Source organism: Triturus cristatus, chromosome 6, assembly GCF_964204655.1.
Source record: "Triturus cristatus chromosome 6, aTriCri1.1, whole genome shotgun sequence".
Taxonomy (NCBI): Eukaryota; Metazoa; Chordata; class Amphibia; order Caudata; family Salamandridae; genus Triturus; species Triturus cristatus.
The window spans coordinates 1,881,420,868-1,881,492,956 of NC_140589.1; positions in this window are offsets into that span (position 1 = coordinate 1,881,420,868).

A 72,089-nucleotide genomic window follows, 5' to 3' on the forward strand; every position below is an offset into this window, starting at 1 on the left:
ACCACAGTACACATGAGGTGAGAAGCTTGGGATAACAATGGTTTAACCAAAGCCAGCAAATGATGAAACTTTAAACATCTCTGGCCAAACCAAAGTATCTGCACATTTGGCAAACCCATGTCCCTGTCAATACCTCTCTTCTTCTGGGCTCCTTAGGCCAATAGACATAGCTGTGGCCCTCAATCTATACTCTACGGATTTGAAGTGAAGGAGCAATAGTAGTCTGGGGAAGGCTGGAGCTGCATGAGGTAGTTTTCCAAAGGAAAAGCAGCTAAAATGGAGGTGATTTTTTTCTAAAGATATATTTCATTGGATGCTTTCAGCATGAAAGTGAATAAACTTAGGTAGTGTGTTAGATGCCTTAGCAAGAAGTTCTATTATTGGCTGTAGTTTAAGAAAAGAAATGTAATACAGAGATGTATATGCTTTTGAATCTGTGGAGTAAAGCACACCTGCTGTATCCTATTTAGAAGTAGCATGTTCCTTCTAGAATGTGCTATGAATTTGTGACCTAATGGTTCCACTGGGTCTCTGTGTACATTGAGCTAAAAGGGTGTTACAGAGATAGCATTTTTTTTAAGTTGAGGAGTGATGAAACAATTAAAGTAATGGCAAGATTTAATTTTTAACTAAGGACTATGTAATAAACTGTTGCATAGTATTTAAATAAAAAAAAAATGATGCTAGATATAGGTTAGAACTCCTGTTTATTTTGCAAATTCTCCACGATCATCGGGAATATGTTGCAAACACAAATAAATCGGAATCGCTTTTTGAAAGAGAGGGAAAGGGTTAACAGATACTAACCATTCACAAGTAGAGATAGTGTAGTTTAAAATAAAAGACATGATTTCATTTGCAGCCTTTCTCATGATCACAGACTGCAAAGTTGAAGAGGTTTCCATTTTATGGTTGCTTTGTATGAGTGTGGTGTATGATTATTGTGCTTAGTTTTTACAAATCCTAACAGTGTCAAAACTATTCACAAAGAGCTAAAACTACAATATCATCTACAAATTGCATTCACTGGTAAGTGGATTCTTTTTTAATCTTTAATAAATATTATTAGAAATTAATATGTATATGGGAGCATGATAAAAACAGTATCACAGTGCTATGAAAAAATATATCAGATGAACTATGTCTATTAGAGGGTATATCTTTGAGAGGTTAGTGGTGAATGTTTTGGGAAGTAAGAGCAACATGAATTGGTGCCTCTTTATTACATTATGTAATCTATTGAAAACTAATAGTATAGTATTGTGGAACGTTGGAATGAGGAAGTAAGGATATTTTAAATGTCTAATCATCATGCGCAGAATAGATACATCTGTTATTTGCATTCTGGGAGTTGTAGTACTTTTAGTAACATTATTAAACAGGAGCAGTGTAGTCACAAATAAAAGATGAGAACATGTTGTTCAAGTGCATATGAGTTAGAAAGAAGTAATACTTGTTAGGTATGTATTGGGAAGTAGTGTCTGTCAATGTGGTTTTTAACTTATATGACCACTGTGCATATGCTTAGATGGTGAGATAAGATTATTGTGGTTGCTCATAGCTATTTATATGGTGGGACTTTTAAGTTTACCTAAAGATGCAGAGAGGTATATATATTTAAGCTCCCTTCCAGAAAAAATCAGAGATACGTCTCAGATGACACTGCCCAACCCCCTGCCGACCGACACCTCCCCCTCTTCTCCAAAATACTATTCCACAAAAACAACTAGCGAAACTGACCCTCAGTCAATGACTCCTAACTCCCTCCCTTTACCAGCACACAAGAGGTGGCCGCTTGAATTCCAACATGATTTTCCACACCTCATGTCCATGGCTACCCACAGGGTCAACATAGACAAAAATAACTCCAAAAGCCAATCCCCCAATGACAAGCACTCTCCTTCCCTGGACTACCTTGCTCAGGGCAGCCCGGAACCAGACTCCCCCACCCCCTCCTCTATGGAGATGACTCAGAGACTTGCTATGCTAGAAAGACGGCTAGACATTGTAATACTGGGCCTCAACAAAATCCTACTGAACCTCACCACACCACTGGAGTCTCTCCAACACGCACACCCTTGACCCACAGTGACCAACACCAAACACGCATGACCTCCCAATGCTCAATGGCACAGTTGGAACACAACCCCCCTCTTGAACCAGACACAGAGACCCAAAAGAACGAGAGCCGCAATGTCCATGAGAGATGCAATTGATCTGGCCATCTCTCATGACACAGCCTCTAATCTCACCCCAAGCTCCAAGATCAAGGTTATAACTGAATTTGGAAAAGACCGCTCCCCACCTAGAACATCAAGACCTCCAACCTTTCACACTAATATCCCCTGGACCCCCCTTATGAAGAAACTCAGCAAAAAGGGGACGACCAGATGCATGTTCATAAGCTGCAGGTAGGCCACCAAACATGCAACAGAACTGGCAGAAACCATTCTGACCCATGACGTAGACATCACGTTCATCACTGAAACATGGCTGAATGAGTTCTCTTCCCCAACCAGTGACATGCATGGGCCCCTGGGCATGACAATCATCAATAAAGACAGAGAAAACCAGCGAGGAGGGGGTATTGCAATCTTTCACAAGAGCAACATCTTCGTAACGGAAACTGAATCCTTCAAATACAAAACATTTGAATATATAACCACCACCATTAAGATGAGTGACAACAAAACACTAGACTGCCATCTCCTCTAACACCCGCCAGGCAACACCACCTCATTTGGAGAACACCTTTCCAACTTGATAACTCACTGCTCACTCTGGGACTCCAACAAGATTATATTAGGCGACTTCAGTCTACACTGGAATGAGGAAAACAACTCACTGATCCAAACCTTTAATGAACTTCTACACAACAACAACCTTATCCAACACTGCACAGAGCAAACCCATAACAGAGGCTCAATCCTGGATTCCATAATTTCTCAAGTATATACAGTCACTATTGACCACATCCTGCCTGTTGACTGGCCAGACCACCATGTCATTCTATTTCACATCAATCAAAGGATCCAATGCCTGCCTCATACTCAGGAACCCCACCCCCCACTGGGCGAGAAATCAAAGACATATTTCCCCTGCTGACCTGGAAGAAAGGGTAAGCTCACTCCGTTCCAACACCACAGGTGACCTCTCCACAACAGAACTCACCTCACACTACAACACAACAATGACCTCCATTCTAGACTCAATAGCTCCCCTGAAACAAAAAAGAGCCAGGAACATTCCATCTAGAACTTGGTTCAACACAGACCTAAACTCAGAAAGAAGATAACTAAGAGCTGCAGAAAGACTCTGGTGGAACAACCCACCACAATCCTCCTTGATCGATTCAAATCAGAAAGCAGGAAATACAAAAAACACATCAAGAATGTAAAAACGTCATTCTTCTGTGATGCTCTTGACAATGAAAAAAGTAACCCCAAAGAACTCTTCAATCTCATTAGGCAACAAACTTCTAAGCCCCCTTCATCCTCTGTTCAGGCCTCCAAAGACCTTTGTGATAACTTTGCCAGGTTCTTTAATGATAAAATCACCAAGATTGAACTCTCCTTGGACGATCACCGCAGTCCCCCCAATGGAAGCTCGCTCCCAGGGACAGAATATATCACTCCTAAGCACCCCCCAAACAACTAGAAATCCTTCAACCCCAACTCCGACGGAGAGATTGTCAAAATGATTTCCAGTTCCTAAACCTCATCACACTTTTCGGACCCCTTTCCTACACAACTGGCCAAAAACCTCAAACTCACCCTAGCCCTGCTCTGGACCAAGATTGTAAATAGCTCCCTGAGAACTGAAGTCATGCCTGATTGTCTCAAAATCAGCCAAGTCACGCCATTACTAAAAAAAACAGGCTCTGACACAATCTTAAAAACTTCATACTCATCTCTAATCTCCCATTCCTAGCTAAAATCCTGGAAAGATGTGTCCTCCTTCAACTTATCAACATTTGGACAGCACCAACCTTCTAGACCCTGACCAATCAGGCTTCAGAAAAGGTTGCAGCACAGAGACAGCAATCCTTAATTTCATAGATGATGTCCACAAATCACTCGATATGGACCGATGCTGTCTAATCATTCTGCTGGACCTATCTGCAGCCTTCGACACGGTTGACCACAAACGCCTCGTAAGGTACTTCAAGAAAAGGTCAGAGTGGAGGAGGTGGTCTTACAGTGGTTCACCTCCTTTCTGCAGAACCGCACCCAAAGAATAAAAATCAAAAACTTCACATCTGACCTACTACCCATCAGCAGGGGTGTCCCCAAGGATCAGTTCTCTCCCCGCAACTGGTCAACATCTACATGGAACCCCTCACCAATATTCCCAAAAAAACAACATCCCCTTCCACCTTTATGTGGACAATACCCAGATCTATCTAGAAACCTCCTCCGTTGATGACATTCAGAGACTTAAGCAGAGAAGTCAAACACTGCCTATCCCTCAACCACCTGAAACTCAACCAAGACAAGACAGAAATTCTCCTCATTTCCAACAAGGAGCAGGACCCCCAAATCACAGAATGGCTAAAAGTTATTGATGCTCTCAACTACAATCTCACCCTGGCCGACTCCATAAAATTGCTGGGAATCACTCTGGACCCAAACTTAGACATGACCAAACACATCAGGAACACCGAAAAGAGCACCCTCTTCAACCTAAAACTACTCAATAAAATAAAACCCTTCCTCCCTCCTTACAACCTCAAACAAGCTACTCAGTCCCTGGTGCTGTCCAGACTGGAATACGGGAACGCAACTCTCACAGGAGCAGCAAAATCTCACTTATCTCTCCTCAGATCAACTCTTAATGCAGCAGCCAGAATGGTCACTGGAGTAAAGAAATACGAACACATCACACCTGCTCTCATAGAGCTAAAATGGCTCCCAATCGAAATGCGTGCCACCTTAAGAACTGCCTGTCTCACGCATAAAGTTCTGCACACTGGGAAACATGCATACCTGGCCTCCAAACTCAAGAAGGCCGGTCAGACAAGGAACCTCAGGAGTACAAGCAATCTACTTCTCATTCCTCCAAAAACTCGCAAACAAAAAACCTTATCTCGATCCTTCTCAGGGAATGCGCCCAAAATCTGGAACTCCATCCCAGTCCATATCAGGACTACCCCTTCCTGTTTAAAATTCAAAAGGAAACTCAAAGACCCCTTCCTCAACCGATCTCTCCTGAATGAATAGCTGCTGCCCAATTGCACAATCCTGTCCATTGCAGCACACAGCCACTTTGCCATGTAGACTTCTACCTCACCCACCTCCTGATTTCCTTTGTCTCCCCCTTCCCTGAACGGGCTTCATCACGATTCAGTGTATATATTACTGTTTTATTGTGGGATTTCTTTACTAGACTTCCACCTCACCCACCTCCGGACTCGTTCCTTTGTCTCCCCCTCCCCGAACAGCCTCGTCATGAGTCAATGTATATATGACTTTTTTATTTTTTGACTTCTTTGCTATTAATGTTGTAAAGAGTTCCAATATTTTATATCGATCACGAGTCAATGTGTTGTATCACTGCTATAGTGTGTGTTTTTCTTTGCTACTAATGTTGTAAAGCTCTCCAATATCTTCGGGTCGGGCCAGAGCTATATACATCTCCTAAATAAAATAAAATAATAATAATAAATATATTTTTGGAAATATGGCTTGAAGGTATACATCTATTAAGAAATCTCAAGTATGTTAACAAGATTATCTATGTTAAGCAAGGTAGATTAAAATTTCATGTATATGTTGAGGGTGGTATTTTTTCTTTAAACATGGTTTGTTTAAAATTGAGGAGGTTTCATAATGTAGAATGCCTCAAGAGTTCTTGTGCTAGCTTCATTAGGTGTGTAGCTTTTGTTTGAGAAATGCTGACTATATGTTTTAGAAGTGGAAGAACTATTTGAGAAATGATGTAGGTATGCCATTCACAAAAGATTTTGTGCTTTGAAAAATTTAAAAATGTTGTCTTCTATTTTAGAAACTCAGTGATACATGTGCACGCATAGTAACAAAGCAGCGTATGATCCTAGGGAGCCATTTATGCAGTTATATAGTAAGTGCGATATCTAGACTTCACTCACATATAGCTCAGTAAAGAAGCATATATACAGTAATACAGGAAGTTTGATACTGAGAGAAGAAGATAACCAATGAGTAAGAGATATAGTCACAACTGTTATGTATCTAACTGCAATGAAGGTACTTTCACAGTCAGGCAGTATTCAGCCTCTTTTGCAATCGCTCAGCCACTAGTCAGGCTACTGCTAAATCAGTGATTCGCTATCCATGAAGTTATTCAATTACCTAGACACTACATATGAACGCCTGTAATCAGGCAAGCATAAATTATGTAGTCATTCAACTATGCAGGCTCTTCCTATACATTTATCTAATCACCCAGACACTAACCATTTACTTATGCAATTAACAATGCTGTAACTATGTAGTCATTATAACACATGCACAGAACCTATGCAGTCATCTAAACACCCACTTACAACCCATGTACTCATTGAAATACTGAGGCACGCACATGACTCAATCAAACACTAAAGCACTACTCATGCTCTGATATATTTACGTCAAGAGTATCATTGTTCTAAAAATATCATCCATCCAGTACCTATGCACTCATTTAATTACTTAGACAATAGTCTTGTACTAATACAATGACCCCAGTGTTTTGCTTACTTTCATTCAATCGCTCAAACTAACAATGGAGTCATACAATCACTCAGACACTAGTCAAGCACTCATGTAATCAGCCACACACTACTGGTACGCTCATTGAGTTGTCCAGGCACTACCCATGTAGTTATTTGAACACCCAAGTATTACCTGTTCACTGAACCAAAAACACATGGCAGCAGCATGCAGTCATCCAATTACTGAAATTATGCTACGTGCTCTGCATGTGCTTAAACAATCATGTATGCACTATCAATGAACTCTAAAACTTACCTATAACTATCTATGCACTCATTTAATCATCCAACTACTATCTATGCATGTATTGAATTATTGAGCCATTAGTCATACACTTATTTAATCATTCAGGTACTACTGATACACTCGTCCAAACACCCAGATCGATCGATTTACTCATGCAAACACAAAGGCAGTTTCCATGCAGATATAGAATGACCCAGGAAGTTCTCATATACTCAGGGAATCATCTAGGCACTACCTGTCTCCTCAAAGAATCACCTAGACACTACCTATGCACCAATTCAATAATTCAGGTAGTATGCATGTATTCAACCACATACACATGTTTTACTAAGGAATATGTAGTCTTTTAGAACCATCTGGTGAATTATATAGGCAAGCTGTGACACACTCTTTGCATCTCTTTGGAAGCATTAGTGATGCATCATATTTACAACAATGGGATGGATCCCTATGCTCTCTCCTGTTCTGGTGCACAACTGGCTGCCATTTGCCAATGGAGGCACCCTTGCACCATGGTGACAGTTCCCCCATGATGGTGATTCTGGACACCGGAATGTTGTACATTACTGAAATAGCCTTAATGAAGCCAACGCCAAACCCACTTCTGTCAAGAGTTGCCCATAAAAACGGCCAGGAGACCCTATCAAAGGCTTTCTCCGCATCTAGCAGGATCAGCCCGATAGGGTCTCCTGCAATCTCGGCCACATCAAAGAGAGCAATCACCCTCTGAATATGGTCAATTGTGCTCCTACCTGGAACAAAACCATGTTGGACCGGGCTAACTCATTTTTTAACCACTACTGCTATCCGGTTTGCCAAGATCTTGGCATAGATCTTGACACCACCATTAATTAGCGTTATGGGCCTGTAGGATCCCAACTCTTTAACTGGTTTCCTTTTCTTGGGAAAGACCACGATATTAGCCGACCCCCAAGAGGCGGACACCTTCTGACCTGACTGGGCTTGGAGAAAAAGTTCAACCAGTAATTCCAATAAACAGAGTGCTAGTTTCTTGTAAAATTCCCCTAGGATAAGATCGGAGCCCACCCCCTTCCTATTAGCCAAAGAGCTAATAGCACCAGCAACCTCGTCCACTGTGATGGGAGATTCTAGTGCTTCTCTCTCCTCCCCAGTAAGCCCTTCCCCAGGCATCTCTGCTAGATAATCCCATATCTCATCTTCGCTTCCCATTGTATCTCCAGTATATAGAAGTTGGTAAAAGCATTGGAAAGCAGCCCGAATGTCTCGGGCCTCAGTAAGTTCCCCCTTTTGAGAATCATTAATTGCTAGAATAGCTCCCTGAGTCGCCCTCACTGCAAGCATATGTCCCACTCTCTCTCTACATTCATACATTTTGGATCTCCATGCTGTATATTTCCCTGCTGCTTTCTTTGTTGACATTTCCAATATTTTAAGATTTGGCTAAGGCTACCCTAGTCTGTGCCTGGCCCACCTCTCCCCCATTAACAATAGCCACAACCACTTGTGTTTCTGTGTCTGCTAGTTCAACATAGAGTTCCTGTAGATAAAGCTAAGCTGCTTTTTGTGTCCTCCAGCCATACCTTGAAGTTCCCCCCTAATCCCTGCTTACAGGGCATCCCATACGATATCCACCTGCGTGCTGCTCTTGATCTCGGATATAAACCTCAGAACCCATGTTTCCATATGTGCAATGTAGTCTTGATCAGATAAGAGTGCTCTATCAAAGGTCCACCGTGGTGTTTACCTTTTTACCGCCTGGAGTGGAATCTCGAGAACTAGCGGATTGTGGTCAGACATGACCCGAGGGGCTATTATTCAGGCAACTACACAGTGGGAAGTGCAATATACGGAGGATGGTCTGATGGGAGGACAAGGGCGGGAGAAACTGAAGCAGGTTTCTAAGGATGGAGTATCTGCTAATTCTAGTCTGTCTGTGATACTGTATTTACCAGCCGGAACCCCTGAAGGTGACGATACATTTTTTCCCTTAATGAGGACTCTGAGACTTCAAATGTTAGTCCTGGCGCTGGTGACGATGAGGTCTCTCTGGTTGAGGAGTCAGACTCAGTCAGCTCCTTATCTAACCCTAGTACTCAAAAGCGGCATCGGAGCAAGACTAAAAGGGAGAAAAAGAAGTACCGGGGTGCAATGCAATCTGATTCTGATCAAAGACACTCAGGGCAATTAAAATGGGACTATTTCACTACTCCCTTTAATATTGGTGATGGACCTACTCCTGATGTTACTACTCGAGGAGAAAGTAATTTATCTACCTTAACATCATCCACCTCTGCGGCCTCCCCCTAGATCTCATTTATTCAACTCTCAAGCAGATCCAAACTGAAGCACGACAGGAGCATAATAAGAGGGCTCACCATGCAACCAAGCTGATACAAGGGGTCATCAGGAAAATTATTAAAACCTGCATGGAAATAGCAGAAAGAATAACGGTGCTGGAAGAACGAGTGTTGGCACTAGAGACAGGAGCAGAGAACATTACCCAACAAGCAACATATAACAAAACTAGGATGAGGGATGTCATGTGGAAGCTAGAAGATTTTGAAAACCGCCAAAGGCGTAACAATTTAAGGCTACTGGGCATCCCAGAAAACATAGAGGGGGAAGATATCCGCGGGTTTGTGCTCCGATTGCTGAAGGGCGGCTTTCCCGAACTTTCACACTGGGACTGGGACTCAGAAGTGCAACGAGTGCATCGTTTCCCAATCATGTTGAAGAAAAGGAAGGGCCAAATGGAAGGGGATAATAAACCCAGAGCAATATTGATTTTTTTGGGCAATTTTCTGCTACGACAAGCAGTTTTTGACAAAGTATGCCCGGAAGCAAGGCACTCAGCGGAGGGCCACTTCTTTTTTGTCTGGCCGGACTTTTGCCATGCAACGGTCGAAATGAGGTGGAGTCTTCGCCAGCTTATTTCTCCTTTTCAAAAGGCTGGCTGTGAAGTGTATTTATTGAGCCCTGCCCGTCTCAAGGTTATCCATCGGGGAAATACAAGGGTCTTTTCTTCAGAGTTCCAAGCTCAGGATTTTTTATAAGAGCTATCAGGTGCCTCGGCCCTTAAATACTCTTAAAGAGAATATACTTGGTTATGTGAAGTATTAGACTTAATGAATTTATTTTTTTCTGGTGTTGGCATAAGGGAGTTTGATGGGTGGTAGTGGGAAGCAGTACCATGCAGGAGGCATCACAAGGGTCTTTGGACCTTTTTACCGCAAGGTAGGGGGTGGGTGGGAAGGGGGGTTATTCAGGGGTTATGGCTGGTTCACTGGGTTAAGATATGTGCAGTGGCATGGAGATTAAATAGTATAGTAAACAAAGTTTTCTGGAAGTCAATAGAGAATGTTATGAATGGCATGGTGTAAGATCAGAATTGCATCAGTAAACATTTGTGGTTTGAATTGTCTGCATAAAAAGCAAAGGATCAATGAGGATATGCAGGATTTGAATGCAGACATAATCTGTTTACAGTAGCTGCACATTGAAGCGGGGAGGCAGCAGGTGGCAGAATTAGTGGGTTACCAGCTTATTTACTCCACAACTCAAGGTACACGGACTAAGGGAGTTGCTATTATGGCTCGTGGGAAGAGTATCAGCCTCTCACGGTCTAAGGCGGATCACTTGGGCAGATGGGCCTTCACTTTATGCAATATGGATTCTTTTTCTTTCACGCTTTGCTCGGTTTATGGCTCGGTTCTTGATGATTCGGCTTTGTTTAATTGGTTAAATATGGAACTGGTTGGGTGGCCTTTGCCAATGATTGTCTGTGGGGATTTTAACATAAACTTGAGAGCTAATACAATGAAGCTGGGGTTGAGTTTATACAAAGGACGTAAACCCAAGGTTTTTAAATTATTGTTTGATCTTTGTCAGACTCATGGGCTTATGGATGCCTGGAACTCACTGGAACCCCAAGATGATGGTTTCACCTTTTTTTCAGCCCCACATCAGTCAGTCACATGCTAGGCTTGATTATTGTTTTGTGTCCCAGAGCTTGTTGACTAATTGAAAGATTTTTAAAAACATTATACTTTCAGAAGTAATGTCAGTAGAAACATAGATGAAGGTACATTTGCTGTGACTGGATGTGAAGGATGTTTGGTAAGACATAACAAAGGAAATGAAATTAACCATTGTAAGCTAAGTTGATAAACTGCAGACAAAAGAGAGTTTTTCTATTTAGCCTTGCTACAGTTATTTAAGCCATGGCGAAGTGAAAGTGAACTACTTGGAGAATTTGACTGTTATGAAGACTCATTCAGTGCTGTGGAAGGCAGCGAGTGCTGTGTATTTCCAGTATATCTTCAAATGTTGAGAGAAGAGATTGAGTTTTTGTCTCTCTTGCTATCTCTGAGCAGTCAAAGTTATGCACCTACAAGTCAAGATCCTATGAATGAAGTGGAGATTGCAAAGCAGCAAGTAAGATGGGAAGCAGTGGATCTAGAACTACTAATACAGCAATTGAATGCAGATCACAAAGACATTTTTGACGAGGTAAAAGTTAGATTTGAAGATACATTACTCCATGAGAAAAAATAGTGTTCATGTTGTACATATAAACTAGTTCTATTGTACAGAAGTGGTCAAGCCGGAACTGGAAAAAGGTTCTTGATTAAAGTACTGACAAGTTACCTACAGAAGACAACAGCTTCCAATTTGTCTTGTGTAGTCACTACACCAACAGGCTTAGCTACTCATAATGTTAAAGGAATTATCCTTCATTGATTATTAATGCTGCCTGTTGAACATGAAAGAAATTACAATACAACAAATTATCTGGTGATGCTTGTCATGAAGTGTCAAGAGTATTAAAGAAATTAAAGCTACTAATCATTGATCAAGTCAGTATGGTGTCTAACCTAATGCTAGCTTTTATACATTTAAGAAGAAAGCAAATATTAAACCCTGACTACTATGTACTTTTTGGAGGAAAACATGTAATAGTCTTTGGAGACCTGCTACAACTAACTCCAATAAAAGGACAACCTGTATTCATGAAATAAGGAATTCACTAGGAAGTATTTGAAATGTAAACATTTGAAAAAGCTTTCCATGCAAAGAGTTAATTCAAAATTTGCACCAAGCATCAGCTATGGATTATGCAGATATACTAAAGGACATGAGTGGGAGTCCTTACAAAAGAGGGAAAGGCAGTGTTACAAACCCGTCTCATCAAAAGTTTGTTTCCAAGTAATGTTTCATCTGCTAAATTAATTCATAACTTGGTTAAGGAAGAGAAGTCTATTGTTTATTTGATGCCAACTCTTGAGTAATGCAGTAAATTCAATGAACAATTATTAAAACTGGAAAGATAAGAGATTGTTGAAACTAGAACAAATCATAAAATGGAACAACAAGGAGTTACAGTGCTAATAAAGGAAAAATTGCAATTGAAATTGGATAGTTTAGAAAAGTAAAAATTGTTGTGTCATAATTTAAATGTTAAAGAAGGGCTAGTGAATCGCGCAATGGGTGAAGTTATGAAATGTATTGATTATCCAAACAGAAATTATGTGAAATACTTAGCCATAAAATTTGATGATATTGCTGAAGTTAAGCAGATTGGTCGATGTGCTGTATGTTTCCTACTTGTGAAAGCCTTCTATGTCAGGTGAAAGCAGTTCCTAGTGTCTTTAGAGTATATACTATTTATTCAGAAATTTCAATGTTTAAATGTAGATACAGGTCTTGTTGATATTGGTAGTTGTGTATTCAAAGAAGGAATGTCATATGTTTCTTTGTTGCAAATTAGAACGTTGTTTTTTTTTTCTGATGGATTTTGAGCTGTGTAATGGAGTATAATCGGTTAAGAGCTCGATATGCTCCTCATTTAGGCCAGTATCCTCTGGTTCAAGAAGCAGTACTGTATCTAAAGCAGAAAATATCAAGGCAGTTTATCAGAGTTGAACAGAAAGATGAATAAAAAGAAAATCAACAAGGAGGTAAGAAAAGAAAACTACAGCACAATTAGGAAATACAAGGCTATCTGGAGTGAACTGTTATGCAAATGTAGTGTTTGACGGACTATATCATTTGCCTCATTTTGCAAATTATATTAAAAATAAAGTATGTAAAATAATGTCATCACAAATATGTAGTTTACTTGAATAATTAGGAAGTGATAGAAGTATTATACGTTTTGCTACTGGAATAAGAAAACTCAACAATGACTATACATGATCAGTAGTGTTCCCTCAAAATCTTTGAAAGGATTCTCAATCATTTCTAATGATTATGCTAGGACTATTAGATGAAGAAGATATGAATATCAATGAATTATTTGGTTTAATTTATAAATGGACACATAACTGTGAAGATTGTGAATTTACGTCTAGCACTGAAATCAATTCAGAAGGATTCCTCTACTTAACATTACCAGATTGAAAAGTTGTACCCTTTGAAGATTTAACTACAAACTCCAATCAAGATATGATGTCCAAACTGCAGATCAGAAGTTAGGTCCACGTTCTTTCAACAAAGGTCTGGAAAATATGTCATTGTCATGCTACAACAATGAAGAGTGGATGGTACTAAATTGGAAACTGAAATTACAAACTTTAAAGCTGATCACATTTCCATCTCAAAAAGAACTTTCACAACTATAGGAATTATATTTCAGGAAGGAGTAATTATAACCTCTGGACGTTACACAATATATTTAAGATGTCAAACAGGATGGACAGAGTGCAATGACATACAAGTGACCTTCAAATCAAGACTACCTAAAATGTTACCAAACTCATATCTGCTATTTCTGGAACCAAAGTTCTAAGAAGAATCTAGGATGAGAAAATGTGGTATTATGTTGACATAAATATGGATTATGCATATTGAGGGTATTGTCTACAGCAAGGTGCTAGAAATGAAGGATTCTTTTTAACTGCGGGAAAGGAATTTATAAAACAATTGAGGACAATATTGTGTTACTACAGATAAAAAGTAAATGGAGGTACTATAATACCAGAAGCCTTAGGGTGCATGTGAAATGTCTCTTTACCACAAAAAAGTCCCCTTTTGAATCTAAGAAAATTTTAGACATTTTGCCTAACAGGTATGATGTTTACAAAAGGATATGCAAAAATGAAGACTGCTTCACAATTGTTGTATATTTTTTACAAAATATAAAAATATCAGAAACAGTTTAACATATAGTTACTTTCTTTAAGGTAGTAACCTATCAGCAAGCCAGTATTAAATAGTGAGTGCAGCGAACAGTATGACATAGTTGTAATGATCTACTGTGCACATTTGTTTTATTCGACTGTTTAATGACGAGTCTTCAAACAAAGCACTGTTGAAAGTGAATAAGTATGAAATCTAAAAACAGGAAAACATTTGTCTATGTTGTTTTGGTTAAAAAAATATGTATTTTGTTTGGTTGTTGGGAATACCTGGCTGGACTGTTCCCTCGAGGAATAGGGTCAAGACTGATTTGCATTTGGCTGGGTCTGAACTGTGGTGGTGAAGTGAGCTAAAGAACAATGTTGGAGTCAAACCAGATCTAATAGTGACTGGGAGTGAGTGTCAGAAACGTTTCAGCACAACGTCCATCCTCTCCTTGTGTTTGCTTTGTTCACCCTAAGTTGGCAGTGTATGCCCAGAGGTGGGTCCCTTGCACTGATCCATTCACTAATGTCTACCCATGCACTCATCCATTCACCCAGGCACTAACCATGCACATATCCAATCACCCAGTCACTACCTTTGCACCCATCTATTTACAGAGCCACTACCAATGCACTCATCCATTCACACAAGCACTACCCATGCACTCATCCAATTACCCATGCACCCATGAATTGTGCATGCACTCATCCAATCACACAGGTACTATACTTGCACTCATCCATTCAATGAGGTGCTAATGATGCACTTATACAATCACCCAGGTGGTGCTCTTGCACTCATCCAGTCACCCAGATGTCCTTCTGATCACAGAAACCTGGCTTACCCAAGATTCTGCGCCAGACATCTTAGCGGCACTTCCCTCGGACTATTATACTTTATCTGCTAATCGGCCCTCTGGTAAGACTGGTGGCGGTGTTGCCGCTATCATACACAAACACTACCATTCTCGAAACCATTGACACACCCATATCAGTACTTATATACCCACTCACCCATTCATAGGTCTATACACACATCCGCTCAGTAACCCATACAGCAACTCATACACCAGCTAACTCACTAGTACAAACACTGATATATCTACTCATACAGCCATACAGCCACTCACACACTGTCAGTCACTCACAGAGCTACTCACACACCTACTCACTCACTCCCCTATTGAGTCAATCAGACAGTCATTTTCTAACCTATAAAATTATACACACACCCACTAACACATTCATACAAATACTAACATATAATCACTCACCCATACAGCCCCTCACACACTCACTCAGTAACCCATACATCCATTATCACAATAGAGTCTCTGATATACTCCAACACTCGCCTATACTGCCTTTCACATATCCACTTACCCACCCATATACCACTGACACATCCATTCACTTACTGACACAGCCATAGACACACTCAGTCAGTTATACAGCCTTTTTTACACACTTACTAACACATACATCCACTGACTTATCCACTCACTTATCCATGCAGGCAGTCACACACCCTCTCACCCATCTATTCCCATTGATATACCCATACAAGTACTCAGACAACCAATCAATCACCCATTAACCCACACATGTACCCACTCGCCAACCCATAAAGCCCCAATGACACCAGCTGACAGACAGATACAGCAATTCTGACAACATAGTCAGTGACCCATACATTCACTGTGACGCCTAATCACTCACTTTTGCAGTCATTCACATATCTACTGATTCATCATTCAAGGCACTCATACACCCACTGATTCATCAATACACCTTGGTATATATATTTAACACTCATAATCATTTTAAAAATGCTCACTGTCACTGGATGATGTAATCAGGGATGCCATTTGAGATGTCACAAGTGATGTCATCAGTGACGTCACTTAACATGTCATGAGTGATGTATTTTGTGAGGTCATAAGAAGTACGTTGTGGGGGCGTGAGTTATAGTTAGCTCAGCTAAGTATAACTGCTAAATGTATCTGGTTTTATATGTGTGACATGTCAGACTAACTATAACGTTCCTATAAACTTTGGTTTCTCAGTGAATATATATATATGTAATATTTATATCTATATTTTTTTCTCCTTACTGAGATGTCCCTTTCTGTCCTGGATACTAGCAAATTAGTAATTTTGTATAGCCTCACATACAATGGCTTCCCTCCCATGACATTTGAGATCTGTTGATGGTAGGAATAAAAACCAGCACAACATATCTCACATTTTGGGTTAACACAGTTAAGGTATCAATAATTGAATTGGTAGGGGAAATTAGGGAATACTTCAGAGCAGCAAACACAGCATTCAGCAAGTCAATAAGCAATGCACAGCTGTCATGGAAGCAATGTGATAGTTAAGTTAACTGGCTGAGTTTTAAGCAGGCAACTGTCTCCTAAGTTATTTATAGTTGCCAAAGCTGGGGTCCAACATTTCAATGATATACACAATTAAATATAAATAATAATAAAATGTAGGAAATAATATACTACATATAAATGGTGCAATTGTATTCTTCTGGCATTTCTTATCTTTGGGAGTGGGGTTGAACCGAAGAGCAGGAGCACCATAGATATTCTCTTCTATGTAAAAGAAAAGTTTGTGGAATGAGAACAACATTTATGTTACAATATTTGAGCGTATAGGTGACAATGGTGTGCAAGGACTCTGTGCAGTGGATGCAATGTAGTACATTTAAATACGGTACAATTTAAAATAATTTATCATTAACAGAAACAATAAAACTACTTTTCATTTTACTCTAACCTATCTGGAGTTTCAGAACCAAAATATCCTTCAGAGCAAATAACAAAATTCATGAAATACCATGTTTACCTAAGATAAGCTTGTAACAATCATAATATAAAGCGTCAAGTAGCATTCATTGATGCAAGGACCTGTTCCAAGTGTGGTGTACATCTATATATCTATGGGTCTCTTTCCAGTGGAAAAGACATACATAGGCTGTGTAGGTCATTCACTATCCTGACAATTCAATTTTTTACCAATAAATACATCCAATTAAGAAAAAGGTATGAAAGTGGGTAGGGCTTTATTTATGTATCCACTATGGCACAGATGTACTATTTGGAGGACACAATCTCTCCTTCCTGTCTTTGATTACTGTACGCATGAGGATTAAGCTTTTCCCAGTAAATGGTTCTTTATTGGCATTTGTGTATGTTTATTCTAGCTTTTGCAAATGGTCCTGCAGCATGTGCAACAACAGAGGGTCCTTGACTCATTGTACAACACTCCTTGATGACAAGTCCAACTTGTAACCAAGAGGGACCTGAACACACTTGCCCATAGGAAATGGGGAGCGAGTCACCTATAGGGGGATTTGGCAGATTAGTTAGGATACCCACCCTGGGTAATTATGTTAGAGTTGCATAGTAGTAGTACACTATACATTGTACACTTCACCTAGTATGCATATGCCCGCATATGTGTATTCAGCTTTAGCCAGGATGGTGGAACTGTTTATTCTGTTCACTGCCATTAATATGCTAATTACTCTTGTTTGCTTCTGTCTATTAACCATTGCTACTCATTTATTTTGCACAAGAATCATCATCATGCTTCAATAAATATTGAAACATCACTTCACATATTTCTTGTGTTTCTCTCGAGGTATACATGAGCGTCTGAGTAAAAACGTTCTAGATCTATTACCATGACTCCCTGGGGCAGTCAGGGTTGTCATGTTCTAAGGTAGCACATTCTATTTGTTACCTGCAACTAATTAGGGGTAAGTGTGGTTGCACTGTGAGCTAGGAGGACTATAAGCCAACATCTCCTGATGGGATGCTCAGAATCTATCTTGCAACAATCCTGAATTTTATGATGTGCACCAAATGCACAGTTTTTAACACTGAAGTATAAGTTGTACAACATGGTGTCGCCAACCTTAAGAGAATGGGTTCTTATTAAACGGATTGCCTAAATTGCTTTCTCTTGCATACCTAGAAAAACCTACTAACATTTAACTGGAGGCATGTGCTGGTAGGATATATCCTCTCAGCTGAGTAGGAGACCCTATAGATTGGCTGTAAGTTGATGCAAGCTTGAATGTTTCAAAGGATAAATCCCATTTTGCAACCATCTATAAACTCCATAAAGTTATCATGTCTGGAAGAGTGGATACAGACAATCAAAACATTTCTGAAAACTGCAGTCATATGGTTTCTCAGAAATTATTACAAAATGGTCTTATGGATGGGGATGTTTGCTTCATTGTAGAGGCACATGAAGCATATAGGACAGAGGTTTTTTACTTGTTGGTTATGTTCTAGGCAGCAAATGCTACAACAAGGTTGTTTCACAATCAAAAAGCAGCTGAAGTTCCAAACAATTACACACCATGCGAAGAATTAGAAATACCATTAACATACAAAGAACATATAAGTTGGTTTGAAGGAACCCTACCACACACTAGAGAAGAAGGTAGACTAGGCCAACTAAGTTATGAGGGAGCAATATGGACAGTCTTAGCAGATTGTACACCACATCCTGACATAGATAATAAATCAAACAAGGGAACCCGCAAGGTAGACAAGGACCTTGGGTGTCAGTTTTTTACAGAAGCAAAGGTCCTTAAAAAATACAATAATGATACGATAAATATAGACTATAATCAGCGCTATAATAAAGGTGTCCAGCCGGACAATCAATTTAATGAATCAAAAAAATGCAATGCAAATAAGAGCACAGTAATAAAGCAGGACACAGTCCTGCATCCTACACAAACACAAATCAATTACATTTGGACAAAAACATTTCAGGCAAGACGAGAGTAGCTTGTAGCCAATATGAATAATTAGGGCAAGCTTTTCAAAAAACAGTTAGTGCACTTGTTTCAACACATTGGATTGATGTGCATACTGCTTAAACAAGTCGAAAATGTTTAGATCCTTCTAAAACAATACTAGGATCATCATCAAGACAGGTATAATACAAGCCTGAATTATACACTGCCTTTGAGCAGTTGTGCTGGCAAGTTCAGGAAGTGCGTGGAAGCTCGGTGGGAGCTTAAGCCTGGCTGCAATGGGCGGTACTAAACCAAATAAAATTATGGTATGCATGAGTCTGTAACGGAGGGATAGTTGTGGAATTCTAGTCGGGGATTACTAGGTCTAGGGCTGGGTGGAAATTACACTGTCAGCCATAAGGGAAGATTCCGATCCGGGAAGATTACGATCCAAAGCTCGATGGCTGGGATAAGGATCTAGCTTTTTACATATTGTTGTGGCAGCATAGTCTGAGCCCTTTTCTTTATATTTTTAAAGGATCTTGAACCCCTTAACACATCGGTGGCTCCTACGAACACATTCTGATTGAACAGTACCATATCAAAAGGTACGACGTGTCTCCGGGATATAATTGATAGGAAAAGATCAGTACAATGTTTTGACTAGTTAAAACATAGTAATGTCTATAACTAGCCTCCATCACAGAGCTTTGACTTTAACAATTATTTATCTTGCATTATTACTTTTAGGTTATCGTTACCTATAATTTCCTAGAAGAAAGGCAAATCTCCCAATTGAATAAGTGTTGATGCCTTCCCCCTAGTACAACAATAGGTAGGTTTGTAGTGTATCAATGGATTATGTGTTGTTTTTTGGTAGTGTATTAAGGTGCTTATGATGTATAATAACACACAAAGTTGGAGTTTGTAACAAGTAAATTGCATATTATCGCCGAATAGGGAACGTATTTGTGACTGATTATGAGTACTGCTATCTGGTATATAGAGCCTAATGCAATGTTGTATTATTCAGAATTGCCTTTTAGAAAAGTCAGTCCTGAAGAAGGTGTTTTGATAGATGTTTCACCGAAACGCTGTGTCAACTGCCTTGTAGTTTTCCCTTTCGTATATATAAAAAAAAATTGTGTTAATATGTTATAATTCGCATTCTGTACTCAACATTATGAAATTGTTATTTTTACCTGCCAAATTTTACTTGATTTTAATTTGTGTATAATGGAATTCGCAAATTTTTTTTTTAAGGATTAATAAAATCTGAAATAATTTTATAAATCGTTCCCTTCTTGAATGTTCTATTTTTGATCACAGTAATTGTATTATAACTCTTGTATAGGCACTGAGATTGGCTTGGCACCACACTACACAATACATGATTCCTCGCCCAATCTCTGCCCTCAACCACCACAGAGAGCCTGACTAATCTAAGACTATCACTTGGTCCTCAGATCACCTACTCACTCCAACAAGAAACTGTGGGATTTTATACTGATTACCTGTATTTGAAGCCACACACACGTGTCCCTCTTTCCCCTATGTCTCCAGCAGCCCTTACCCCTCCAGTCGTTTTGTATACTGCTGTATTTTTAAGCCTTTTTGTTCACTTCTGTAAATTTTTGTTTGTGTAAACCTTGCAAAGCGCTCTGATACCCTCACAGGTCAAGTTTGCGCTCTAGAAAAACGCAAAAAATAAATAGAAAATAAATGATCCAAGCATTAGTTGCAGGTAGGGATTTTTTAATTTTGACACCTCAAAAAGTAGCCACTGACAGACGTTATAATTTGGTGTTCCAGTAGAGGAGCACTTCCTCTCTTGCTTCTTCTTTCTGTGCCCTCTTGCCTCTTTTCCTCTGTGCTCTCTTTTTTTCTCTTGCCTCTTTTCCTCTGTACCCTCTTTCTTCTGTTCTTTCTCTGTATTTTTCTGTTTTTACTGCATTTCTCCTTTCTATTTGCTGTATTTTTCCCCTGCAGCTGCTGTCCTCACAGCCCCTCCCCCTCCATCCCAACTCCCAGCTAACCCGCTCTCCCCAATCCCTACTTAATGGCGGCTGCTGCGCAATCAAGCCACTGGCATGCCAAAGGCTCACCAAAGGCAAGCCTGTATGCGCCTGTCCGTGACCTGACTGCGACCAGTACCAGGGACCCTGGTCCTCTGACCCACCTCCACTGTGACTCTAGCACCCTCCACATTCTCAACCCCAGATGCAACAACAACTACCAGATTTTGACATCAAACAACACCAAAGGCTCTCTCACCTGTCTACACTGCAGCCCAACTTCATCCATCTCCGCACCCCAACAGCATCCCCAGCCTACCAGACTTCACCACTCATAAACCACCCAACTGCATTCTCCTCAATGTACATTCCCTACACAAACATGCCATAGAAATCTGGGACCTCCTCAACACCTACTCGCCTGATGTCGCCTTTTTCACAGAAACCTGGACCAACTGAAACTCTGCACCCGACATCGCCACCGCCATTCCAGATGGATACAAGATCCTGCGCAAGGACCGCCCTATCTGCCCAGGAGGAGGCATCACCATCATTCACAAAAGCACCCTACACAGGACGACCACCGTCCCGTACGACACAGTGACCCTCATGGAGCACCTACACTTCCAGATCCAGACAAACCCTAATACGATTCTATGTGGAACCCTCAACTACAGGCCACCAAGCCCCGTGCTCCCATTACTAACATCATAATAGACCTCATCGCATCCCACTCCCTCACCTTCACAGACTACGTCCTATTCGGAGACCTAAACTTCCACCTGGACAACCTTTGGCAACTCAAACACTGCCTCCCTCCTAGAGAACCCCGCCAACATAGGACTGAAACAACTAGTCACCGCCCCTTGCTCACTTCAGGATGCAAACTCGACCCCATCTTTGCCAAAGAAAAAACAGCATCTCTTACAGCCACAACACAGAACTCCTCTGGACAGATCACCACTTCATCCACTTTTCCTTACAAAAAAAGTACACAAGCATGCCCACTGCCCCAGTGTAGAAGCTGGAACAAAGTCAACGATAACCAGCTCACCTCCACCCTCATAAGCACCTCACCACCAACTGTGCCAGATGCAAACACCACAGCACAGAACTACCACTGCTAGATCATGAACTGCACCAACACATTCACCCCCCTCAAGAGAGCCACAGGAAGACACATCAAGAAAGCAGTCTGGTTCAGCCCTGCACTCCAAGAATCCAGATGCTCCCTCAGGTGACTCAACAACTTTTCTCCATAATCAAGGAATTCTCCAAACTCTGCAGCAAAACAACAGACATCCTACCCTACCAAGCACTGCAACAGACTCTGCGCTTTCTTTCACCTCAAGATTAAGATGGTCTATGACAACTTTGACACCCAAGACCTCTGCACCACTCTAGCTCCCCCTTCATGCGACACCCCCCAACAGACCTTGTTCAAATGGACCCCACTCACGACAGAAGACACCTTGAAGACCATGAATAGCATCTACTCCGGTGCACCCTCAGATCCCTGACCACATCACATCTTCCACAGAGTCGCTTTGGCCATCACACCAGAACTACTTTGGACAATCTACTTCCCCTTTGAGACCGCCACCTTCCACTATGACTGGAAATATGCCAAAGGCAACCCCCTCCAGAAAAAAAACATCCACATACCCGATGGACCACAAAAGATTTAGGCCCATCTCCCTGATTCCATTCACAGCCAAGGTAATTGAAAATGCCGTAAACACCGGTCTAGCAAACTTCATCGCAGCCAGCAATGTCCTGGACAACTCCCATTCTGGATTCTGCAGCAATCACAGCACATAAACTGCCCTACTTGCTGCCACCAATGACATCGGCTTCCTCCTCGACCAGGGCGAAACAACAGTCCTCATCCTCCTGGACCTCTCTTCTACAATCCACACTGTCTCCCACTGCACCCTAGCCATCAGACTCCATGATGCTGTCATCCGCTGCAAGGCTCTCAACTAGATATGCTTATTCCTCACTGGCAGAACTCAGTGGGTCACACCCCCGCCCTAACTCTTGGAACTGACAGAGACCAATTGGAGAGTGCTCCAGGGCTCCTCCCTCAGCCCCATCCTCTTCAACATCTACATGGCCCCCTCACAGCCATCGTCAGGAACCATGGGCTAAACATTGTCTCCTAGGCTGATGAAACCCAGTTCATCATCTCCCTCAGGAATGAACCAACATCACCAAACACAATTTCCAAGAAGGGATGAAAGCAGTCGCCACCTGGATGAAGAACAGCTAACTGAAACTCAACTCAGAAAAAACAGACGTCCTCATCCTTCGCTCTACCCCCTCTTCATGGGATAACTCCTGGTGGCCCCCACCCTCAGAAATTCCCACACCCTGACAGACCATGCATGAAACCTCAGCATCAAACTAGGCTCATTGTTCACAATGAACCACCAGATGAACGTGTAGCCTCAACCTGCTTCAACAACCTCGTTTAGATGGATTCCATCTGAATCCAGAAAATCTGTTGTCATGCACGCTCTCATCAGCAGCAGACTGGACCACGGCAACGCACTCTGTGCCGGAATTAACAAGAAACTATTTTGCAAACTCCAGATTGTGCAGAATGCTGCAGCAGACTTACCCTCAACATCCCATATCAGTCATATCACCCAACATCTCTGTCATCTTCACCGGCTCCCAGTTGAAAGAAGAATAACTTTCAAACTCCTCACCCACGCGTACAAGGTCCTTCACCACACAAGACTAAGATACCTGAACAACTGCCTCTCCTTCCAAGTACCCAAAAGACACCTAAGATCAGCCTACCTCGCTCTTGTTTGCATCCCACACATCTACAAGACCAGAACAGGAGGAAAGTCGTTTTCCTACCTCGCAGCCAAGGCCTGGAACAACCTCCCCCCTCACCTCTGGCAAACATCTGCACAGGAAGGACATCAAGACCTTGCTATTCGGTTGAGCCCAGCCCTCAACGGAGTGCCCCCTTTCCCCCCAGCACCTTGAGACCCTCTTGGGTGAGTAGTTGTGCTTTACCAACTCTGATTGATTGATTGAAGGCTATGATATTCTCTTGTCCGAAAAGGATTGGCCACCACAGTTTGCAGTTGATTGCCCAATAGGGGAAACATTAATTTTGGCTGCATTCTCTGACCTCATCTCAGATTCAGTTAAACAATAATACGCTACGGAGTGGGTGCTAGTGATAGCTCCTGCATTATGCCACAACCATGTGGGGTGGGATGACTGTTCCCCATACCAGGAAAGACCATTAAGGTCAACCCCACAACCTCAAAGACAATATCCAATTAAACATGAGGATAAACAAGTTAGGGAATTTCTCAAAAAACTTGAATACCAGGGTGTAATAGAAAGTTGCACCAGTTCTATGAATAATCCCTTGTTTTCTGTAATGAAACCAAATCACTCATATTGCTCAGTGTTAGATTACAGAACACAGCTACTCACATGCTGATATCTCAAATTGACTTTTCTGCCACACACCTGCCAAAAAATAGTGCCTGAAAGCAGCTATTTGACCGCCTTCAGCATGCTGAGTTTAAAGAAGTTCTGTCAAATGGCTCGTGTCAGAACTATTACAGCAATACAATGATCAAGCATTGTCCTGTGTTGATGACATTTATTTGATGGACGATAAACTTTCAGTTCAATTGGCAAGAGTAGATCACATTGTGTTGAGATTTTCCCATCTGGGCTACAAATTAAATATATAAAAAATGTAGATTGACCACCTCCATGTCCAATTTTTGTGATATGAGCTGTAAAGTGAAATCAAAAGGCTTGCAACACATTTCTTTGAGAAATGTGAACCTCTGCAACCTCCAACATTGAAGAGGTTACTGTTGATGCAGGGTTCAATAATTTTGGAAGAATTTACATTCCAGACTACGGAGAATGGGTTAAACCATCATATGACCTGATTTATCAAAATATTTCAAGCGCAAGCTGGATAAATCAACACACACAGATCTTACAATCAGTGCAAACAGACATGCTAACATTGAAACACTTATGCACATGTGCAAACACAACATACCTGATGATCCGAATAATTCCTGGGACATAAAGATATGCATATACGTAACTTTCAATGAAGGTGACTGTATCAATTTCATACAAATCACATTTGTACACACACAGAAATGCATTTCGCACCTACAGAGAAAATACTGACAGTGGCACAGACTGCCGTGGTAAAGGAGAGAGCTTTCGACCTGGGGAAACAAATAATTATCATCACCCCGGTATCGACTTTACAGAACTAAATTCATGGTGGATACAGTGGGCTAACTTCCTTACCACAACAGATGTAGATTACAGATTTGACTCTCCACTACCATCACAAACATTCCTGCATTATGAGAACAAATATCCCCTTTCTAAAGAAGGTATCGCTCTGGATCAGTATGAATATTAATTTATACTCCTCAAAATAGTTACTTAAAGTTCCCAATACCTTTCTAAACCTGCATGCCTGCTCCTCAGAAATTCAGTCATCACAAGTTTTCTGTGATTCCATTGCAAACCATTTTGAAGAGAAAATCATTAGGATTTAGAAAAGCTTACCAGTAGTAGATGACCAACAGTGTCCAGAATGTTAACAGTCTGGCCCCGGCCAATTGTTTGATATGAAAGAAGGGGTTGTGGCTACTACTGCCATCTGCTTTCATATGATGTGACCACTGCGTAGAGTGTTCCCTCTACTCTACTTAGACCTATGACCTACTAGTCAGAATACTGCTCTTCCCCCATGCAGCTCCACCGTAGAATACCTGCTCACAGCAGTGCAAGGTTGGTGTTCAAGGTTTGGGAGCCTCCTTCTGTGTGACTCCGCTTCTGTGCCTGATTCTATTCTCCTTATTCTTGCCTTTTCCATTTTCCATTTTCTTGCATTTTAATCTTTTTTTGCCTCTTCCTTGTTCCTTCTCTTTTTGCCTTTTCCCCTTCTTCTTTTTCCCGCTTTTTCTGTTTTCCGCCCCATCCCACATGTTCCCGCTCCCACCTCCCAGCTGTCCCGCCCTTCTCCGACCCCTACTTAATGGTGACTGCTGACCGGCCATTGACCTGACCACGACCAGCGCCAGGGACCATGGTCCACCGACTCTCCAGCGCTATAGTTCATCAGCCCTCCACGCAATTAACACCTGCCAAGCAATCAACTGCAAGTGTTCGTCACCCATCGACACACACGTACCCTTCCCCTGCAACCACTGCTGCCACTTCTTCGACTTCAACAAGACCCAGGACCCACCTCAACCCTCCTGCCACAACCCTACCACACACACAACCCTGCAATGCATCTTCCTCAATGTCGCTCCCTCCACAGACACTCTGCAGATATCTGAGCCTCCTCGAAAGCACCTCCCCCAACATCGCCTTCTTCAGAGAAACCTGGACAAACGCCGCCTCGGGACCAGACATCGCGATCACTATTCCAGAAGGTTGCAAGATCTCCCACCCAACCAGCCCAGAGGAGGCATCGCCATCGCACTCAAACCCAACCTTGATTGAGCACCCACACCGAAGGGCCCACAGACCTGAAGGAGCAACTTCACTTCAAGATACAGAACAAACACAGGGGGATATGAGAGGCAATATCTGCTGAAAACAGGTAAGCATATTAATATTTACAAATCGTGGTAGTCTTTGTGAGTCTTTTTTTCAAGTATGCTTGATTTCGGAAATAAACAGACCACATGTTTCACCCAGACATAGGCCTCTTCAGGGCTGCAATGGCATACAATATACATGTATTTTAAAAATCAGTGAGTAAACGGAAAATGTATTACAGAAGAAGAATAGAAAGAAGAGCCATAGAAGGAAAGAAGAGTAGTATGAGGGAAGAAGAACCGCAGAAAACCTGGTGAAAAGAATGTTATCTGAAGAAATGTCAAATAAATAGAAGGAAGGAGAAAGAATTTACAGTAGTGATAGCCTGAGGAAAAGCAGAACCGTAAAGCCAACCCGACTTGTGATTGTAAGGACTAAATTAAAGATTGAAAATTTGTGAACATGAGTAAGTAAAAAAGATTCCAAAACTAGATGCTGAACATAACTGATGGATCAGCTCGTCCTGCCACAGGGACAAAACACCAATATTCAGCGGCATGCACAGCCGTTAGCGGTCACATGCATGATGGGCAATTCCTTCCTGAAAAAACCTACATTCAGTCACAGGTAGCGGAGCTTAACTCCTGAGGTCTCCAATATGGTGTGTTTCATATTATTATGTCCAGTCTTACAATGAATACTTACACTACTGGAGTCCGAATGGGTTCAGAGATTCAAAGAGAGGCGCAATCAAGCAGAAATTGCTTTGGGAACAGGTGGTGAAGTTCAAAGAATGCTTGCCATGGACTCATGTCATTAATACATTTAGTCACCAACGTGCTGCTGTACACAACTGTAGTTCATTTAACGGCCAATGAAGCCGCAAAAGGTGATGGTGCAAACCGCCGCCATAGCACCCATAACTCATTTAAAAACAAAAATAGACAGTGACATAATGATGGTTGTCAACGCTGAACGCTATGGCACCTATTTGTTAAAGGGCTTTCCACTCAAAAACTCCTACTAGTTAAATGCATAAAACATTCCAACTGCTCAAATTCCCTGAGTGGGGGATAGGGTAACTCCAAACGTAGACCACAGGTAAGATTTAATTCTGGCTGCACGCGATGGTCTGACATCTTCACATGCAGGGTTGACGGCTACAATTTCATTATTGCATCAGCGCTATTGGTGGCTAGTTCATTACAAACAGACTAAGGGTTATGTCCTTAGTGTGACATCTGTCAGGAAATTTGTATTTGTATTGTCGGGTGTTTATCCTTTTTTGGATTTTTGTATATCAGGCATAGTTAGTATTTAAGGATAATTATGTTTGGATTAGGGAAGTTAAGGAGGGATAGGGTCGTGATTGGGAAGGGTAGAGGCAAACATTACTGAGGGAGAGGCTGGAGGACTTATAAGGCTGGTAATGCACTACCTGTCACAGGTTGTAGTGTTATGGTAGAGATTGAGCAAAGGCTACCACTCATAAGATCAGAAGGACAGATGGGAGAGGGTGCAGTATTTGGCGAGGACCAGACAGTCAGCCAGATCAAGCACCATTGGGTGGATATGATAGCCCATGAGGCGTATGTCATGGACCTACTGGGTTTGGAAGTTTGAGGACCTGTAGGTATGTAGTAATGCTTCTATATTACTCATGCTAAAATATTAACACAAAATGTAGCTGCAACGTGTGGATGCCTTGTGACACAAAAGGCAATTGAGAGAGTGACACCGAGTGGCAGAAGTATCAAAGGGTCACACTAGCTGTCATGGGCCAAGTAATGGCAAGCTGCACTTTCCTCGATTGAGGGTGATTGTTGACCAATTACCTGCCCTGATGAATTTATTGTACAAGTAAATGTGGTCACAATGGAAGAATAATCATTGTAATCACATCGCCCAAAATAAACACATTATTCAAATTAATCTCAAATTCAAGTGTATTTATATCAGCATTGGTATCATGTAAACAATCTATACAACAAAGGTGCTCCAGGGGAAAGTAAAAATAGTGCTTGAAAATGTGCTCCTGTGAGATTTTCAAAGAAGGGAAAAGAGGGATTATACAGTATTTACAATGTGTATTAAGAGTAGACCTGTCCAGCAGCCTAATTGGCTAGAAATAAATCAAGATACACAGTATTAAAGAGGTACAGTAAAACAATTGCTGTTATCTATGCTCGGAGTAAAGGTGCAGTACAAGTGCACAATGAGGGACAGTCGATGTTTTGACCTCACAGAAAAATGAGTGGTTTCAGAAATGTTGGGATTATCTGGAAGGCTTTGCTCAAAATAGGTGAAGAGCACGTAAGTAATGAAGACAGAATTTACTTAAGTCGGAAAAGGCCTGTCAAGATGAAATACTCTCTAGGCCCTCGTTTTGCTGACACAGGAGCCTAGGGATCCATTGATGCGTTTTATCCCACCACCATGCTTGCGGTGGACATAAGGTGAACATTGATTGTCTATCCACTTTTCATACATATTACTCGCCTTGGGGCGACAAGGGGGTCATTTACTAGCCAAAAGATATTAACCCCTTCGATGCTCATGACTGAATGGTTCCGTCATGAGCATTGGTGCCCCTGTGCTCATGACGGAAGCATTCCGTCATGAGGCCAGGGGCACGAAATCCCTCTGCTGCAGACAGCAGAGGGATTTCTATTTCATGGCTTTGACATTGGGAGCTGGAGAAGAGCTTCCCCAGCTCCCGAGGCCCCCTCCCTGGTTTCTGTGCAATGAAGATCAGCGCGCACGTCGCGCTGTCTTCATTGCATAGAAACCGAAACTGAAATGAGCCTTTAGGCTCATTTCAGTTTCACTTTGTATGTGCTCAGGGGGCTATCTCAGCCCCCCGGGCATATAGAAAGACGGGAGAGGTATCATTGGAAAGGGGAGAGTGGATCCCTGCTTGGGGATCGCCCTCCTGGGGCGATCCCCAAGCAGGGATCCACCCACTAGACACCAGGGAGGGGGGAGCGGCCCCTTAGGCAAGGGCTTTTTCTCCCCCAAAATATTTTTAGTGCCATTTAGTCTTTTTGTCCTCCCTGGGGGGCAGATGGGGCAGTAGCCCCCAATCTGCCCCCCCCGGGGGGGGGGCAAAAAGCCCACTAGACACCAGGGATGTATTTTTTCATGTGAATTGGGGTGGGGGCTGCCCAATATGGGCAGGCCCATGCCCCCACCCACCCTCCGCAAAAATGACAGCCTTTCTGCCCCCCTGGAGGGCAGATGGGGGCATTAGCCCCAAATCTGCCCCCCCGGGGGGCAGAAAGCCCACTATACGCCAGGGATTTTTTTTTTTTTGTAAATTGGGGTGGTCTTACTACATGTCCCTGTACTACCTGCCGGAGTTGGGCCTTCTGGCACATTTGGAATCCTTCTAAGAGAGAATCCCTCTTTGGTTTCTTCCACAGGAGGATCAAGAATCACTGGGCACCACAGTGATGGAAATAGAGGTTAAAAACGCCATCAAAGACATGGCGATAGGTAAGACACCTGCTGCAGATGGTCTCCCCTTGAAGTTTTAGAAGACGTTCACCAGTGAACTGGTGCCCTAATTGGCAATGTACGCAGAGGGCTATGAGATGGGTATCGTCCCGCAATGATGAGAGAGGCTCTGGTAGTACCCCTGGCCAAGTCTACATTGCAGGATGTGGCACTGTTGGACTTTTGCCCCCTCTCTATGTTGAACTTTGACTTTAAAATACTCAGTAACATTTTAGTGACCCAGTTAAAATCCCATATGCAGACCCTGATTCATAGAGAACAAAATGGTTTTATTCCATCCCGTAATACATTTCAAAACCTACGTGGACTTTCTTCTATTGTGTATGCCGATGATAAATTACCAGACCCCGCTGCAGGGATTGTGTCGGTATAGATCGTATAGATCTTGGTGCTAACTGGGTAAGATAGGTCAGGCTACTCTACACTCACCCAATGGCTGTGGTTAAAACAGTCCGAACAATGTTGAAGGCCTATGAAGTATTCAAGGGCACTAGACAGGGTTGTCCCCTGTCCATCCCTTTTATTGACCTTGGCCACGGAGCTGCTGGCAGAACAGCTTCGAATGGAGGGAATAGATTGTAGATGATCTGTTTATTTACCTTTGGGATGGTATAAGTGGTATTCCTCAGGCCCTGCAGCTCCTTGAGGAGTTTGGTAGACGCTCAGGTCTCTGGATAAACCGGAGTGTTCCCTCTGATCACATCATCGGGTCATTCTATTTCTTGTCCAGCTGATTTGCTTTGGGCTATATGTACCTTTAAATACATTGGTATCCAGGTCTTCTATGATCTGGATGAACTCCGTGAGGGAAACCTAGGGGGAGGGGTCTCTGAAGTCTTGTGTTTCATTCTGGCACACCATTAGACTCCTACTTTTTGCACATATTGCACTTTCCAAAATGGTAATGCTTCCGAGGCTCCTTTACCGTTTCATGGATTGCAGCATCCTGGTATAGAAACCCCAGAACTCCTGTAGGTGGACCTCCCCCATTGGAACCCTTTGACTTTCTTTTTGGCAGGGCACATAGACTCCTGGACTGAGCGGGGATTGGTGACCCTAGGTGACTGTTTCCAGTTAAATGTTTTATTGGAGACCTGTTGGAACAGTCAGGCCTGTCAGTGGGACGACTTCTCACCTATGAAGAACTTACTCTGCCCTAAGGGACCTGTGGGTGTTGCTAGAACATGCATGCTGTTCTACAGGAACATCTGGAACTGGGAGCAGGCTCTCAGTTAGTCTCAAAGTTCTACAAGGCTCTGAATTGGCTGGTGAAAAACACAATTGGATATCCTTTGGGCTCGCTGGTCTGCTGACTTGAGCAGGGACATGACTGATGCAGAATGGCTGAGGGTGTTTGCATACCCACAGAAAGACTCTTGCAATACACGTCTTGAGTACATACAGTTAAAGTATACTCACAGGACCTACCTTACTCCTCATAGGATACAGTCTATCTATGGTTAAGAGCCTAGGGGTTGCTCTTGCTCTGCGTTTTATGTTCATGGCCTAGAAATCACCCTGGGGACCTTGTGTGGACATTTGGGTGTCTGATGTCACATGCTGGGCTCAGGCTGAGGACAGGGTGCTTTGGAGGGAGGAAGCAAGTGGTGTCCAACACAGACCTATTGAGCTGCTCTGGAGTGAGGTTGCTGATGAGTTGGGAGAACTGGGGAAGGCAGTTGACTCAGAGGGGGGAGAAGCAGTGGGGCCAATAATGGGCATAACACTAATTGAACTGTTGATGTGTGGGAACTGGTGTTGTCGTGGGTGGTATGGATATGTGAACATGGTTATAGTTCATTTATTAATTTATTAAATGTATATTATTGTTATTTCATGCCATTTATTCCTCCTGAAAGTACATCCATAACGCCATTGCCTCGGGGGTGTTTATTTTCTTCTTTTTGTATAGCTCAGTCTAAATATTGTAACCCCAAGATACTGGTTCAGTTTTAACACTGTACTTTATTACTTTATTATTGGAAATGCCAATAAACAAATGTATTAACCCCTTGCCTGCCAGCCCCCCCGTGTCACTCCTTTTTTTTGCTATTTGAGGTAGCTTGCGCTTAGGCCCCTGTAACTTTTTGACCACTTAAGGTATTCACACTAAATTTGTGTCTTTTTCTTCCAACATCACAGGGATTCTAAAGGTACCCAGGGTTTGTGGATTCCCCTGGAGGAGACCCAGAAATTAGCCAAAATACAGCTAAATTTAGTTTTTGGGGTAAAAATGGGAAAAAAGGGCTACAGATGAAAGCGTCTGTTTTTTCCTTAAAATGGTATCAACAAATGTGCTGTAGTGATGAAATCACCATCTTCACTGCTTTCAGGGACAAGCAGACTTTTGTCAGAAAAGCAAAGATTTGTACACATGTTTTGGCATTTTTCTAGGACATAACCTATTTTTGCTATTTTTTGTGCTTTCAACCTCCTTCCAGTTAGTGGTAAAATTGGGTATGAAAGCAATGATGGATCCTGGGAAGCTATACATTTTAGTGGAGAAGTGTGGCTCAATGATTAGAGTGGCAAACCCTGATGCAGAGATCTAGCCCGGGACCAGGGTCAATTCCCCGCCTCGGCGGGTCTTGGGCTCAAAAATTCCACAGACCTGATAATTCTCGCCTCGGTGCCATTCCAATCATGGAGTCCCACTCTGCAACTCTGGGCAATAGCTTGCTTAATCTCCACAATGGCCCCCACAACGCTAAGGATGCCTGGCCTCCACCTTGGGGGTGCCCAGGAGTGGACGCCTCACAGGGAAAGACAGGATGGGTTCCACAGCGGTATTCGTACAAGCGCCTTGAGACCCTTGCGGGTGAGTAGTGCGCTATACAAGTATCAATTTACATTTACATTTACATTTTAGGAAAACTAGCCAAAATTCTGAATTCAGCAAGGGGTCATTTGTGTAGATCCTTCAAGGTTTCTTTATAGAAACTAGCAGTTAAATATAGAAAAAATTGAAAATTAGTTGAAAAAAATCCATTTGTATCAACGTTTTCACCTGTAAATTCTAATTATGACAGCTGTTTGAAAGCAATATTTTGTTACATCCGCTGGACCTTTCTGGCTGTGGTGATATATAGGATTTGTAGGTTCACCAAGAACCCGACGAACCCAGAGCCAACAACTGGGCAGCATCTTGCAATGGTTTTTTATTATGTACCGGGTATATAGCCATTATTCTGGGATAATGTATACATGGACAAATTGGTATGAAAGACACCTATGTATTTCTGAAATGGGAACAAAATATAGAGTTTAGAAACAGTAGATATTTGCACATTTCCGAAATTCGGAGTACCCATACTAGCATGAGAGTAATAGGTCATTTTTCAAAATGACATTTTTTATACATTGTCTTTCATTTGGAAGTCAGAAATGCATCAAAAGTCAATAGGTAATAATAGTTGCTCTACCATCCTGTGTTGCCCTAAGTCTCCCGATAGCAATGGTACCTCACTTGTGTGGGTAGGCCTAGTGCCCATGACATGAAACTGACCAAAACGCAACGTGGACACACCACATTTTCACAGTGAAAAATGAACCTTTTTGTGAAAAGTGCCTAGCTGTAGTTTTTGAACCCTAGCTCTGCTGACACCTAGGGAAACCTAGCAAACCTATACATTTTTGAAAACTAAACACCCAGAGGCATTCAGCATGGGGTGACTGGACTGGCTCTCACCAAGTTCTGTTACCCAGAATCCCTTGCAAACCAAAAAAGTGACCAAAAAAACTAATTTTCCTCACATTTTTGTGGTGGAAAGTTCTGGAATCTGCGTGGATCCACAAAATTCCACCGACCCCGCATTTCCCAAAGTCTTTTGAGAAAAATGGTACCTCACTTGTGTGGGTAGGCCTAGTGCCCGTGACAGGAAACAGCCCAAAAGGCAATGTGGACACACCACATTTTCACAGTGAAAAATTACCCTTTTTTTGCAAAGTGCCTAGCTGTAGTATTTGAACCCTATCTCTGCGGGCACCTTGGGAAACCTAGCAAACCTATACATTTTTTAAAACTAGACCCGCAGGCAAATCCAGGATGGGGTAACTTGACTGGCTTCCATCAGGTTCTGTTATCCAGAATCCCTTGCAAACCCCAAAATTCTACACACCTCGCGTTCTCCAAAGTCTTCTGAAAGAAATGGTGCAACAGGAAATGACGCAAAACGCAACGTGGACACACCATATTTTCACAGTGAAAAATCGCCCTTTTTTTGCAACGTGCCTCGCTATAGCTTTTGAACCCTAGCTCTGCCGGTACCTAGGGAAACCTAGCAAACCTATACATTTTTGAGATAACTATACACCCAGGGGAATCCAGAATGGGGTGACTTGACTGGCTCTCACCAGGTTCTGTTACCCAGAATCCCTTGCAAACCTAAAAAATTGTCAAAAAAAACCACATTTTCCTCACATGGTGGAAAGTTCTGGAATCTGTGTGGATCCACAAAATTCCACCGACCCTGCATTCCTCTAAGTGGTTTGAGAAAAATGGTACCTTACTTGTGTGGGTGGGTCAAGTACCCGCAACAGGCAAGGGCCCAAAACCTATTGAGGCAACATCAAAATTACCTATCACAAACCAACCTGGTTTTGCAAGAAGGGTCGCATGAGTTTTTGGCCTGGGGCTCGATGGCCATCGAGGAAAACCTACCAAACCCACACATTTCTGGAAACTAGACACCCAGGGGAGTCCAGCGAGGTATGGCTTCTGTGGGTCCCCCAACATTCTCCTACCCAGGATCCTCTGTAAACCTCAAATTTAGCTGAAAAAAATCACTTTTTTCTCAAATTTCTGTGTGGGAAAGTTCTGGAATCTGCGTGGATCCACAAATTTCCTCCCACCCAGCGTTCCCCCAGGTCTCTCGATAAAAATCGTACCTCACTTGTGTGGGTAGGCATAGTGGCTGCAACAGGAAATGGCCCAAATCGCATGGTGGAGACTTCAAGATTACCTATAACAAAACTACCTGGTTTTGGGGACACCTGGGGTTTTGGCCCCGGGCTCCGCAGCCATCTTGGGAATGTACCAAATCCAAACATTTATGAAGACTAGACACCCGGGGGGAGTCCAATGAGGTATGGCTTGCATGGATACCCCAATGTTTTCCTACCCAGAATACCATGAAAGTCTCCAATTTAGCTGAAAAAACACATTTACCACATAATTTTGAGTGGAATCACCATGCCGGTGCACAAATGTCCTACCCCATAGCAATCTTGTGAGTCTCCCGAGTAAAATGATACCTCACATTCTCAAAATGCACACAAATAAACGGCCGAATCAGCCCCGGGGGGGGCAAACATGGATAAAAAATATCACCCCCATGGGAGCGACCCTTGCCCAAGGGGTTGCTCCCAAAATGTGCAATTTTAAAAGTCCCTGGTTCCTAGTGGGTTTCAGCCCACCCAGGAAGGCTGATCAGCCTAAAATCGGCCAAATCGGCCCCCAGAGGATACATATGCCTCCTAGGGGAGCGACTCTTGCCTAAGGGATCGCTCCCCCAACAAACCACAAAAAATCCCTGGTGGTCCAGTTGATGGATTCCTGCACCACGATCGCGGGCCTCACCTATGATCATGGAGCAGGAATCCATTAGAAACAAGCACAGGGGGAAAGGAAAAACTCTTTCCTTTCTCCTTGTGTCCGTTTTCCCCCCAAACTCCCCCGAGAGAAGGACTTACCTTTTAGCGTCCTCTCCCTAGACGCACTGAAAGCAAATGGCTTCAAGCATGTCCCCGGCAACCTATGATGACGTTGACGTGCCCTGAGTGTGTCAACATCATCGGATTGCCGAGGGAGGGGTTTAGGAGGTAGGGGAAGCGTTTCCGCTGCATTCCCTAGTGGGGGCATGTAGGGGGGTGGCCCACGGGCAGAGCGCCAGCACTTCCCCCGTGGGCCAGTGCCAGGACGTAATGATTACGTCCTTGGCACAGCTCCACCATTGCTGAGGAGGTAACCTCGGCACCAAAGAGGTTAATAATACAAATGTCACCATACTGAATCAGACTTTTCTCCACAAATAATTACTTGTATTTCATAGATGCACACTTGCCCATACAGTCAATAAATACTGTAAATTTAGGTGGGCTCTATATGAATTACTTACTTTTCTAAAATGATTAAGCGGATTATAGAGTAATTTAAGGAGCAGTAGTATGGATGATGTCTTCAGTGATGTCATCAGTGATATCAATTATGTATTTTTAGACTCCACCAGTAATGTCATCAATTATGTAATTTAACATATCATGAGTAATATAGTATGTGGGGTCATAAGAAGTGCATGGCATAGCGCAAGTCATAGTTATCTCATTTAATTTTAAGTCGTGATTTTCAGTGTTTTTTGGCTTTTAAGAGTTAGAATGTCATATTTATATAGAGTAAATACCTCCGTCCCCTTGACAGAAGGACCATCATCCAAATATATGAATGACCGCCAAGCAGGCGGTCATATATAAAGCATTGGCAGGAACCGCCATCATGGTGGTTCCTGTCAGTGCAATCAGCTGTTTGGTGCAGGGCTGTGTAAGAGTGAGGAACTCTGCACCAAACAGTACTATTTTTTTTAATTTCATTACAAAAATACCAAAACAAGATTTTCTTTTTGAAAATGAAAAAAAGTAATGCTCCTCTCATCATGACTGTAATCACCCATGTATGGGAAGCATCATTTGTTTTTTACCGTCCTGACAGTAAAAAATGACTACATCCCTGCCCATCCTGATTGGGTGGGCGGTCATGTAGCCGCTTTTCTTCGGTTGGCTTCAGCTGTGAAGGAGGAGTCACCACCGTAGCTAAACTGAAGGTCAGTCCACAATGAAATCAGGCAGTCTGATCTCCATGTTGGTAGCATGTATACTTCTCCTCCCTATATTTTTTTTTTAACCTTGGAATTTGAATTTGTATTGATTTAAAATATAAGGGAAGATCATATAATCATATCTGACCTCAATTTCTATTTAACCTCAATGTTTTTCAGCGAATTTTAATGGTTGTTATTCCTGCCATTTGCAACCCCGGTTGGCACAATTTCATTACTGCTGATCACCAATGTACCATAGCTTGTCTTCCATGGTCAGGTTCTTTCCCCTTTTGCTTCTCCTCAACTCTTCGTCTCTGTGGACCTGCCCCCACCCCTTCCCTGCATGGTCAGCTTGCTGTCTCTGACCTCCTCCTGACTGCCCTTTGTTCTCTGCCTGGATGGCCCAGTGACTCCCACCTGCCTTCTGTGACCAGCCTGCTGTCCCTGTCCCCTCCCCACTGTCTTCCAATCTCTGTGTTTGTGCCCATCCCCTCTTACTTGCCATCTGTGATCCATTGTGCTTCTCCTGTTTATGCCAGCCTGCCCTCCCTAGTTAGCTTGCTACCTTGTTACACCTAGAGAAACAAGAAAAATTCCCATTCACTGTAGCAGACACTGTATAACACACAGGTTTATTTCTCTGCCAATTTCAACTTTTCACCTTAAGCACTGCTTACAACACTATTAAGTAGGCAAATACGAAGCACTAGGGGAGGGATTTGCACAAGAGGTATGGGCCATACCTTTCACTGGTAACACTGAGGTTTTTATTAGTGGTACGTACTTCGAGAACACTTTATGCTTTTCTCTAGTTTGCAGAGAAGTCATACTTCAAAGAGCATGTAATGTAATGAGTTCAAAGCAAATTTGTCCTGTTAACTGAAAGGTTCCTCTGCTGCTGTCATTCATCTGCCATTCAGATTGCTTTCAAATAGTAGTTATATGATGTTGAACAGCCAAGGTTGCTGTAGGATGAAACCGGGAGTACCATATGTGGTGACAGGTTCTCAGGTCATGACCTGCTGTACAGAAGTGCTTTTTCCACATGCCTGCAGAGTTAGAAAAGGGACAATTTGGCCTTCAGTTCCAGTGTGAACTTTGATGGTTTAAGCAGACTGAAACCTTATTATTTTAGAAGGAAGTTGCCTTAAGATCTTCATGGAGGTGTTTGATCTTCAAGTTGCAAGGTCTTCTTTTGAGCTACAGCCCTTAATACTCACTAATCTCCCTCACCATATCGGAGAATTTGTGCACCGCATTTTTAGTGCCGCTAATATTATGGGTATACTACACTTGTCTAAAACACTTGGCTCTGGGTTTGTTAATACCTTACATATCATCTTCGGAATGACTCTGGTTTTCATACACTCCTTGCTTGGAAGTATTTATGGAGGCTTACCACTTGTCCTGTTCCTCATTGTTGGGATATTGGCTTTATTTTATCTGCTACCCAATGGTTGTTCCATCACACAGCCAAATGGGGATAGAACTTCAGCATGTGCTACTATGTTGTCAAAGGATTATACAGTATGTTGGTGCACCTTTGCTTTGGAACTCAATGATAACTAGTTTTTGTCCTTTCTGCTTATATGGTTACCCTGTGCAGCCTGTGTTCCACTGTCTGCTGTGTTGTTTCGAGTGTGCTCTGGATATATGCCTTGGAGCACAACCAGTCTAATATATGGACATAGAACTGCTAGTGAGTCCATTGAAAACTCACTTGCTAAGTGTCACTGTTGATTGCCAATGCTACAAAATGCATACTATGAGCCTTCCTGGGATGCCTCTGCTCCTGGATTGCGACTGCTGAAAGGGTTGGATTTAATGATGTTTGGTCATTGGAACCTGTGGTAAAGGTACTAGTGCAAACATAACCTGCAGAAGCTGTGAACAGTATTGTTTTGTCTGCATCTTGGAACATTTAAACAATCAGGAAGTTTCGAGCAGCGAAGATTGTTGTTTGGCAATATTTTTAGGTGCAAAATTGCTTTGATATGCAGTCTTTTTAGTCACTTTTTTACATTATGTTTTAAATACCTTTGGCTTTCATTATGCTTTTAGTTGTAAAGATTTTAGGTTTATTAATACATTTGAATTTAGTGTTTTAAGAAGCTTTAAGTTTCATGACGTCCAGGGGTGTTGTGTGATTACATAGGCTTCCAGCAGAAAACACCACCATTTTACATGAACACGTTTAAAGGTAAAGTCTTTCTTAAAAAGTCTTGACACACATTTGCTTGCATGCCCATAAGGGATAATATTCCATGAAATGGATTTGTTTACATATACACTTCTTCGGAGGCATATTATCAGGGCTTTTAACATTCCATAGTAGGGCTAAGTTCATTGCTCAAAATGTTGATATCTGTTGTTGTCCGCTTGGTGACATCTCTTTATTATATAAGCAACATCAATCCTTTGTTTAGACAGAGGAGCAGTTAGCTGACACTGTCAAGGTTTCTCCATGCTAGATTTCCAGCCTAGCGAAATCCTTTTGCCTTCCTGAGAGGGACAGTGGCATGCTCAACACCAACACAGGCTCCCAGATATAATAGACCCACAAGTAATGGGGAGTTTGATTACCCTAAATTATTCTGGGCGATTCATACCCCCGTTGTGTATTAGGATAGGAAGCACTAGGTAGAGTAAAGATACATTATGTGCATTTATATAATCAATGTAAGAGCACAGTGGTCGAACTGTTTATGTTTTTAATCATACTCTGTTTTTTTCTTTCTCTTAATCATTGCAACACACGTATTTTACACAAGAGTTCTATTGGGTCAATAAATTCATAAAAAGCCTATTTGAGTATTTTTTGTGTCTCCCTTTGGGCATGCAAGAGTTACTAACAAATGGCGCAGATCTGTTTCCATGGGGGAATTAGGGTTGTCATGTTCTGAGGTTGCATATACCATCCAGTACCCGGTAATGTTATAGGTTCAGATGGTGCACTGTTGACTATCCAGGACTACATATTCTAAGTGGTGTGAATGGAGTCAGTCCCGCACAGTTTTGATGTTTATGTTGCTGAAACACACAGTCTTACTGAGAAAGTAGGTACTGTATGACACCACAGTGGGACCATAAAATGAACTAATTCTATTTGACTTTATTGTTGGAAGAGGGTTAGCAGCACCCAGTCACCTATCAATGATATTGTATACTAGTTAGTTACTGCCCTTGTTCTAACTGTTGGCCACTAATGGGGTCTGTCAACAACATACACAAAAATCTCAATCTTATCTATCTCTCCTTGCTTAGAGTAACTTCAGTGCTATGTTATTAAGTTCTTACCTGAATAGATTAAGCAATGTCTGCTACCTCTCTCAATCTTCCTAAACCATTTTACATGGTTTCCCAAAGGCCTCCTTAATGCTGGTGGTAGCAGTGAGCTAGCGCTAATAAGGAAGTCATCACAAAGCGAGGTCCCACTCCCACCTATTCCGAAAAATGTTTGCCAGGTGATCTCCAACTATAGGATTGTTCAGAAGGATAATCAATTTTGGGTAACTAGACTGTGGGAAAACAGAAATAGTGTGTAATTCAAGACTGAGACCACCATGACAAAAATGTCATATTACAAACATCAACTTTCAGTAGTAGTTTGTACGCAATCTGGGGAGCTAGTAACTATTTAATTTATTTACAAAAACAAAACAAAAAAATGTAACACCTTAAGTCAGGAGTTAGGACTCAGGAGAAAGTGACTCCATGCTGCATAGATTTTGTAAGCAACACAAGGTCTGATATACAAAGGTAAAGTAAGTATGGAGTTACTTTACTCTTACAGTGTAAGTTTATGACTAGTAACTTTTCCATCAATAACTTTGCGAGTAGTAACTTTGCGAGTAGTAAGTAACTCCTATCACTTTGAAAGGAGTAACTATTACTACTAGTTAGTTACTACGTGTAAATTTACTACTCGTAAAGTGTGTGGTAGTACAGTTACATTCTAAGAGTAAATTGCAACTTTACTTTTGTGAATCAAGCCATAGTGCACACTAGTTCTGCCTATTCTGGGAAATACATTTTTCTGACTATGTCTCAGTTGATGATGATTTTCGTTTCATGCCTGAGTGGGTAGTAGGGCTGGGGTGGGCTGTTATTTAATTAAGAAGATCCTATACCAGTGAGTTGACGTCACTTTCCTCATATCCCACCACCAAGTGTGTGATCCATTTATGGTGCAAATTATTAAGTTACAGCTCAATATATCACACAAATTGGGGGGGAGAGTGTTATGGATTTAATGAATGAAAGGGAATGGGGAGTTGGTGAAAGGTGAGACAAAGACAAGCATATCATTCATCAAGGTGATCAACAGCACATCGTCATCACACCTGTTGTGGACAGAATGACACTGCTAAGTTACTAAATGCTAACTGTCTTTCAGACCCAGAGTCCCAAGTTTACTTTTAACTAAGTTTAAAAAAGACAAAATAGGGAGGACTCACAAGTTATACACATTGTTATTGTTTAGAAAACAAAAATTATTCTGCAGATAAATGCCAAAATGGACATTGCCTGCTTATTTTTCTTCTTGGACTGGTAAGCAAGGGTATTATAGAGCTTTCATGCAGAAGCGGAGAAGGCCACTAGTATACAACAATTCAATGTCAATATCGGAGAGTCAAGACAAAGTTATGCTTTGTGGTGTATGACGCTCAAGAGGACAGAGCATAGACTGGTGCAGTGAGGTGCGATTATCTGAGAAGTGAAAACAATAATTTAGCTGTATGTACCTGCCTGATCAATCTCACAAACGTCAACTTTCAATAACAGTTATCTGTGTGCATCCATCATGTGACTTCTGTCCAGTGACAGTCCCACCTACACCATACCCACTTAATTGACATTTGAGAAAGCACAATACTCAGTTTTTTACAAATCAACACACATCTCTCGATTCCACAGGAGTAGGCCTCAAGTGGTAGAGTAATTACCTGTTCCAAGCGTTGTGCACATTAGTCTATTGTATCTTCTCTCTTCCCATGAAAGTAACAGACAATGACAGTCTTGTATAATTAATAATCTTTACTGGCAGCCAAGCTAGGGAATGAAACAAAAAAAGATAGGAATGGGAGACATTTTCTTCATGTCCTTAAGTGAATGGGGAGAATTATTCTGTGCACACTGGCACACTCAATATATGTGAATTAATGAGACTACATAAGTAAGACATCAAGGACCAAATGTACGACCATAATTTGCAGTCCCAAACAGGAAATCAGCTCATTTTTGACTGCAAATTTGGTGTCCCCCATATACAAACCCTATTTTGCGAGTTGGTAACCTTTTACTTGTGACTAGGGTTTGCAGTCATAAAACACTCGCAGTTTACCACCAACTTCAAGTAGGTGCAAACCACGCGCAAAAGGGATGGGGTCCTCCCGGAGGAGGTAAAATGGCTTTTGGGGTCTTTGGAGGGGTAAGTGGTTTTAACTCAGTTACCTGTTTGCAGCAAGTCCTCAAAATGGTTAATTTATTTTAATCATTGTAAACCAGGATACAATATAGCCTTGATTCAACCCAGTGCGCCTTTTTCCCTGATCACACTAACAATCATCATAAAACTTATTAAAAGATGACCAGGTGGGGGGCGTGGTTTTGGCATCAGTGGAAATGGCCGCAGATCCGGAGAGCTCCGTAGGCACATAGCCATGGCAGGAGTATGTTAAGTGCTCCCAACGGCTACCGGCTCATCAAAGCCGCATCAATTAACTGCGGAATGCCTGCTGCCTCTACTGATGCCTTCATAACCGAGCGGGGTGAGCGAAACAGGTTTTATTTCGCTTTCTCATTTTTAGCGGATCGCGCTTGAGACGCGACCGCTATTTTGTGCTCTCTGTCACTCCTGGTGAACGCTGCATATTCTCTGTCTCGCCCTACTTTTTGTCATAGTGTGTTATGGCTTGAAAAGCGTTTTAAGCTGGAATGTTTGCCGTCATTGATGTTTGAAGTAATGGAAGCTTCAATTCTGACTGACTTTTCTATGTTTTCAACCTCAAGTTAAACCACCCGCCATTTTGATGTGGGTTTTACCTCACTGGCTTGCACCTTATTTATCTCCTTATGCTACAATGTAAAACACATATTTTCTTCAGAAAACAAGTTCTTGCAATGCGAATTCTACAAACTATTTGAGGAAAAAGGACTTTTCTAGATCTACGAAGTGAACACCTCCTTGCTCTGTTTAATTTCTCATATTCGCTCCTCAAATATACTGTCTATTTTTAGCTTTATAATACAGTTTATAATACAGTTACTACAGATAAGGTAGTGGCTCATCAAGTTTCATCAAATCTTTCTCCTTCTGTGGTAATATTGGATTCTTTTTAGTGGATTGCTGTTTTGGAACTGTTACTCATAAGAAGTTTTTACTACAGCATTCTCAATTCACGTTTTTAAAGTTTTCAGCTTACCTTTTGAATTTTTGTTTCACTTTCATATATAAATCTCATTTTCTCAATGGCAATGCCACGCTGTAATCGAAATTCATCTCAGCTCATTATTGCTGCCAACGTGTCTCTGGAGGATGTTAACCCTTTTAGTGTATTGCAAGAGAATTTGCTCATAAGAAGTTTTTACTACAGCATTCTCAATTCACGTTTTTAAAGTTTTCAGCTTACCTTTTGAATTTTTGTTTCACTTTCATATATAAATCTCATTTTCTCAATGGCAATGCCACGCTGTAATCGAAATTCATCTCAGCACATTATTGCTGCCAACGTGTCTCTGGAGGATGTTAACCCTTTTAGTGTATTGCAAGAGAATTTGGAGGATACAGCTAATGATTCTCCTACCACAAAGTGCTCCTCGCCTCATATTTCTCGTCCAAGCTCAAAAATTTAATCTAAATTACCTTCCTTTTCTGCCTGTACATCTGGGAAACGAGCAAAAACGAATCCCCCATCTCCTACAAATACAACCTCTTCTATCTCTATGGAGCTTCTATTAGAGGAAATTCGTCCACTCAAACCCTACATGGCAGAAACAAACGCCCAAATTCAAAGTCTCGAAGACAACTGGTTGCATACTGAACAAAAGGTTGAACATCTTGAGAAGACAATCGCTTTATTTCAAGTAGTCACTGACCAAGTTCCTAGTATGCACAGAGAAATTCAAAACCTCAAGCAACAAGTTGAAAGAAAAATCGAAATAGATGTAATAATTTACACATTTATGGACTTGCAGAAGGTCTTGAAGGATCAAATTCCATATCCTTTTTCCAATCATTTTTACCTACGCTTCTTGATCTCCCAAATTCTCCAGCTTTAAATATTCAACGAGCACATCGCCTGGGTCCAATTACTCGTTCCTCTACTTCTTCTTCTTCCTCTGCAGCAAAACCCAGGGGTGTTATTTTGTACTTTTTAGAGTATACAGATCTACTCAAAGTTCTTCAGGCTGCCAAGCAGAAAGGGAAAATTACTTGGAGTAGTTCTAACCTTTTCTTTGCACAGGACTACGCCAACACTACTGCAGACCGTCGCAAGAAGTTTCTGGAGATGAGACCTGCTCTTCGCTCCTTGAATGCTCGCTATGGCTTATTCCACCCGTGCCTATTTAAAGTGACTTATAACAATAAGATGACAAATTATGAAGATCCGGCTATGCTTCAACAATTTCTAGACTCTTGTTCAAATTAATCGATGGACATCCCTCGAGCATAACTATTGAACATAAATACTCTGTATATTGGAATGATATTCCATCATGATGTCGTTTCTGCATTACTCCCCTTTTGTATTTAGTATTTTTTACTCTGCATTTTGTATCTTGTGTTTTATATTTTAATTCTGTTGTGATTTTAGTTGTTAATATTATCACTTTTTGGATTCTTCTAGACGCGGTTTTATGACCCTTTGACTTATGTGTTCTTCATGTTCACTTGGAGGTCGTTCTCCCCTTGTCCGTTCCTATGGACTCTTCAGTTCGGTGTGCTGCTTTCCTCATGTGGTTCCACCATCCCCAGTCTCATAGTTTTCTTGTGGTATGTCTTTTTGACGTCTTTTTTCATTGTCAACTGTTAATATTAAATCACATCTTTGATCTTTGTTTTCTTCTCTCTCAGATGTTTTCTCTCAATCTCTCTCCCTTGTTTCGCCCCTTTTTCTTTTACGGTATCTTTATCTCTACATTATACAATACTCCTTTTGTCAGTACTCCTCTTATACATATCTCTTTCTTCTCCTTCATCCTGAGTCTATTTCACAATCTTTTCTTCTCTTTTTTCTTTCTCCTAGGTAATAAGAATCTGAATTCTTATACTGTGTGCATATTGACTGTTAATGTTCTGTTTGATCGATACTATTCAACTGTGTTATAATAATTGTGCATGTTCTTTTCAATGGTTTACCTTTAGAGTTGTAACTTGGAACGTTAAAGGAGTTAATAATCCCATCAAAAGACAACGCTTTTTAACCCATTTATCTAGACTGAATACTGATATTGCTCTAATTCAAGAAGCTCACCTATCAGATGCTGAAGCAGCTATGCTGAAAAGAAGTTGGGTGGGACATGTTTTTTCTTCCCCAGCTTTAGGAAAGAAGAATGGTTCATCGATTTTGTGTCATAAAAAACATCAGTTTTCAGTTGTACATCAGGAAAACGATTTCGATGGCCCCTGGGTAATTGTTAAATTACTTATTGATCACATACCCTTAGTATTATTTAATGTTTATGTGCCTGTTAATGTTGATAAGATGTAAATCTTATTGAAGCAAAAATCTCTTTTAATAAATCTACTACAGAAGCCGCATCCTCTTATCCCTTAAAAAGTATTGCCTGTTATTATGGAGGCCAGAATAAAATGGGCAAACTACTTGCAAATTATTTAAAGATTCGTCGTGATGGACTAAAATAGAATCCATACGTAAAAATGTAGGAGATTTGCTATTTAAAGATAATGATATTCTAAATGAATTTGTTTCATTTTAGAAAAATTTGTATGCACCAGAGCACCAACCAACTTCAGCTGCACTTTCCTCTTTCTTCCAATCAATAAATTTCTCTCCCCCATATGATACAGATTTTTCCTCATTAGAAGCGAACATCACTTTAGCTGAGATTAAACATGCTGTATCCGTACTGAAAAGAGGTAAAGCACCTTGTCCTGATGGATTTACTATTGAATTTTACGCTCACTTTACGTCCTTATTACTTCCCCATCTTTTATTACTTTATAGGTCTTTTTGTCAAGCATGGTTCCTCTTCAGGATCTTTTCAAGAAGCCGTGATTTCTTTAATTCCCAAGGAGAACAAAGATCCCGCTTTTTGTAAAAAAATTTCGCCCAATCTCCCTAGTTAATTTAGATGATAAGATTTTCGCTAAAATTCTTGCTCTTCGTATTGATCCATTCTGCCGAACCATATTGGCCCAGAACAATCAGGATTTGTCAAAGGATGTTTGTCTTCAGATAATTCCAGATTCTTCTTTAACATTTTAAGTAAGGCCTCTTCTCTCGACTACCCCATTGCTGCGATAGCATTGGATGCTGAAAAAACATTTGATAGGATCGGTTGGGATTTTATGTTTTACGCACTTCGATGGATTGGGTTCCCTACTAAATTGATTTCTCTTATTTCTTTACTTTACTCTGGCCCTAAAGCCTCTATTTTTGTTAATGGGAAAACCTCTGAATATGTTCCTCTTTTCAGAGGTGTTCGTCAAGGATGCCCTATATCTCCTCTTCTATTTATAATCGTATTAGAACCCTTCTTAACAAAAATTAGGTTAGATGTCTGTTTTTGCTGATGACATCCTTCTATACTGCTCAAATCCTTCTACTTCTCTTCCAGTCTTTCTTTCTCAAGTTGATACTTTTTCTCAACTATCCGGATATCGCCTTAACTCGGATAAATGAGAGGTTCTTCAATTAAATGTTCTCTGTCTGAAACAGGATTATATCTCCACTGGCTTCTCCTGGAAAACCTCTAAAATAAAATACTTATGTTTATGGTTCTCTCCTACTATCCCAGAAACCTTAAAAGAAAACGTTCATAATCTTACAAAAAATGTATCTATATCCATTGACCGATCCACTTTTCCTTTCCTGGTGGAGATGCATGGATTCTATTAAGATTATGCTTTCTCCATTAATTCTCTACCTTCTGTCTATGATCCCAGTACATATTCCTGGTTTTTACTTTAAAAAAATGGATTCTCTGGTAAATAAATTCCTCGAATAGCACTCAACGCCCTTAAGGCTGACAAAAACTCTGGTGGTCTCAAATGTCCTGATTTAAAATCTTATCATTATGCTTTTTCTCTCAGACAATCCTCCCGTTGGCTTCTCCTGATCAATGTGTTCATCCTCCTATTTGGTTGAATATTGAAAAATACTTTATAGCTCCTTTTCATTTTAATAAATCTCTTACTTTTACTAATACTACTTCTTCTTTTCGCTCTCAAGTTATCTCCCATACACACAAAATATTAATACCATTTCTTCCGTCCTCATATCCCTCATCTTCATCGTTAGATCAGCAACCTATCTGGCATAATCACCTATCACGTATCAAGGGCCGTACTATTTATTGGAATTTTTGGAGACTCTAGGGTTTACTTTGGATTTCACAATTAGTATTTAATAATACTCCGCTATCCTTCTCAGATCTTCAATTAAAATTTTATTTACCCTCTTCATGTAAATCTCAATATGATTCACTTCTTCCACCTCTCTTACAATAACTTTTTTCCTTACCGCCTAGCCCCAATATCCCTTCCAAATGATCCCATCTTTTTCCCTTACTATCCACTAATACATCAGCTTCCTCTTTATATAGAACTTTGTTTTTCTCTTCTGATAGGGCCAAGGGGAAGACTGAATTGGCTTGGGAAAAGGGTCTTGCATAATGTTGGTCTATCCCATTTTGGGATAAATTATGGTTAAAAATTCATAAGACATCAAGGGCAGGGAATACTTCTCAGACTCTTTATTTTGTTTACAAACGCCTCCTTCTAACCCCTTCGAAGTTAACTTCTTTTTCTGCAGACTATTCGGCCTGTTGGTCATGCAAAGCAACTTCAGCTGATTTAAAACATATGCTCTTTGAATGCCCCTCCCTCTCACGTTTTTGGTTCCTAGTTTGGTCCCAAATTAATAAAATGTTCAATACCCAAATCTCTTTTTCCTTATCTAACATATTTTAGGCTCCTTATCACCTTCTTGGTCACACCAAACTCCCAATCCCTCATTAATTAACTTGTTATTTGCTATAGCCCTTCATTTAATACCTTCTAATTGGAAACAAGCTGACAAATGTACCTTCAGAGCTTGGTGGAATGCTGTTTGTTTTCATCAAAGGCTGGACACAAGCAATATTTCTCCTATATCCTTATCCATTAAAAGAGATATGCTATGGCTCCCTTTATCCACTTACCTAACTGATATAGCTTCAAATTCCGCCACTATAGTTAATACTCCAGATGAAGTCAGAAAACCTCCATAAATCTTTTCTTGTCTTTTTAACTTATTTCTAAGTGTATATTTTGATACTACTCCTTTCTCTTTTCAATATTGTATCTTATAAACGTATGAGTACAGTATATTTACTAGCGTTTGTAGTACTTTTACTCTTATTTGATATTCCTCCCCCCTCTCCCATCTCTCCCTCTCTTTCCCTTTCCTCTTATCACTAGTAGGTTGTTGTCTGTTTTAAATGTTATAGTATTCATTATATAGTGTTTCTCCTGTATGAAGTTACTTCCTTTGTATGCAAGATTTTTTTCTTCAATAAACTTTAAAATAAAAAATAAAAAAGATGACCACGTGAGTCACGACCATAGCACACACATGGTGTGGAACTTTGATGTCAAAACACCTGGCAATTGTCATCATACAATGTGACAGTTTTTCTACCTCCAATGTAATTTAGGCTTCCTTGTAATACAAAAATATAGCAGCCATTTAGGAGTAATGGTTAGTGAAATGCTAACCCTAATCTGTCCACTGAAGTTACACAAGCATTTGTGAGGCTCAGAAGATTCCCTTGCAGACTTTGAGAATCTAATGGTGGTATGTTCACATAGTATGCTGAAACATGGTACACATTCATCGTGAATGCTGTTTGTTTTGCATAATCCATGTTAGAACTAGATCTCCAGGATCTGTGTGACTAAAACTAGGGGTAGGTGGCGCTCGTAAATTTTCACTCTGCAGAATTCCACAGAATTATATAAAAACTCCACAAGATCCAGTCGAATTCTGTGCACAGCGGAGTTCAGTACATCGAGCTTCGAATTACTGATGTTTTGGGCCGGGAGCTTATCCCACACTATAAAATCAGCACAAACCACAACATGCGTCATGCCAGAGTGCACTACTACTTTCTGTCACTCCAGTAGATTTTCTTCGGGAGTGGCAGCTTCCTTAATGCGAGCATCAGATTTCTCAACGCAAAGCAGTCTAGTGCTCAATTTTCCAACTCACACTTGCCAACTTAACATGGGGGAGCTGCGTGCATAAAAAAACTCTGCTACATGACGGTAGGTGGGGATACTCTGTGCTTTAAGCGGAAGGCCTATTGGGCAAAACTCTGCAAACCCTCGCCTAGTGAAAACTGCTTACCTTAAAAGATTACTGAAATGCCAATTACCTCCACTTTAGTTTTTGAATTCCGATGCCTAGGCTCTTTTTTAGAGCTTAAAAAGGAAAGAAATGTGTTCTGGTGGCCAAAGCTGCCACTATGGAACCTGAGAAACCAGCTTCAAACTCCAGTCTCACTGCTGCTTGACTCAGCATCATGTGATTCTGCGCAATTCATTTAGGGCCAGATGTATGACCGCAAGATTTTGTGACTCGCAATTTTCTGCCAAATAGCACGTCGCAAATTGCGAGTTGCAAAAATCAATGTACTAACACAACCGTTCCCCAAATAGCGACTTGAAAATGACTTGCAATGCAATTTAGTGAGGATGCAAATTGCAACACGTTAAAAGCACGTAGATAGCATACGCGGCTGAAAATATGCATTTTGCATGCGCAAATAGCATACATGAATGAAAACATGCATTTTGCTCGCGCAAATAGCGAGTGTGAATACAAAATAAAAAAAACACTTACTGGTAGAGCAGAAGGACCCCAAACCAGGAAGTGGTGTCCCTGGAGAATCCGGAAGAACACTAAAAGCCAAACAGAACAGTAAAGCAAGATGGCCAGCAAGTCCAGTGAGAAGGCAGGAAAAAAGAGGCTTTGCAAACTAAAATGTTCTGAGAGGGAACTGGCCACAATAATTGATGAATGCTGCAACAACCATGAGCAGCTGTTTGGTAGGACTTCACATACTGTACCTGAATCTGACAAAAGGAGAATCTGGCGAAACATGCAGCTGTGCGTAAATGCCCTTGGTGTGGCTGACTGGTCACTGCATGACATAAAGAAAAGGTGATACGACCCGTGCTCCAGGGTCAAGGAGAGGGTGGCAGCACAGCTGCATGAAGCACAAAGAACAGGTGTAGTCCCATTCAATCTCCCGGAAGCCTCAGCAGCAGAGGCAATGGTAGAAGCTACCCTTGAAAGTGCGGCAGTAGTGGGATTTGGAAGCCTCAACACATCTCAACCTCCACCACCCCCAGGTAAGTGAGAAATGTATGCCATATTATGTCAAACTAAAGCCAGCTTCTCACATGCATGCCCCACACACAGACCCAACTGCATCTACATGCTCCGTCTACATGATCCAAAAGTCACAGTTGGTGTATTATCGGAAATGCAGTACGTGACACAAACAGGGCAGTTAGGGACTGACATGAGTTGTGAATATAGTACCACCACTGAGATAGTGACTCAAAACATTTTCCTTATTTTCCCTTTTGTAACATAGATACACCTCTAGGAAGAGAGCCAAGTGACTGATGCACAGCAGGAACAGGTCCAGATGGAGGAAGGGCTGGATTAGCCAGGTTGTTTGCATGTCTTGGGGAGTGCTCCAGCGCTTAACATACCAGCCACACAGCAGCAAGCAACATCCCATCACACTCTGGACACAAGGGTCCAGGTTCACTGTCCAACACAGCAGTCAGGAAGGCGCCTTCAGGCTCTTATGCACGTTTCCACCCACACCAGAGCAGTCCGTCAGTCAGTGTTTGGCGGCCTGCACCTGCAACAAAAACAGATCAGGCTCATCAATACAAAGTTGAGCCAGGAATTCCTCAACATCACACAGCAAATTGCTGACAACTAGGTATGCATTGAGGGAATATTTGATGCCCTGACCGGAACAATTGTGCAGCTGTGCACAGAGTTGAAAGAGGAGAGAGTGCAGCACAGGAGAATGGAGCGCAGCAGGGCATACAAAATGCACTCCATGACCAGGGCAATTGGTCATCTGGCAACGGCCACAACACCCTAAGTGCACCCTGGCTCTGCAGATAAAAATAGGCCACTACATTGGTGATGTAGCAAGGGGGCTGCAACAGATTACTGCTGCAGTTAAGGCAATCCAGACCAACACGGTCACTACATTAGGAGCCACAGAGACAGCTGACCATGAGGTGTCCCGTCACAGCAGTGTTTATACTGCAGATACCCCTATGGAGCTGCAAAGCAGCAGTCAGCATACAATGATCCCACTTGCCAGATCCCCACATGCTGGACATAGAGGAAAAAAATAAGCTGTTTAGCAGTAAAGTGCATTTCGATTTTTGGTGTGGTGCAGTAATCACATTCCATTTACAGTTCCATTTGTTTATGTTGTTTGAGATGGACAGGTTGTCCAGTATTGTCCATTGACATGCCCTCCAAATAAAGGGAACTTCAAATACTCAGATTAACTGTTTCTTGTGTAGGTTATTGTGTATAGATTGTGAATTGTAATCACGTACCTTGAAAAGGTATGTCTGGCTATGTGGTCCCTGCGCCTTCTCCCCTCTGCTGCTGAGCTTCCCTCATTGGCTGGTGGGCTGGTGGGCTAGGCTCTTCATCTCCTAAGTCTGAATCAGACACCTCCATGGGCAAGCCTCTCCTGCAGGCAATGTTGTGGAGTATGGCACGGTTGCCACCATTTTGCAGACTGTCTCAGGCATATGCTGCAAGGCCCCGCAACTCTTGTGAAGACACCAGAATCGTGATTTTAGGAAGCCAAATGTGAGCTTGATGACTGACCTGATGTGTCTATGTGCCCTGTTGTATCCCCGTTTAGGTGCATTGGTGGGATACAGGTACGGTGTGAGGATCCATGTACGCAGGGCATACGCACCATCACCTGGGAGGAGATAACATGCAAACAGACATTAATGTGCAAATACATCTCACTGGGCATGGGAATTCATTCCCTACTAGGTATCCTTCATCAAAGTCTCCTCTTTCTAATTTCTGGTATATGCCTCTGCGTCTGAAGATGTATGAGTCATGGTGCATCCAGGAAATTTGGCAACAATGTCTGGGATGATGTGGTGTGTGTCACAGACAACGTGGATGTTGAGTGAATGTGTGCTTTTCTTTTATGGAATATATATTCTATGCATGAGGGTGGACATATGGGCACATGTGTCCCATCTATGTACCCTATTACCTGTGGAAACTTGCTATTCTATAAAATGGCATTTTGGTATTTTTGAGTTCCTCATCATTCCTAGGCAGGTTGATGAGTTGATGGATGTGGTGTAGCATGGCATCTAGTAAATTGTGGATGAAACTTGAAAGTACACTCTGGGACACACCTCCGGCCACTGCAATGACATCTTGGTAGTCATCAGTGGCCAATAGGCAGAGGGAGCACAACACCTGCACATGTGTGGGGATTGCATTACTGCGCTGGGTTCTGCTTTCCAATTGTAGCTTCAGGGTGTCTATGTGGTCTAGGAAAACAGTGCTACTCAGCCTGTACTGTTAATTTTTCTCTTCCTCCTTCTTCTCACAAAATGTCAGCCTGACTCTGAAAGTCCTCTCCTGTCTCCGCCTCCTCTGCAGAGCAGCCAGTATCCGCATTCTCCTTACTATCACAGACAAAGCAGCCATTTTGGGAAGGTTTCTGGTGCATTCTGGGGCTGTGTTTGTAGTTTGGGCCTGGTTACCACCTGTTTCAGGTTAGTGGTAAATTGAATGCGCAAATGGACCGAATTGTGCATACTCGCAATTTGCGAATGCTTCGTACATTATATTATGCGACTCGCAATTTGCGAGTCACAATTTAGTATACGCAAAAAGAAGTCGCATTTTCTACGACTCGGTATTCACTCGCAGCGCATATTTTTGATTTCCTAGTGCATTTCATACATTGTATACGGCGATTTTTGCATGTGCAAATAATTTTACGACTGATTTTGCGAATGCAAAATGGTCTTACATCTGCCCCTTAATTTCTCTGTGTCTTTTTTATCATCTCCTAACCCCTTGTATAATGTCCAATTGCTTCATAGCTAGGTTTGCAATGTATAAATACCAATACATATATACATCGGGTGTGGTAGAATTATTTCAGGTATAAAATACTGTATTATAATTATAAAGAATGAGCAGTGGGACATTGAATAGGAAAGCTACTTTAATTGATACTTAAGTTGATATGCTCAAGTAACCTTATGCCACTTATTGTGTCTTGCATAATAACAGTATCAATATCAGTTAGTGCTCCTGTGTCTTGCTTTTGGGAGGTGCATGCCAATCTACAGCCACCCTCCTTCACAAATCAGGAAGCTTAAAACTGGTGGTGGCAAATGCTAGTAGACAAATGCCGTCAAGGTAGTGCTTATGGCAAAAATCTATAAGAAAGTTGTTTTTAATTACACACATAACAACTCTCACCCATCTCCATTAAGTGTAACATTCCATCAAAGTGGTCGTGTAATGTGATACATAAAGGTGCCCAATGTAGGACATGGGTAGAAAGTGTTAAGATCCTTAACACAGGGTTAGTGAAGTGATACCTAAAGCAGATGTAAAATCTAGCAAATGGAGACCTTCATAACGCATGCACTACAAACAGTAGGCAGTGCTTCAGACCAAAGCAACTAGCTAAAGCCCACCCTCCTTCAAAAACTACATTACACTCCCAAACTGGCAGTGTTCTCAGGTGAATGCAAGGAGTGTTCAATTATGTCTTGGTTGCTCCAAATCCAGGACAAAGCAGTGTGGCATTGAGAAATTCATAAAAGGCACAGTGGAGAATGCTTTAAACCTAACATGCTAGGGATCTCTGATCCTTGCTTTATGAAGGAACAGGGTAACCTGAATGTTTTATATTACAGCAACCCTAAACTATCTAACTGTGCGACTATAGGGAAGTTGAATGTTCTAGATTTGTGAAGTTTCCTCCTAGAGTCAAACTCCTAAATATCGTAATATAAAGGGATCATAACAGGAATATGGACAATACAAATATTCAAGGGTAGGTATGTCTAGGTTTGGTATACTAAACTCCACACATATGTGCACCCATACACCTTAAGGTACGTTAGATGTGGAGTCAAGAATAGCAAATCCATACTTACTGTTGGAAAGTGGATTATTAGCAGTGATATGCCACACTAAAAGGTTCAGTGACGGTCTCAAAAAATGTATCCCTTGCTCAACCCTCTGTAGCTTGGCAACGAGCAGGCCAGGTCAAAACAAAGTAAAAATCCAACACCATTAGATAAACTTAGATTATATTTTTATGAATAAACAAATACCCAAATAAGAAAAAATACAGTATAGAGAACCAGAAATATGAATTTGTAAAGATAAGAAGTAAACCTAGCTCTTAAATGCAAATTACACTCAAAGTGTTAAAAAAACAGGTCATGCTGGACCGGTATAAAGTCAAGTTTTCTTCACACCTACTTCCCGAAGTGTTTCTTGATGCGGGAAAGTGGTCCACAGCCCCAACCAAGGCTTCCAATGCTCTGGTGTGCCTTTTGGTGTCTGAGAATACAACTCCCAAAATGCACCTGGTAACATATGGAGCTTTTTACAAAGGTTGCTCCAAACCTCTCCAAACTTATGAATCTTCTAGCAGAAGGTCTCCTTGAGTGTTCAACGTGCCCAAAACACCATTCCAATGGTTTGGAATCTCCTAGATGATCTCTGGAGTGTCTGACCAACAATTTCCACAATGCACATGGCTAAGTCCTTAAAAATTCACTGGACACAAAGGATGGTGACCCTTGGTGGAGATGTTGCAGATGGCCTTTAACCTGTAGCTTTCAGGGCGTTCATTACCTAATTCTTCTTGAAGACAGGCAGAGTCCTTAGTGCTGTAGTTCGAGATTGTGCAGCGGATACAGTCATTTAGAGTATAGAGTTATGGGTGCAGGAGGGCAGTTCTTCTTTTCCTTGTAGCTCTCCCATTTTTATTCAGTATCTGGGCACAAATCAGGAAGACACCCCTTACCATTGGGATGCAGGGTGCCACCCTTTTGTGTTTTTTTTCTTGACCCAGAAAGCATCATTCTCTAAAAATCCACAATGGAGGTAGCCCCGCCAAATGAGCTGGATCAGGCTAACCCAACCTACTGCTGTGGCTAATTTTCCTAAATACCCACGTTCTGCCCCTCTCCTTAATCTAATTACAAAGGCTCCTGTGTGACTAGGGGTGGCAGGATGTGCGGGTGTGTTTGGACGTCCCCAAGCTGTCATTTTCCCTTTGAAGACCACTTTGGCCACTTCATCCCCCTTTCCTTCCCTCTGCTCTGCAGTCCATACATCCCTGCCTAGAAGAGAGCTATTATTCCCCTGAAAGGAGAATTGTCACACCTCATTAAATCAGTTTTGCCAGCCTGGGTATAGGCCAGCCTACCTGGAAAGCGCAGCTGGAATGCTGAATTTTGGCTCACAGAAAATAAAGATAATAACTTATTTCCTGTACTATTTATTATAAATCTAATAATGGCAAGTTATTGGATGTATTGTAACTACCTTGAAGTATACTTTTACATGGTTCTTGTCAATATGTATGCTTAAATAAAATATTAAAATGTTAGTCTATGGAGCTATTTACTACAATGGGGAAACAGGAAATTGCTTGTTTTTCACTCTTATATAACGTTCCTGTGTATATTTGTAAAAATAAGGCAGTTTGAGACTTTGGAAGCTCCTTTAAATCCAAAGTTGAATTTGCATATGCATGTAATTCAAAAGCAACCTGCAAGGCATGGCTGGCTTTTAAACTGACAGCAGTCACTACAGTAGTGCACACTTAAGTGCAGTAAATCAATTGGGCCTGGAAACCTCCTTGCTCTATTATATTCTGGGTATGTAAGGTAGGCTAAATTCCCCTAGCCCTATCATCAACTAGGGACTTACAGGGTCTGTCAGTACTAATTGTAATTAGACCTCATTACATGTACTTTTAGTCAGAACATAGGCCCTGTGTCTTGTTAGCAGAGCACAGGGCACTCTTAGAGTCAGAAAACCAGCAACAATGGGTAACAAGCATTGGCATAGCCAATAGGTCTCGCTTTTTGGACCTTATAAGTGTTTAGTTATGCAACTGTTGCATGGCTAAACCCTTATAAGGTCCCAAAGGCGAGATCTATTGGCTATGGCAATGCTTGTTTAAAGGAGGCCTCGAAACGGGTCTCTATTGGGCTCTGTTTTGTGCCCTGGCACAGGGGTCTGTTTTTTCCCAGACTGCAGTGACAGCAGGCACATGATGTGCGTGTGGTCACACTGCTCACTTCTCACTAGTGGAGAAGTTACGGCATTACGTCATGCCAGGTGAGCGCTGTAGAGGAAGGGAAATCCTTTGAAGAGAGTAATTTTCTCTCTGGATTTCCCTTCTCTTTTTGAAACTCAGGAGCAGCAAAATTGTGATGGTGTCACCAGGTTCTTTAGTAGAAGCCTTTACAATATTATATATAAGCCATAGTTGCTGCTTATTTATCTTATGCAACTTACAGCCATTGACAAAGCCAATAGACCTGACTTGTTGTAGGTATGATGTTACTTTACTTCCAACTTACCCGTTAGAAGAAGAAAGCTCTCACTTGAAGCGCCTTCTTGGCAGATGTCAGTTGAAAGGCCTGCTTCTGGAATATGCAGCTGATGTCAAAGCCTGTTGGGTAATTTTAGACAAATGTGTCATGTGTGACATGGAAATACGGCATGGCATACATTAGTGATTTCCCCAGTGTTTGCATCAGGTAGCAGTGCGCCAAGAAGAGTGCTCTTTATCTCTCGGCGCCGCTCTTTGAGGAGCGCTGGGGAGAGGCTGTGGGTGGAAATTACTTCAGTCTGAGGAAGAATCCATTTACAAGATGCGCTCGTTTTACATCCTTCAGACAATGCCCTGTCTTACAGAGGCAGTTTTGATTAATGCTTTAAAAACAGTTTTCAGCATGACAGCCTAACGTACCCAGCAAATGCATGCACAGTGCGGCGTGCGCACTTCCAATAAGGCAGATACCGCCTCCATAAGCCGCCTCGCTTCCTGTCGAGCGTTGGGGACGCGGGGTCGGTGCCTCAGAGCATTCCAGTGATTTCCTTCATTTATTTTGCCTCTGAGATGAAGAGAGCCCTCGACATACGTTTTCTGAAACGCCCTCATCTTCCAGGATTGTTTTAGGCTGTGATTTATGCAGCTGTTAAGTTATATGGCGCGCTTTTTTTCTAGCACCTTGTGTGAAACAGGGTAAGATATTTATTTGCATATCGCAGTAAGACAGTGTATGGAAGTGCTCCGTTTATGGGATTTCGTGATAGGCTGTACATTGGAGAGCAATAAGCATGAAAAAAACATTTGTTTTTGCAGTGAGGTATGTTCTTTGCATAGCCAGAGGTTCTTTTAACCAACAAAACAAGCGGCCGTGAAAGTGATCGCGATCGCGATGAAACTTCAAAGCGCGAAAGTGAAAGTAATTGCGGTAAAGCGCGGCGCGCGCGCCCGCGCACATGCACTGTAGCCCTAGGCTGGCCTGGTAGCACTTTTTGGAGCCCTCTCAATAAGTCTTGCCAGACCAGCGCAAGCGCTGGGTCAGGCGAGACCTAAAAATGGGGGCAGAGAATGAGGGGACACTGCACAAAATCCTTGATTCTCTCACACTTACCTTTACAATATTTTGGCTGTTGACACTCATGCTAAGGGAATTTTTGATGCACAGTTTTTTTTGTGTTTGATATTTTTATCTCTTCCTGCTCTCGCCTTTCGGCCTTGCTTTTTCTCCCCTTTTTCTGCATTGCCCCTGCCATTGTGATCCCCTGTGGCCCCGAACACCCTAAAGTGTCTCTTCCTGCATTTTCCCAACTCCCAGCTGTCGAGACACTCCCGCAGCCCTACTTAATAGCTGCTGCTGCACTGCCGCTGTACAGCTGCTCAGCAGGTGCATCGCTGGCGCACAGAAAACATGCCAAAGGCAAGCTTGTCTGTGCTCGTCCATGCCTTGATACCATCTAGCACAAGGGACCCTAGTTCTCGGACCTTTCACTGCTACAACACCAGCATCCTCATAGTCTTGAACCCTGGATGCCATGCCGCCTGCCACCTAGCGTCAGTGAAGAAGACCCGTTCGCCTGCAGGAACTGCAACCACTTCCTCACCTATGCCAACACGTCAGCTCCTCTCATTGCCCAGCCGACCAACAGCACACCTGACTGGCTCAACTGCATCCTCCACAATGTGCGATCCTTCCACAAACACGCCGCAGAAATCTGGGACCTCCTCAAAGCCACCTTTCCCGACATTGCCTTCCTCACGGAAACCTGTACCAACCCCAGTTCTGGACCAGACTTCACAATCGCCATCCCCAACGGCTACAAATTCACCCAAAAGGACCACACTGACCATCCAGGAGGAGTCATCGCCATCATCTACAAGACAACCCTCCGACTGACTACACACTCAAATGACCCAATTACAACCATTGAAGATCTCCACTTTCAGATTGATACCAGCCCCAAAACCTCACCTGCAGGCCCCCCGGCCCCTGCCCGCCATTCATTGAGCCATGGTAGACTTCATCGCACCCCAGACTCTCCCATCCACAAGTACATCCTTTCCAGGGACCTCAACTTCCACCTGCAAAACACCAGTGACCAGGACACTGCCTTCCTACTGGAGAACCTTGCCAACATCGGACTCAAGCAGCTGGTGACTGCATCAACCCACACTGCCAGACATACGCTCGACCCCGTTTTCTCCACCAGCAAGAACATCACCCACAGCCAAACCTCTGAGCTCTTCAGGCCCCACCACCACTGAGTACATCTCGCCATCACCACATCCAATGTATACCACCACCATCTTCACTCCCCCTGCGCAACTTGGAACAAGGCTACCAAAGAATGTCTCATCGACCTCCTCTGTACGACTACCCCACCAACACAGACAGACACCAACACCGCAGATTGCAACCTTCACCTATGGATCTCCAACTTCACTGACACTCTGGAAAGCCTCAAGAAGACACCAGGCAAGCAACATTCCAAGAAAGCCAGCTGGTTCAGTCCCTCCCTACATGAGTCCAGACCCACCTGCTGACAACTCAAGAAGAGATGGAGGAACAACAAAGACACAGGAATGGTCAACCTTCAAATTCACTATCAATGCACACCACGCCCTCCTCAAAGCTACAAAGAAAATGGCCTTCCAAGACAGAATAAATGCCAATGCACACAACAGCAAAGAATTCTTCGCTATCGTCAAGGATTTTTCCAGGCCCAACAGCGAGACCACAGACATCCCACCCTTCCAAGACCTCTGCAACAAACTCAAAACCTTCTTCCACCAGAAGATCAGGCTGATCTATGACAGCTTCAACACCCAAAACCCCGCCACTATGCCCACCACCACTGCAGGCAAACATGCTGCACCCCAACAGATCATGCTCAACTGGACTCCGCTCACGACAGACAACACTCTCAAGACCATGAAAATCATCCATTCCAGAGCCCCATTGGATCCTTTCCCGTACCACATCTTTCACACAGCAGCCGCTTCCATTGCCCCCAGCTGCGCCACACCATCAACTGCTCCATCCAAACCGCCACCTACCCAGACGACTGTAAACATGCTAATATTAACCCCCTGCTAAGGAATCTATCTAGCAACATGACTGACCTCAAGAACCCATCTCCCTTCTCCCCTTCCCAGCCATCGAGAAGGATATCAATGCCCAACTTGCCGAGTTCATCAAAGAGAACCACATCCTGAGCACCACCCAACTGGGCTTCAGAAGCAACCGTAGCACTAAGACCGGACTCTTCTCTGCCACCGACGACAACCGCTCCCTCCTTGACTTGGGAGAAACCACACACCTCATCCTACTGAACCTCTCAGCTGCCTTTGACACCGTACTCATCCTGAGACCCACCCCCTCAGCCTGGAATGATGACTGGCAGCGCGCTGCACTAGGAACACCTGACAACTCCACCCGACCATGCACGCAACATTGACATCATACCAGACTCTTTGCTCTCAATGAACTGCCAAATCAATGTAGTATCCTCATCTTGTTTCTACACACTCTGCCTGATGTGAAAGACTTTCAAATGGCTCCCCACAGTATCCAGAAAGTCGGTTACCCACACACTCATCACGAGTAGACTGGACTAGCAGCTCAGGAAACTACAGAACCTCCAAAACGTTGCTTCCAGACTGGTCCTCGACATCCCCCGCTGCAGCCACTTGACAGAAAACCTCTGACAACTCCACTGGCTCCTAGTCAACCTTCAAGCTCCTCATATGTGCCTACAAAGCTCTCTACAATGCAGGACCAGCATATCTCAGCCACCGGTTCAACTTCCACACACCTTCCAGGCAACTCCACTCCACCCAACAAGATCAGAAATGGAGGAAGTTCCTTCTCCTACCACACTGCCAAGACCTGGAACACCCTGCCCCTCCCCATCAGGCAAGCTGTGTCATTGACACAGTTCAGAAAGGAACTCAAAACCTGTCTCTTTGACTGAATTTCACACCGAGACCGACCAGCAGCCCCCCTCCAGTGCTTTGAGACCCTCCTGGGTGAGTAGCCATGCTATACAAATACATGATTGATTGTGCTTGTCTAGCAGCTGCCAGGTATTCCTACCTCAATGCAAGAATGAACTTTGTACATGAGAATGACAGTAGTATGGTCATGTGAGGATAGACATGCTCTTGGCTTCACTGTGCATATTAAACACCTTAATCCTGTTTGCAGGATCCTATCATTAATTGGCCTCTTGTGGTTCCCTAAGTGTCCTGCACCAGAGAGAGCTTGAGATGTAACAGTTCTCTTGAGACAGCCTATATTCCAGCATCGGTTATTGCACTGGGTTACTGTTTGGGAACCCTTTAAAAAAGACAGTGCACTATTATGGTTTAGTGCTGAATCCCTCTGACTGATGATTCTGCTTTGAGATGAAGCGTACAGGAGCTTTAAGGGAAGGAGTGTCCCTCAGTCATGATGGAAACCTTGGCTCAACAGGTTCTAAGAGTAGCGGTCACTGTGAAGTCTTCGAGCACATAAGGGTACTCCAAGAGAGAGGTGGGATCACTGGGATGTGAAAAGGATAAAGAAAAATGTCAGTGAGTATCAGAAATGAAGAAACGTTTATTGACATCCAACAAACGCTGAGTCACAATGCATAGACATGGATGAGTCATCACAGAGAATCCAAGAGGCTCTTGAAATTTTCTTTAGTTTGTGATTAAATATAGTACATGTCATCCCAAATACTCATTTTTAAAAACTTTTTTGGAATAAGGAACATGGAACGTGAGTTCTCTAACACTGGGCTGAATACTGGGAGCTGGACCATTCATAATGCTGTGAAGTAAGAAGGGCCCCCACATATTTCACACATCTGCAACATGTGAAGGTAAGCAACCTTTGACCACTATCTTAAACTTCTGAGGACTCAGTAACTTCTGGATGGCAGGCAGTAGAAAGATAGCAAAAACAAAACTTCTTAAGGACATCTGGAAATTCAATCTGTTACACACCTTCAAAAAGAGCATCCATATCGCATTACCTAGAAGTATTCCATGGTTTTTACTTGGGACTGGAATACAGTTCACAACCCCTACTTTGACTCACATTGTTGTATACAATAATGGACCTAATTATTTGAAATATAGGCTCTGGCAACTGGGAAGAGTTGTTAAATTGTCTGATAAACTTGTGGTTTGGCTTTTCAGGGTATTGCCGGAACACTCATGAACGTCCTCCCAGATATGATGATTCTCACAATACAGTTGACCTCAAGGCAAAGGACCACTGAACAGGATTTGCTGTCATGGAGAAGAACAACATAGCAGGAGCTGCTATGAAGTCAGGCAGGCAGATTAGTGCCAGTCTCTTCTCAATTCTCAAAGCAGTTTTTAGCCAAAGATTTTCTAAGTCCAAACTTTGGACCAAATGAACCATTTTACTATCACCACCACCAAGGGTCCAGGACTGGAGGGGCACTGCTTAGGGGGTTAGGGTTCACTCAGGCTGAGTTCAGTTACAGGTTCAAGATGGCTGAAACCTTTTCTGTCCTTAAGGCTCTGATCAGGAGGCCAGTAAACTAGCCATTGCAGTCACGCTGGTATTTCTGGTTTCAAGTAGTGGAACAGGACCTAAGCAGCAGGGCAGGCCTATGAGGGTTCAGGTCAGACTTAAGGCAGCATAGTAATCCTTCCATGTACAGTAAAGCAGCCCTCACAGAACAAAAGAAGGTGTTTTTCACCACCAAGACATGTAAAATGAAAAAGTACATTTCCAACCTTTTAATTACAAAGCAACCTGCCCTATGGGCTACAGTGGGCATACCATAGAGGTGATGTATATGTAATACAAGCGTCGTTTAAGGCTTGGCAAAGAGAGTTATATTGTTGAATTGACACTTTAACACTGAATTCAGGCTACAATGGCAGGCCTGGGACATGCTCTTAGGGGCTACATAAGAGAGTGGCATAATAAATGCTGCAGGCCTACTAGTTGCATATATCTCAGAGGCCCTGGGTATATGGTATTGTTGCTCAGATATGTATATACCTTAAAGAAATGAAATGTCAAGAAGCGTTTGGCACAACAGGAACAGTTGGTTTAATTAAACACTGTTGCTGGGAGAGCATCAACGGAGCCGGATCTGAAGACAGTATTTCAATGCACAGCGGTTTGGGCCAGCATTATATGCAGTTCTTGCAGTACAATAAAACAATTACACATTATTGTTGAGCAATAATACAGGCCTTGCCATGAAACCATACATTCATTGATCTGATGAAGGTGTAGGTGGCTCTCGACCTGGTGTAGACACAATCTGAGTTTGGTAGGTAGATGTCCAGATGTCTGGCATGTGGAGCATGTGACCACTCTGTGTAGTGCATGTGCTCTGTTCTGGCTGGCTGCGTGTTCCTAAATTTGTGTGGCATCAGGTGAAATGTGATTTATTGGGGCCAGTCTTCTCAGACCCTTTGTGGTGTAACTTCCTATCTGTGGGATCAATCTGGGTTTTCCTTGATCATGCATTTGTCTCCGGGCTAAGTGTAACCCCCACCTGTGACCTGTCATTCGGTATTGCTGGGCTTGGAACGCAAGGCATGTCTAACCATGCATCTCTGACTCTGGGTTGACGGGGAGGTCATCTTGGCTGGTTTTGACAGCGATGATATGAATTTGTTATTACAAGTAAATATTACATGGTGATCATTGTTGCAAGTGTACATATAACATGGTTATCACACATATTGCATTTATTAACACGTCATCATTATGCATATTTTGGTCATGGCATACATTGACATCATGGATGCTGCATTTCATTACTATGCGTACTTTTGTTATGTCGTACATCAACATCATAAATATCACATTTTTCAACATTCCCATTATTGCATACTTACATCATGGTGTAAATTGATGTTGAATTCACCAATAATAACGTTGTATTGTGTGCATATATCATGGAGTGTGTTGACATCATATTTTTCAAGTTATCAGTATACCACTTTACTAGGAACTTGTATGTAAATAAAATATGCCAATCAGGTGTAAGCCAACTTTTCCCATGTTTCAGGGAGTGACCATCAGCACTGGTTAGTAGTGGTAAAGTGCACAGACGAAAAGCCAACAAAAACAAATGCAGCAAACCAGGACGGTGAAGGCAAAATATTTGTGGTAAGAAAATCCTAAGGCTGAAAGGTCTAACAAAGGGTGAGCATTTTCAAAGGCAGGCTAGCTGTGGGTCAAGTGTGGCAATGCTGCTGAGGAGGTCAGCTGATCCGGAACCTGTATTTCTCTTTTTGAGCTCTTACTTTAAGGTTGTTTCCTCCCATTTCCATGAATTCACCCCCTCCTTGCACCATTTCTGCTCACCTGCACTGTGTGGTCAGCAGCCCTTGTCTTCTTCATTCTCCTGTGACTCTGTCTTGAATTTTCACGGATGAACAGTGTCCTGACCACTGAGATCCTGATCAATATGGCCTATGCCCGGTGGAGCCACTCATTTGCCTATAGAGGAGACCGGCCGGGGTCTAACCCTCGGCCGCCACCTACCCAGCCGGACTTGGGACAATGTTGCCGTGAACTCCCGCTGTTATTTCCGTCCCCCTCACCGATGACTTTCCACCGATGGCAGAAAACTCAGTGCGGTGCCCCTGAGCTGGCTTTGGCCTTCCGAGCCCTGGTCTCCGCTGCTGCTTCCATAGCCTCCTCGGCCTCGCATTCCTTCTGGACTGGTATCTCTTTCTCTCGTTCCCTCCACCTCATTCTTCAATCCTTTCGTCGTATGATTAACCACCGGGGGTTTGCTGATGGCAGGGCAGGGGTCCTCTGGGGAGCCGGAGTGGAGGGTGTTCGTCATGTGGGTGGTTCTTCCGTGCTGACGGGGTTCCAGGTGCATAGGGTGGTGGTGGGGGGCGTAGACTCGGTGGAAGGGTACGTGGTCTGAGCGCTGAAGCTGTCGTGTATATCGGTGATCTTGCGGTGGAAGAACTTGGCGAGTGAGTCGCAGAGGTCTTGCGATGGCATGATGTCGTTGTTGCTGGCGCTGGGGTTGGAGAGCTCTTCGACGATGCTGAAGAGTTCCTTGCTGTTGTGGGTGTTGTTGTCCAGTCGGTCTCTGAATGCTATCCTTTTGGTGGTGCGGATCAGCTGGTGGTGTTTGCGGATGGCGGTCTTGAGGGCTGTCATGTTTTCTGTTGACTGGTTGTTGCGCCAAGTTTGTTCGAGGGTACGGCAGGATTTTTTGGAGTCTTTGAGATCGTCGGTGAACCATGAGGCTTTCTTGCTGTCGGGATTGCTTGGAGGGTTCTTCAGTAGTGCAAAGGCATCGGCGCAGTTGGTGATCCACTGTGTGAGGTTGAGGGCTGCTTCGTTGGGGTCCGTAGTGTAGGAGGGTTGGTTTTGGCTCAGGGAGGTGGCGAGCTGGTCGGTGGTGATCTTGCTCCAGCATCTACGAGGAGCTTGTTGCGGGCGGTGGTGAGTCGTGGTTTTCCTGAAGTTGAAGTGGACGCAGCTGTGGTCGGTCCAGTGAAGTCCGGTGGAGTGGCTGAAGGAGATGTGGTTGCTGGAGGAGAAGATGGGGTCAAGCGTGTGGCCGGCATAGTGGGTGGGGGTGTTGACCAGTTGCTTGAGTCTGAGGTTGGCGAGGTTGTCTAGCAGGGTGGTGGTGTTGTTGTCCTTGTTGTTCTCCAGGTGGAAGTTGAGGTCCCCTAGGAGGATGTAGTCGGAGGAGGCGAGGGCGAGTGGGCTGATGAAGTCTGCGATGGCTTCGCTGAATTGTGTGCGTGGTCCCGGGGGTCTGTAGATGAGGGTACCTCTGAGGGTGGTCTTGGGGTCGGTGTGTATCTGGAAGTGGAGGAGTTCGGCGGCGGTGAGAGTGTCGTCGGTGTTGGTTGTGATGCGGATGGTGTTTCTGTAGACGATGGCGATGCCGCCTCCGGCTTGGTTGATGAGGTCCCTCCGGGTGATCTTATAGCCATCCGGGATGGCTACGGCGATGTCGGGGGCTGAGGAGGCGTTCATCCAGGTTTCCGTGAGGAAGGCGACGTCCGGCGCTGTTGTCTCGAGGAGGTCCCAGAGTTCAACGGCGTGCTTGTGGACAGAGCGGGTGTTGAGCAAGGAAATACCTACTTTCAAAAAGTGGTATCTTCAAACACAGAGCATGAAAATCATCTTTACTAAATAATGCATTTTTATATTCTGAGTTCAGGCATACTAAACCCCATTTTTCTATATTGTCCCATAGGATGTTATGAGTAAAGTCCCATTCTGTCCTTTGGGACAGATAGCCTTTCCATAGTGAAAATTAAATAACTGTTATTCACTACCAGTGACATACTTGTAAGAAAAGGAAAATTAGGGCTTGGCAAGTGGATACACTTACCAGGTCGACATGGCACTTTCAAACTTAGACACTGTGTGGGTGGCACAACCAGTGCTGCAGGCCCACCGGCTGCATTTGATGTACAGCCCCTGGCACTACCAGTGCATTTTACTAGTGACTTACTAGTAAATTGAATATGACAATCATGGAAACACCAATCCATAACACAATTTACAATAGGAGCACTTGCACTTTAACACTGAACAGCAGTGAGAAAGCGTTCAGAGAAGCGAAACCATCAAAAACAGAGTTAAAACCTGGAGGTCAGAAAGCAAAAAGACAGGGAAAACCTGCTAAAAGATGCCAGATCTAACAAATAGATAGATATATACAGATAGATAGACAATCGGATAAATAGATAGAAATACAGATAGAGAGAGAGATAGACAGACAGACAGACAGACAGATGGACAGACAGACAAACAGTCGGACAGACAGATAGGCAATTGCACTGCACAATATGCTAAATTTAGCAATTGAATTCTATATATTTTATTCCTCAATTAAAACACATGCTATCATGACATACAGAGTTCACTTAGAAATGCTAGTTATTGAGTGCATACTAAAATAAAGGGTAACTTCATGAAGTTTCAAGTAGACACAATTTAGTCTGCTGTGAAATTACAGTCATATAAACAAAGGTCATTCCAAAAGGAATTTCCAACACCATTAGCAGGAGTAAGGAGCTGATAAAGCTGAAATGTGCCCTGTGATAAAAAAAAGAGCTGGTAGAAAGTGTCCTGCTATCTCAACAGACTCTAAATATGAAGGCAACACCAAATTGAAAAAGTAAAAACAAAAATACTGTCACTGAAGACAACTACTTTCAGTTTGGATATGTTCCTTGTGAAAGAGCAAAATACAGTCGCTCAAAGAAAAGCTATCCATTAGCTATATGCTGTGGTGAGCAGAAGCAAAAAGTGAATGACACGCCAACAGAGCAAGGACTGAAGACAGCTGGCTGAAAGCCCTGCAAGTAAGTATATTATACACATATTGCTTTAGAAATGAGTATGCCTTTAAAAAGGATTTTGATGCATTTAGCACTAACACACTAAAAGAAAAAAGCTGCATTAGCCCTAGCTGATTCATATTACTTTTTAAACATTTGTTTTAGCCACACTGCAAAGCATCCGTGTTGCTGTAGACACTGGTAGCAAAGCCAAAACCTATTGACTTTGCCAGTGCTTGTTTGAAGTTGGATAGGATAATATAATGTGCTCTAGATCTAGGGAGGCTACTGTTTATGAGAGTATTTTTGATGAATCTTGTTACATGGTTGGTTAGAACAGATACATGGGCAGCCGCAGCAGTGGCAGGGAAGTGATGGCCCTCATCTGAAGCTTTCATAAGTGGGAGGACATTTGCTGCTGTCATAACTAAACTTGCCTGTATTGCGCTGTTTTGAGGGAATGTTGGCATGGAGTCTCTGTATTTTGGTGGAAATAATTGTGAATATTTTTAAATATCCCACCGACCATGGATATAGAAAGTACTTAGGGGCATATCAGCAGGGACCGGAGATAATTATCGCTCAGCGTGCTTAGCGCGAGCATAATTATAGCCGGCTAATGCTGATTTTTATCGCTGAGATAGCATGCTATCAGCAAAGCTCATCTCAACAGCGATAAAAATCAAGGCACATGCTGCCAAATGTGTGATTATCGCTAGAAATCCAGCGATAATCGCACAACTTTTGGCGAATGCTTGATGATAGGGCAGGGCAGACTTAGCCATGATATCCACCTTCCATAGGATATCATGGCTAAGTCAGATGAAAAGCAGGCGTAAGGAAAGTAGCGATAACAGAGGTTAGCGCTACTTTTCTTGTCGATCTGCAGGTTAGCGTGAGGCTTGATAATAGGAGAAATGTCGTTTAGCGATATTTCTCCCGTTATTCTGGGGAGGAACGCCCACTTTGCATCTCAATAGAGATGCAAAGCTGGGCGTTAAGGGAAAGGGCGCTGAGGCAAGGATTCACGGGATAGCGTGACCTTGCCAATGGGGCGATAATTGTCTTGATGATATGCCCCTTAGTACAGAGCAGTCATGTTCTGGCATTGAAAGAATAGCATATTTTTAAATTGTTCACATGTATTCCAATTGTCAGGTAATATATTTAGCACAAACACTGTAGTGAAATAGCATTTTTCAGGACATTATATATGGAGCAAATGTGAAAAAGTTAAAAAAATAATTCCCACTCTTTCACCAAACATTTGGGAATACAGGTGCTAAGCTATGTGTGCTTTATCAAAACAAATAAAAACAGCACCACAATCTGTAACTCTGATATGGACCCCGAGCTATCAGGATGCAGACAAGGCTGTTCAAAGGATATTGGTATTGTATGCGTCTTTTGCCCAGTGCATGAGGGAGGGCACACAGAGCCAAGAACGGCTGTAGTTTCCAAGAAAAGCTTGTACACTCCAAGTGATTGCTTGGCCCTCCTTCGCATGCTGTTTGACGCATTTCAGCCACTGAATACTGGCTGTGAGGGTCTTCCTCAGGCTAGGGGTCTAGTATGGGCTGTGGCATTTTTGAGTGCTAGCTTATTGTGACATAAGTCCCTACCCCATAACAGATACACAGTTGTGTCCTTGTAGCTTGTCTGGTTGCTGTGAGTGAACAACTGGAAATGATGAAAACAACTATCATGAAGGAGAAACAACAAGGCACCTCTCTGTGCTTAAAAAGAAGGGTTGGCTTACTAAAGGTTGTGGTTCTAATCTCTTGTTTCATCAGCAAATAATGTCCCAGAAGGATCAAGTGTCTTCTTCTGCTTCTAATCATGGTCTTCATTTTGCTGTATCTTTTAGTTACCTTTACTTTAAGCTGGTTATCACTGTAATGACAATCACACACAATAAGATAAGCACAGGAAAAACACAATATCACAGTTAGAAAAAGATTTTAGAATGTCTTATTCAGTAAAATAGTTTCAAAACAAGTACAACCAGAGTTGGCTACCTATCAGGAGGACATTAGCATTATTGTCAGTCATTACAACTAACATTGGGTCCTCCAATGACCTTAAACCAGGATTGCACTGTTTGCATTATGCATTCCTGATACTACAAATACTGTGTTTACTTGTAAACACCACGTCTCCAACATATTTTAACACCTGTCCTGACCTTAATACCCACACCAGTTGATGAAAAAAACATTGGAATATGAGGGTCTCTATAAGTAACTCCTCTATAATTGTGCCAATACTTTGCCTTTGTAATAATTAGGAATGAAAAATGTCCTTGCTAATGGAACGGAAAGTTTCAATTCTATTAAGGACTCGGAGGCGAGGATTATACTCATCTTTCTTCACTTTAATGAATAGCAGCACTTCAAAGTTAAACAAAAAACCACAGTTCCCATGAACCATAAGGAATAGTAACACAGAACAAGAGAAAGTCCACGGAAAGATAGTCCTCCTTCAATTCACCAATCACAGGGCTCCTGGGAGTGTGTAGTCCTATGTCCCTCTCCGTAACTCCTCTTTTGTCGCTCTAGGCCAGCCAATCCCAGATCCTCACAAATCCTGTTTGCCAGAGTCGCCTGCAGAAGTAAAGCACAGCATAAGCGAGAGCGGTGGCTAAGGTTTAACCCTACAGGGGAAGGAAGGCACTGTAACATAACCAATTGGCACACAAGAAAACTCAACAGTCTGAAAACCAGTTACTTACCCCAGTACGAGGGCGGGAAAGGTAACCACAGAAACTGGTACCCTGGGTGGGATAATCCTTGCCTCCGAGTCCTTAATAGAATTGAAACTTTCCGATACATTATCTAGGAAATCTTTCATTCTATGGCAGGACCGGAGGCGATGATTATGCTTGGTTAAAGCTTGCTCACCACCAAATGTTCCATATCCAGCACTGGTTTGAAATAAAACCGTTTAAAGGTGGAATCCGAAGACCAATCTGCCACATTGAGAATGTCTTCCAGGCGAGCTCCCAGGGTAAACGCTTTAGAGGCCATGGCCCCTCTGGTAGAATGGGCACCAAAAGCCCGGAGATCGATTGCTGCCTCCTGCATCACCCATTGCACCCAACGGGCTATTGTGGGGGAGGAGACTGCTTTGTGGGGTTTCTTGAGTGCGATTAGCAACTGTCGCTCCCCCGGGGGGCGGAATTCCTCCAACATCTCTTCATAAGCCTTGAGGCAAGACACAACGCAGAGCTGAGGAGAATCCGGAAAGGCAGGGTACAATATGGAAGTTGTACAGCACTTCGTCCGCCTCCGGACAGAAGGGGAGAAAATCCTGCCTGAGACAACCAGGGGTCCGAAGTCTGAAACTGGCCTACAAGATATGAGACAAAGGAGCATGGCCAGTTTGGCTGGAAGTTCCTTGCTAGACAGAAACCTGTTTGGTTGCCATGACAAAAACAGGTTCAGGACTTGATTGACATCCCACAGCTGAGAATAACGAGGCTCTGCCAGCAAAGAAAGCCAAATGCCCCGAAGGAGACGACAAACCAAAGGATGCTCACCCACCGGGGAGCCATCCACCATGGAATGGCCGGCTGAGATAGCTGACTGAAAGGTATTAATGGTTCTATAAGCTAAACCGTCTTCCTCTGAGGTAGCCAAAAAGATGAGGATGGAAGTCACATCTGCCGCCACGGGATTGAGACCCCGTCGCACACACCAACGAACCCATCGTCTCCAAGTGGAATGGTACCACTTGACCATACTGCCTTGGACATGAACTTCTCACGGCTCACGGCTCCCGAAAGGCCTGGGATCGCCCATCGTCCCCGGTAATCCACCACGCCATCAGGGCAAGGGATCCCTGTGCAATGAGCGGATGTGGAGCTCTGTCGGGATCGAGGAGAAGAGTTGGGAAGCAGGAGAGTGGGATTGGAAAATCCCAAGAAAGTTCCAGAAGAACTGGAAATCAAGCTTGAGACCTCCAAATTGTCGATATCAGCACACTGCCGCACCCTGGCAACGAACCTGGTCCGAGACCCTCGTCAGCATGGCGAATGGTGGAAAGGCGTAACCCGTATCCTCCCTCCAGTCCTGTAGGAACGCATCCGTGCTTGTCACCGGGGGGTCTGGCCACCAGCTGAAGAACCGGGGCAGCTGGAAATCCAAGCGGGAGGCGAACAAGTCCACCGAAAATGAACCCCAGATGGACTGGAGGTCCGCAAAGACACCCGGGTTGAGCTTCAACAGGCTTACGTCTTGCAAATGCCTGGAGTGAAAATCCACCACCCAGTTGTCCTGACCCGGGAGATACTCCGCCGAGACGTGATGGTCTAGGCAGTACTGCCAGATGTTCGCCACCAGGTCGGAAAGGGCTCGCGAACGGGTCCCCCCCAGATGGTTGATGTAATAGACCGCTGATATGTTGTCCATCTTGAAGAGGACGCAGGATTGGACAGAGTCCTTGATCCAGCACCTGATCGTGAATGAGCCCACTAAGAGCTCCAAACAGTTGATATGGAGCTGCTGCTCCTGTGGAGACCACACACCTCCTGCAGCGAATTCTCCACACTGCGCGCCCCAACCAGACCTGCTGGCGTCAGACTCAATAACGATATCGGGCACGGAACCGAAGATCGCTCGCCCATTCCAGGCTTCTGTGTTGGCAAGCCACCATTGAAGTTCCTCCCTGGCTTCGGCCAAGAGGGTGACTTTCTGAGAGTACGAGAGGCCCCTGCAAAGGTGGCGGGCCTTGAGGCACTGTGGGGCCCTGTAATGCAAATGGCCCGGAAAGATCGCCTGGATGGAGGCAGATAGAAGACCTACTATATGGGCCAGCTGACGCAGGGACAGGCACGACTGCGTAAGGGCACTCCTGATCTCATGACGGATTTTGTCATTTCCCGCGATGGAAGGCTGAGGGTAGCGGCCACCGAATCGATGATGAACCCCAGGAACACCACCAGCTGAGCTGGAACAAGGGTGGATTTCGCTTAGTTAATAATGAAGCCCAAGCTCTGAAGGAGGTTAGCCGTTGACCGGTATCTTGAGATAGGCATCCTTGAGGTCAAGGCGCGCCATCCAATCATTGGGCCTGAGGAGGTCGCGCAGGAGATGGATGCCCTCCATCTTGAAAAGGCGGTACACCAGCCACCCATTGATGACCGGATGCTGCAT